The 72,089-nt window shown below is 40.0% G+C and overlaps 1 long non-coding RNA gene and 1 pseudogene across 1 annotated transcript in view; both read right to left on the reverse strand.

Moving 5' to 3' along the window:
- Nucleotides 1-23,357: 23,357 nt before the first annotated feature.
- On the reverse strand, nt 23,358-49,021 carry LOC100968159 (pescadillo homolog; annotated as a pseudogene).
- Nucleotides 49,022-66,822: 17,801 nt separating this feature from the next.
- The window catches only part of LOC130540498 (uncharacterized), a 17,994-nt gene continuing 12,727 nt past the window's right edge, over nt 66,823-72,089 (reverse strand). Inside the window, exons 2-3 of the long non-coding RNA XR_008954481.1 lie at nt 67,982-68,057; nt 66,823-67,038 (exon numbers count right to left, since the gene is read on the reverse strand). This is a non-coding gene — a long non-coding RNA (uncharacterized LOC130540498). The remainder of the gene's footprint in view (nt 67,039-67,981; nt 68,058-72,089) is intronic.

The raw sequence follows: 72,089 nt of genomic DNA on the forward strand, positions 1-72,089 counted from the left end.
AGAGACATGTAGCAGTGACTTTGCAACATATGGCTTGACAATCCTCTTCCTGAGGTAGCTCTAAACATAGTGGTAGTTATATCTCAGTGACAGTAGCAGGTGAGAGTGGCCGTTAAGCAGTAGTTCTGTCACTCAGTAAAAGTTTTGACACCTGGATTTGAACATGAAGGATTCTAACTGGGGAGCTGAAAGATTTCCAGATCAGCTGAATTGCTCAAAGCTGCCAAGTTGGCCTGAGAACCTTCTTTTGTGAGTGAGATATGAATGATAGTTGAAACTGCTTCTTAGCTGGAAAATGCAATTTAAGCATATGTTTAAAAAAGCAATAATTAAAATATTACTCTTTCAGAGCTCTTCGGTGCTCCTGAATCCATGGCTTTGCCAAATGCTTAGCTGTGCAGAGGGTGATTATCTTTCAAGGCCAGGATAGTAGCTCCCCAATCACTGCGGTGTAGCTCTCAGCCTTGGCATGAGCTTAGGAGGTGAAAGAGGAGGACTTACATATTAGCAACAAAGGTGAACATTTCTAACACCTAGAAAGTGTTGAAATTCTGGTTAGCATGCTTATCTTGTTTTGGCAAATGTCCTATATTAAATGGAAGGTGGCATATTCCCTTTATTAAATTTCTCTTTTCTTTTCTGATAGGATTTCTCCAAATTTATGTCCATTATTTATGCCTAGAAAAAATTAATAATTTGTAGCTAACACATTCATTGACATAATACAATGTTAGTTACTGTTGTAATGGTCTTGGATAGGAGTTAGAAATTCCTTTGTATTAACAAAAGTTTAGGAAATGTATTATTGTTTAAATATTCCACACAAATGAACATAGATGGAGATAGCAAAATAAAAAACAAAACAAAGCAAGACTCTGTGAAGCTGGTTGAAAGCGTTCACACCCTGAGATGTCAGCTTGCCATCCCATCTTACCCTTTATTTAGTCTTATGTTTGTGTCTATTTTTTTTACGACTGAATTGACCCTAGGTGCGTTTATAAAATGACATTTTAAATTCCCTAATTCAAACTTCTAAGTCAGAGCTATAATGTTGCTTTAGGGCTGAGTTCCTCCAGGAGGAAAACAGCAACAAAACAAAATATTTAAAAAGGTCATGAGTCAATTGTGCCAGTTACGTGCCATGTCCCTTTTGGGAAAGAACAGTGCACTGTGTGCAGAAAAGAAAGTGACCCATTGCTTGGTATAAAGAACTGTAATTGATGGGATATCTATAAGTATAATGTATTTGGAAAGCAAATTGTTGTTTATACTCCTTATGACTTTCCTTGGCCAAACAACAGTAGGTATTTCATGCCAAGAAGGACTGAGGGGTTTAGAACAGGAATTAGGAAGGAAAAGTCACCCTTCCAATGAAGGAAAAAAATGGCACTGGGTGGGATGTGGTGGCTCACACCTGTAACTCTTAACACTTCGGGAGGCCGAGACGGGTGGATCACTTGAGCCCAGGGATTCAGGAGCAGCCTGGGAAACATGGTGAAATCCTGTCTCTACAAAAAATACAAAAATCAGCCAGTCCTGGGGGCATGTACCTGTAGTCCCAGCTACTGGTTGGGTTGTGGGGGTGGTGTGTGTTGAGGCGGGAAAATGATTGCTTGAGCCTGGAAGGTTAAAGCTGCAGTGAGCCTTGATGGCACCAGTGCACTCCAGACTGGATGACAGAGCAAGGCCCTGAAGAAAGAAAGAACAAGAAAGAGAAAGAAAGAAAGAAAGAAAGAAAGAGAGAGAGAGAGAGAGAAAGAGAAAGAAAGAAAGAAAGAAAGAAAGAAAGGAGAAATAAAGAAAGAAAGGAAGAAAGAAAAAGAAAGAAAGAAAGAAGGAAGGGAAGGAGGAAGGAAGGGAAGGAGGGAGGAAGGAAGGAAGGAAGAAAATGGCACTGGTTATGAACGTGTCCCTACTATTAAACTGCCTGGGCTCATATCACAGTTCCTCTTTCCACTAGTTGTGTGACTTTGGGAAAGGCACTTAACCTCTTAACTTCAATTTCCCATCTTTAAAATGGGAATAGTAAAAATAACTACCCCATATGGTTTTGGTGAGGACCGAATGAGATTATACACGAAAACATTCAGCAAAATATTTGGCAAATAGTAAAGTCAATAAATATCAATCATAATTGTGGAAAATCCCAGTCAATTGACGACATCACGACTACAATTTTTATTTCAGTCTGTGCTTGAGTATATGGTTAACACCCAGAATATTTGTACTTCAGTTTTATGGGTTCACTAAGAGCACTCAGGCCTTCAACACTGCATTATTCCTAGATCAAGGAGCTCCTGAAACAAGGTACATCCAGAGAGCCCCACTTTCCCAATGTACCTCAGTGGGTCCTAGTCCTCTTTCCTAGCTTGGGCCCACCACAGCTTGCTCAGGGGAGCTAATGGGATTGCAGCACCAGACCGAAACTGGAGGCCATGAATGATTTTAGTTCTCAGGAATGCCTTTTAAATTGTGTATGCTCTCTGTTGCTATGTTGTTTTTTTAAAAGTAATTTTTTAATTTTCTGTACTTTTATTCTAAGGCAAAAATCAATAATGAGGCCAGGTTCAGTGTCACAAGATGTGGGTATTAACTTTCCCTGAGAAACCATATATTTGGATGGTGAATTGGCACCAAGACCTCTCACCAGACTTTAAGAACATCTCGTTCTCTCTTTCAGTCTCATTCTTCTTTTCTCCTTCCAATAATTTTAACCACAAGAATACGCATCGTTTTCTACTTGTGTGTCTTCTCCTATTTTTCCTCTCCAGCCCTTCCAGTATCTTTGTAGCCAATTCCTTACATTATATTCCTTCTGTGTGAAATGCACTGTGATTTGCTGGGAGGAAGTAAGGAGATGTGAATGGCGATTTTGACTACTGTGACAACTTGCTGTTATCTTGGTCCTATTATTAATCTTTCCAAGTCCCATTTGTAAAAAGATGGGGAATAATAAACTCACCATAGCTGTTTCACAGGATTGTAATGAGGACAAAATAAAATATTAACTATGCAAGTATTTTTCAAATGTTATTATTTTCAAAGGTATCTATTTATTGTTAAATGGATTTCAATACACTTTCATCTGATACAAAAATTTAAAAATAAGGTACATTAAAGTTCTATTTTTGTTTTGAAAATATGCCTGAACTGATCCAGTTCTCTTCTGTTAATAAAAATAGACTTTATTTTTTTACAACAGTTTTAGGTTCACAGCAAATTGGATGGAAGTTACAGAAATTCTTCTATTTTTAATTTTAAACTAACATACGACAAAAGGATTTCCTGATTTATCCACCATTTCAAAAAAAGGTAATATTTTTCCTTTGCTGGTCTAAACGTTTATGGATTGTTCTTGATGCTGTTTGTTTTTAGTAAATGGAAAAGTAAATAGCTGGTCTAGAGGCTTCTTGCTCTCCCCTCTCAGCATTCTAGAATCCAGATCCGCTCTGTAAAATGTGCTAAAATGTTGCTTGCATAGCTGTTGCTCTGGCCTATGCCTAAGCTCTACAAATTTTTTGATGGCCATGAACAAGTTTTACTTCACACATGTTGATGTTGATGAGGAGCTGGAATAGATATTGTTTAATAATTATGAATCTGTTTACTAGAAAATAAGAGTCAGGTTGAAGGCCATTTGTCATTGGAACAAATCATTAGTAAGTGACTGGAGGTTTTTTTGAGCCAGGGACTGTACTATTTGCTTAAATTTGCTAACTCATTTAAATGTCATAGACACCCTACGAAGTAGGTCATAAGAGCCCCATTTTATCGAGAAGCAAATCAAGGCTCAAAGAGATTAAGTAATTTCTGAACACAGTGATACATCCTGGTTGAACAACTAGGATTTCTTCTCATTTTTTCTCTTAACAGGTCCTAAGAAAATGAAGGAGCCTCTTCCTGTACTCATGGTACATAAGGTATTTCAGTATTGTACACATAAATAGCATACATCTTCTACCACGAGCCGAGAATTCCTTGGCACATCCTCCTCATTGATAATAATTTTGATTATGTCCTTAGGTGTTGTGCTAAATATTTTTCACATCTTATCACATTTCAGCCTTGCAGTAATCCTAAAGGTAGGATCATAAGCCCCATTTTACAGGTGAGAAATGAGACAGTTTTTGCTTGCCCAAATTTATACACACATGTATCTCTTTGACTCCCGAGCCTGCGTCCTTCTCTATATATCATATAGACGTCAACAATAGACGTTTTCCTCAAGGGAGTAGTCTCCTCAGAAATTGAAATCATTGGTGCCATAAGCAATACCGAAACGGGAAAGGTTCCCTTGCCCTCCCTTGCAGGACGTGTGATGGGGTAGTGGTTGGCTTCTTCAGTGCCCTGCTGGTGAAACCTCTAGGGGAGTGTACAGATGGGCAGGCTGTGGGGCTCCGATCCCAGGGCAGTGTCTAGGGATGAATGTTCACAGCTCCTCAAGCCCCAGTGGGCGAGTGCTACCATGTGCTCTTTTAGTTTAGCTGTCTACAGGCGACTTGTGTTAAGCAGCTCAGTTAGACCCTCTACCTTGTCACAAGGACAGAGGGCTCTCTTTATCCCAGAGTTCTTGCCTTGGTGTACTGGAAGAATTGGTTGACACCTGGGTTTGGAGAATGAGTGCAAGGTTTTATTGAGTGGAGGTAGCTCTCAGCAGATGGGGGAAGGTGGAAGGGGGTGGAGTGGGAAGGTTTTCCCCTGGAATCGGGCTGCTCAGTGGCCCGAGCTCTCTTCTGACTGCCCCGCCCAACTCTGCTTCATTCCCCGGGTGGATGGCTTACCCGCGTGCCGGTGTCTGTCTGGGCGTTCCTCTTGACATTCAGCCACCCACGTGTTCCTCCACTGATGCGCTCCTCTATACGTCCAGCCACCTGTGTGTCTGCCGGCTAGGGTCTCCGAGCTTTTATAGGCCCAGGATGGGGGCGTGGCAGGCCAGTGTAGCCTTGGGAAATGCAACGTTTGGGCAGGAAAATAAAATTGCCTGTCTTCACCTAGGTCCGTGGGCATAGGCCCCCGGGTTGGAGCCCTAGGCAGGGACCACGCCCTCCTCTACCCGGACTTCCCTGGCTTATCATTTAAAGGGACCCGCCGTATCATTTAAAGGGACCACACCCTGCCCTTCCCAGCACTTCCCTTCTATATCAATACCTACCCACTGCAGCATCCTTTTATCTCTAACTTCACTGTGAGGTGGCTACTGTGGGACGTTGAAAACTTTTGGCTGGAGTGGCCATTTTGTCTTTTGGCCATGCTTGAGATCTTTTTCAAAGACTCAGAAAAGTATCCGTTCCTTCTAAAACATTGTCGTCTATTCCTGATTCATGCCAGAGAAACAGAATTTCCAAACAGACAAGTAAAAAAGTACATTGGAATGACTTCATGCCTGGGTTCCTGATTGTTCTCGCAGATGACATCCTACGACTGTCTCACCACACATTATTTTTTGACTCATTTTCTCTAACCTAAGTATCTCCGGCAACCAAATTTTAGTAACTTCCCCAAGGCAACCTGAGGTTTGGAAACCAAGGGGGCCGTTCCAAGTCTTTTGTGGACTGAGGCATGCAACCACAGAGCTAAGGTCAGACCCCATTAAGATGAGGGGAGGGGTCGAGAGAGAGGAGGAGTGGAGAGAGCTTCGTGCCTTTCCATTGTACTGGAATTTAACTGGAATGACTGAAGGCAATTTCTTTTTAAAATCCTTCCCCCCTGTCACCTCATTAACACCTCCAATGAAAGGCAGCTGTGAGACTGTTAACTCTTTGCTTGCACATTCTTGAAAGTGCTATTGGCTGGGATCTCTGGTCCTTGTGAGAAGATACCCTGCTGTCACCAATCTGGGCATCTGTAGCTTGAAATCAGGGTTTTTCCAAGATTCATATTTATACCCCAATAGTGTGCCATTCTATAGAGTGAGACGTGCATTTCTGCCAGGTTTCGCATATTTTGAGCTACTACTCCATAAGCTGCAGTATGTTGGGTTTTTTGGAACTTGGCTGCCTCAAATTCTTTTTGGAAATAAAATGAGAGCGTATGTGAACATTCATTAATGTATTCAGTCATTCATTTACCCACTCACACATTTAATAAATCACATTGGATGTGTGCCTGCTATATGCCAGGCAACTTGTCAACCTGAGGGGTGTAAAGGAGGGCAAGAAGTTGTCCCTTCCCTCAAGGAGTTTACTATTTAAAGTGGGTTTCAATAATTATGCCAATATAATGTGATAAAATGATGATAAAATTTACTGTGGGAGCAAAACAGCAGAGACAGTAAAGCAGAGTAGGCTAAGAGGGGTCAGGGAAGACAGAAAAGCAATATTTGAGCTGTTTTGAAGAGTAAGTAGGAGTTAGCTATATGGAGAAGAGCTGAGATGGGAAAGCTGTAGGTGCCAAGATAGGAGGGGATGATTTTGGCAATTGCTGTTGAGGATCATCTTTGTGTGAAGTGTAGTGAATACTGCTGAGATGGGTGCTCTAGTGTATGACCCACTCTGCCACTTGGAGATTGTAACACACAACCTTCCAGCTGCTGTGGGTGATGATGGCTGTGAAATCTCCGCTTACCTTCTTTTGGAAATTGCCCTCAACCAAAGGGAGCTGCCTTGTCTAAGTTTATACACCTGCCCCTGGGACAGTATACATCCAAAATATAAAGGTACAAAGACCTCTTCCCCTTAATTTAAGGCAGAAAATTCTGAATATTCATCCCATTTCAAGAGATGTCAGTAAGGTCTTCTGAAGACTCTGACGCAACTGGACCATAGCTCAAATTCTCCTTCTGAGATTCTTGGTTACACCTTTGACTGTTGTTGTGCCCTGGCAGATGGTGCAAGAAGGGAACATAAGGCTCAGAGAGGCAGGCATGCTCAAATGGAAATACTCTGTAAGGCTGGGAAACCTGCTGGCTAATATCTTCATCAGGATGACCTGGTGGATACTCATTTTACTTAAGTGATCAGGAATACGTTGGTGAGACAGGTTCCAGCATGGCAGAGAAACTCAGCAGTGACTGATGGTAGGGGATGCTGTTAGAAAACTGAGTGGACTGATAACAATGAGAGTAATAGAATTCCAAGAAATAGAGGTCAGGTGGTGACCCTTGACTATCAGAGGCAAGGATATTTTTTATAATGAGGGGCAAGGTTGAAGGGTTAGCTTGGTTGGGAGCTAAGTTAATAGAATGGGAGTAACACTTTACAAGAAGAGTAAATATCTTTATTTCACATGTAAAAGCCTCCATAAAGCATCCATCAAGGAAGAAGCAACAAATAACTAAATAGGCAGAAGGACTTTAGTCGTTGACATGATAAATCTTTTGTTTGAGTGCTCGTTTTCCCTGCGACTCCGAGCTCTTTTTTCCAACACAGTGCTGGCATAATGGAGACAAAAATGGAATTGAGAGATGGTTAATAGACTACAGTGGCCCTGGGGGCAAAATAAATGGGGTGAGGGCCAACAAGAGCTTACTCAGTTTACACAATCAAAAGAAATCAAAGATGGATGATCAAAAGGCTGAACACAGCAGCCAATCCCCTTGCCCAGTCTCTAGACCTCAGATAGTTTCTGAACCTGAAATCCTGAAAGAGATGCCAGATCTCCAACAGAAGCTGAAAGCAGAGGAAAAGATCAATTTTGGTTAATGTATGAATCAGCTCAACATGTGGGTGCAAGTCAAAAATGGATCATAGCTGCATTACAGTCCCATTCAGGGATAACCTTTATGGGGATAGTAGTAAGAGGGGACTCTGTCAATGAGTGGAGATTCTAATAGCATACCTAGAGAAGCACTTTGTATGAAAATAAAAGTGGTCCAATATAAAAATAGAGAAAAACTCATGGGTAGTGGTGAATAGCTTCATTGGTTGATCAGGGGCCAAGAAGAAATATTAGAAGATGTGGAACAAAATGATCTGGAGAAGAGGCATATGTAAAAACTTACAGGAGTGAGTAAAAAGAGTAAATATCCTCATTTCACATGTGAAAGCCTCCATAAAGCATCCATCAAGGAAGAAGCAATAAATAACTAAATAGACAGAAGGATTTCAGCAGTTGACATTAGCTAGCTCTCTCTTCAGCCACCCAGTGCTGGCATAATGGAGTAGTTATGATGGCAAGGAAGAGGCTCTTCATGGATCCAATATCATGGACTCTTACTCACCAAGGCTGACCTAGCTACTTTTGTTGGCTAATCTCTAATGTGTCAGCAACCCCAATCAATGCTCAGTTGCTGACATAGTTCCTTCCCTTATGTAGATCAGTTACTGAGTGGTGGCAAGTTGATTACATTAGAACTCTTCCACCCTGGGAGAAGCAACTATTCATGTTGATTGGAATCATCACATATTTTTGAATATTTGTGTATGAATTTGACTTACGCAAGGTCTTTGTCATCATTAGGGTATATGGTACACCAACAAAGAATCCTATATAATACCAAGGGCTTTTTTTTTGGCAAAGGAAGTGTTGTAGTGGGCATATGGCCATAGAATCCATTGATCCTGCCACCAATCCCAGAAGTTGCCAACCTAATCAACTTATTGATTGGCTTAGTCAAAGTGGGCACCAATTTGGAGATGATACCTCATGAGAATGTGGCCCCATGCTATACGATGTGGTATCTACTCTACATCAATGATGATTTAATGTTTTGTTCACAATAGAAAGAATGCATTGGTCCAGGAACAGAAGAGTAGAAGCAGAAGGGAATTCTCTTACTGTCACTCTTAGTGACCCACTTGGGAAATTTGCATTTTCTCCCTGCACATCTCTGTGATCAGTGTGTTTACAATTTCTGGTTTTCAAGAACCAGCACTTTCACTGGAGGATATAACAAAAGTTCCATTATTAGGCAAGAATTGCCATCTGGTCACTTAGGCTTGATTATGCCAACAAAACAGTAGGCAAAAAAGGAGTCACCATTCTGCCATGGATACTTGACCCTGATCATCAGGTGGAGGTAGGGCTGCTGTTACTTTAGGGGTGAAGAAAACTGTGTATGTTTTGCACCCGCGTAATCCATGGAGCATTTCTTGGTACTCCCCTGCCAAGGGACAAGTACTACAGCAAAAGCCTAACGACAGCCTGGAGACCAGGGCTCGGATCTTTTAGGATTGAAGTTCTGAGTCATCCCACTATGTAAGCGATGGAGAGCAACAGAGGTGTTTGCAGAGAGTGAGAGGAATTTGGAAAAGGTGATAGAGGAGGGAATGATGTGAACCAGTTTCAACCACTGACACCAGCAGCAGTGTGGGGGCTGAAGTTTGTGTTTCCTTGAGGAAAGAGGCCAACCAGAATCCACAATTTGCTGTTTCAAGAATGTATTATTATATGAATCAAGTGGATCTGAGGAGTTCAAGATGTAAACTGAAGTGGCTGTGGTGCTGTGGTGTGTCACCAAGATCCTCTTTTGGGCTGAGGAACTCATCCCTAACTACTGGATATATTGATGGCTCTAGGCTCTCAACTGAGCCCCTAGTTAAGTATTTCTCTTAGCCAAAGACAGTGTCCTCACTCATATTTCCTCTCCTCCCCAAGGCCATCTGTATATAATGACTGGTCACTACGGAGGTATGACTATCTGGCCTTCTTGCCTCAACAAATCTGAAGGGCCATTTCAAATCTAAAACTTCCTCTAGGGTCATCTGTGGCCTCTGTTATCACTTCATGTGGTTTACATTCTCCCTCTGCCAAATCATACTGTCCTTATCCATGATACTAAGGAGGGCACTCGCTACTAAACCACCTGCATGCATATGTATCAAAGTCTCTGAGACTGATTGCTAGGGAACCCCACCTATGACAAAAGGGTATGTGTGAGTTGGGGCAAAGCCTAAGCTAGTGTATCAAAGAGACCTAAGCATTAAACAGCTTTCATAAGAGAGAATGCCATTCTCTCCGATGCAACAGTCCAGATGGTTTAGGCTCACAAGCAACTCTGCTCCATGAGGTCATTCAAGAACCCAGGCTCCTTTTTCCTCATTGATCCGCTTCTTCCTTGAGTGTTACCTCATTTGATTGATTGAAGTTTTCCCATTATGTTCCCACCTATGGGGAAAGGAAAAGATCATAGGAGGAGAAAATGTCCATTGCTCTAAAGCTCACCCTTTTGGCTCACATTGGGATAACTTAGTCCTAGATATAGAGGATATTAGAAAATACAGTCTCTAACTTACGCACCTAGCCTCAACTCTGTTATTATAGAAGAAGGAGAACAGATTTTGATGAGCAACACTTCCAGCCAAGCAGAGGAGGCTAAGGTAGAAAGCAGGACTCACTTCATGTATAAACAGTGCTACGCTAGGATGTTGAAATATTCTTCTGAAAATTGTGGGGAGCCATTGAGTAGGGCAGGAATTAAATAGTGAATCGTTTATAAGACAGAATATTATTGTGAGGCCAGCCAAGCAACGATATGACTTTTTGTGTGGAAATGCTGTTTTGTCACAGTATCTTCCATAACAGATGTGATCTCTAGTTTGAAAATGGGCAATGTTTCTGATCCCTGTTTTCTCCTCACAAAGAGAAAAGATCTCAGGGAAAAAATGAATGCTGTTCCTTCCAAAAAAACTATGGATGAGTTGTTCTCAACCTTTCCTTGAAAGAAGAATTATCAGAGTAGTCTCTGCCTTCCCACTCCCCAAAATGCAGGGATAGGGCCTCAGGATGAGACTTTGTGTGTTACAAAAAGTAGAACACCATCTGGTAATATTGACTGCAATAGTAATTGTGTTTTTTGCATTGTTGGAAGTTTCCATTTGACATTGGAATACATTCTTAAATAAATGTGGTTATGTTATACATCATTTTAATGGGCATTTTTTGTTATATTTTTCTTGCTAATTATTACTTGCTGTTTATTTTATGTTTATTTTAGACTATGGCAATGATGTTAGACAGAAAGCAAATTTGAGAAATTTTCTTATTTGAGTTCAAAATGGGTAGTAAATCAGTGAAGACAACTGACAACATCAACAATGCATTTAGCCCAGGAGCTGCTAAAGAATGTACAATGCAGTGGTGGTTCAAGAAGTTTTGTAAAGGAGGTTGGGCATGGTGTCTCACACCTGTAATCCCAGCAGTTTGGGAGGCTGAGGCGGGTGGATCACTTGGGGCCAGGAGTTCAAGACCAGCCTGGCCAACATGGCAAAAACCCATCTTTAATAAAAATGCAAAAATTAGCTGGGCATGATTGTGTGCCTCTGCAATCCCAGCTTCTTGGGAGTCTGAGGCAAGAGAATCATTTGAACCCAGGAGGCGGAGGTTGCAGTGAGCCAAGATCAGGCCACTGCAATCAGGCCTGGGTGACAGAGCAAGACTCTGTCTCAAAAACAAACAAACAAACAAAAGTTTTGCAAAGGAGACAAGAGCCTTGAAGATGAGTAGCATGGTGGCTGGCCATCCGAAGTTGACAACGACCATTTGAGAGCAATCATCGAAGCTGATCTTCTTTTTATTTTTTTATTATTATTACACTTTAAGTTTTAGGGTACATGTGTACAACGTGCAGGTTTGTTACATATGTATACATGTGCCATGTTGGTGTGCTGCACCCATTAACTCGTCATTTAGCATTAGGTATATCACCTAATGCTATCCCTCCCCACTCCACCCACCCCACAACAGTCCCCGGTGTGTGATGTTCCCTTTCCTGTGTCCATGTGTTCTCATTGTTTAATTCCCACCTATGAGTGAGAACAGGCGGTGTTTGGTTTTTTTGTCCTTGCAATAGTTTGCTGAGAATGATGGTTTCCAGCTTTATCCATGTCCCTACAAAGGACATGAACTCATCATTTTTTATGGCGCATAGTATTCCATGGTGTATATGTGCCACATTTTCTTAATCCAGTCTATAATTGTTGGACATTTCGGTTGGTTCCAAGTCTTTGCTATTGTGAATAGTGCCGCAATAAGCATATGTGCGCATGTGTCTTTATGGCAGCATGATTTATAATCCTTTGGGTATATACCCAGTAATGGGATGGCTGGGTCAAATGGTATTTCTAGTTCTAGATCCCTGAGGAATCGCCACACCGACTTCCACAATGGTTGAACTAGTTTACAGTCCCACCAACAGTGTAAAAGTGTTCCTATTTCTCCACTTCCTCTCCAGCACCTGTTGTTTCCTGACTTTTTAATGATCGCCATTCTAATTGCTGTGAGATGGTACCTCATTGTGGTTTTGATTTGCATTTCTCTGATGGCCAGTGATTATGAGCATGTTTTCATGTGTTTCTTGGCTGCATAAATGTCGTCTTTTGAGAAGTGTCTGTTCATATCCTTTGCCCACTTTTTTGATGGGGTTGTTTGTTTTTTTCTTGTAAATTTGTTTGAGTTCATTGTAGATTCTGGATATTAGCCCTTTGTCAGATGAGTAGGTTGCGAAAATTTTCTCTCATTCTGTAGGTTGCCTGTTCACTCTGATGCTGGTTTCTTTTTCTGTGCAGAAGCTCTTTAGTTTAATTAGATCTCATTGGTCAATTTTGGCTTTTGTTGCCATTTCTTTTGGTGTTTTAGACATGAAGTCCTTGCCCATGCCTATGTCCTGAATGGTATTGCCTAGGTTTTCTTCTAGGGTTTTTATGGTTTTAGGTCTAACATTTAAGTCTTTACTCCATGTTGAATTAATTTTTGTATAAGGTGTAAGGAAGGGATCCAGTTTCAGCTTTCTACATATGGTTAGCCATTTATTAAATAGGGAATCCTTTCCTCATTGCTTGTTTTTGTCAGGTTTGTCAAAGATCAGATAGTTGTAGATATGCGGCATTATTTCTGAGGGCTCTGTTCTGTTCCATTGGTCTGTATCTCTGTTTTGGTACCAGTACCATGCTGTTTTGTTTACTGTAGCCTTGTAGTATAGTTTGAAGTCAGGTAGCATGATGCCTCCAGCTTTGTTCTTTTTGCTTAGGATTGTCTTGGCAATGTGGGCTCTTTTTTGGTTCCATGTGAACTTTAAAGTAGTTTTTTCCAATTCTGTGAAGAAAGTCATTGGGTCATTGGTAGCTTGATGGGGATGGCATTGAATCTATAAATTACCTTGGGCAGTATGGCCATTTTCACGATATTGATTCTTCCTATCCATGAGCATGGAATGTTCTTTCATTTGTTTGTATCCTCTTTTATTTCATTGAACAGTTGTTTGTAGTTCTCCTTGAAGAGGTCCTTCACATCCCTTGTAAGTTGGATTCCTAGGTATTCTCTTTGAAGCAATTGTGAATGGGAGTTCACTCATGATTTGGCTGTTTGTCTGTTTTTGGTATATAAGAATGCTTGTGATTTTTGCACATGGATTTTGTATCCTGAGACTTTGCTGAAGTTGCTTATCAGCTTAAGGAGATTTTGGGCTGAGACAATGGGGTTTTCTAAATATACAATCATGTCATCTGCAAACAGGGACAATTTGACTTCCTCTTTTCCTAATTGAATACCTTTTATTTCTTTATCCTGCCTGATTGCCCTGGCCAGAACTTCCAACACTATGTTGAATAGGAGTGGTGAGAGAGGGCATCCCTGTCTTGTGCCAGTTTTCAAAGGGAATGCTTCCAGTTTTTGTTCATTCAGCATGATATTGGCTGTGGGTTTGTCATAGATAGCTCTTATTATTTTGATATACATCCCATCAATACCTAATTTATTGAGAGTTTTTAGCATGAAGGGTTGTTGAATTTTGTCAAAGGCCTTTTCTGCATCTATTGAGATAATCATGTGGTTTTTGTCTTTGGTTCTGTTTATATGCTGGATTACGTTTATTGATTTGCATATGTTGAACCAGCCTTGCATCCCAGGGATGAAGCCCACTTGATCATGGTGGATAAGCTTTTTGATGTGTTGCTGGATTCGGTTTGCCAGTATTTTATTGAGGATTTTTGCATCAATGTTCATCAGGGATATTGGTCTAAAATTCTCTTTTTTTGTTGTGTCTCTGCCAGGCTTTGGTATTAGGATGATGCTGGCCTCATAAAATGAGTTAGGGAGGATTCCCTCTTTTTCTATTGATTGGAATAGTTTCAGAAGGAATGGTACCAGCTCCTCCTTGTACCTCTGGTAGAATTCGGCTGTGAATCCATCTGGTCCTGGACTTTTTTTGGTTGGTAAGCTATTAATTATTGCCTCAATTTCAGAGCCTGTTATTGGTCTATTCAGAGATTCAACTTCTTCCTGGTTTAGTCTTGGGAGAGTGTATGTGTTGAGGAATTTATCCATTTCTTCTAGATTTTCTATTTTATTTGCGTAGAGGTGTTTATAGTATTCTCTGATGGTAGTTTGTGTTTCTGTGGGATCGGTGGTGATATCCCCTTTGTCATTTTTTATTGTGTCTATTTGATTCTTCTCTCTTTTCTTCTTATTAGTCTTGCTAGAAGTCTATCAATTTTGTTGATCTTTTCAAAAAACCAGCTCCTGGATTCATTGATTTTTTGAAGGGTTTTTTGTGTCTCCATTTCCTTCAGTTCTGCTCTGATCTTAGTATTTCTTGCCTTCTGCTAGCTTTTGAATGTGTTTGCTCTTGCTTCTCTAGTTCTTTTAATTGTGATGTTAGGGTGTGAATTTTAGATCTTTCCTGCTTTCTCTTGTGGGCATTTAGTACTATAAATTTCCCTCTACATACTGCTTTGAATATGTCCCAGAGATTCTGGTATGTTGTGTCTTTGTTCTTGTTGATTTCAAAGAACATCTTTATTTCTGCCTTCATTTCGTTATGTACCCAGTAGTCATTCAGGAGCAGGTTGTTCATCTTCCATGTAGTTGAGTGGTTTTGAGTGAGTTTCTTAATCCTGACTTCTAGTTTGATTGCACTGTGGTCTGACAGACAGTCTGTTATAATTTCTTTTCTTTTACATTTGCTGAGGAGTGCTTTACTTCCAAGTATGTGGTCAATTTTGGAATAGGTGTGGTTTGGTGCTGAAAAGAATGTATATTCTGTTGACTTGGGGTGGAGAGTTCTGTGGATGTCTATTAGGTCCGCTTGGTGCAGAGCTGAGTTCAATTCCTGGATATCCCTGTTAACTTTCTGTCTCGTTGCTCTGTTTAATGTTGACAGTGGGGTGTTAAATCTCCCATTCTTATTGTGTGGGAGTCTAAGTCTCTTTGTAGGTCACTAAGGACTTGCTTTATGAATCTGGCTGCTCCTGTATTTGGTGCATATATATTTAGGACAGTTAGTTCTTCTTGTTGAATTGATCCCTTTACCATTATGTGATGGCCTTCTTTGTCTCTTTTGATCTTTGTTGGTTTAAAGTCTGTTTTATCAGAGACTAGGATTGCAACTTCTGCCTTTTTTTGTTTTCCATTTGCTTGGTAGATCTTCCTCCATCCCTTTATTTTGAGCCTATGTGTGTCTCTACATGTGAGATGGGTTTCCTGAATACAGCACACTGATGGGTCTTGACTCTTTATCCAATTTGCCAGTCTGTGCCTTTTAATTGGAGCATTTAGCCCATTTACATTTAAGGTTAGCATTGTTATGTGTGAATTTGATCCTGTCATTATGATGTTAGCTGGTTATTTTGCTCGTTAGTTGATGCAGTTTCTTCCTAGCCTTGATGGTCTTTACAATTTGGCATGTTTTGCAGTTGCTGGTAGCGGTTGTTCCTTTCCATGTTTAGTGCTTCCTTCAGGAGCTCTTTTAGGGCAGGCCTGGTGGTGACAAAATGTCTCGGCATTTGCTTGTCTGTAAAGGATTTTATTTCTCCTTCACTTATGAAGCTTAGTTTGGCTGGATATGAAATTCTGGGTTGAAAATTCTTTTAAGAATGTTGAATATTGGCCCCCACTCTCTTCTGGCTTGCAGAGTTTCTGCGGAGAGATCAGCTGTTAGTCTGATGGGCTTCCCTTTGTGGGTAACCTGACCTTTCTCTCTGGCTGCCCTTAACATTTTTTCCTTCATTTCAACTTTGGTGAATCTGACAATTATGTGTCTTGGAGTTGCTCTTCTTGAGGAGTATCTTTGTGGCGTTCTCTGTATTTCCTGAATTTGAATGTTGGCCTGCCTCGCTAGGTTGGGGAAGTTCTCCTGGATAATATCCTGCAGAGTGTTTTCCAACTTGGTTCCATTCTCCCTGTCACTTTCAGGTACACCAATCAGATGTAGATTTGGTCTTTTCACATAGTCCCATATTTCTTGGAGGGTTTGTTCATTTCTTTTTATTCTTTTTTCTCTAAACTTCTCTTCACGCTTCATTTCATTCATTTCATCTTCCATCGCTGATACCCTTTCTTCCAGTTGATCGCATCGGCTACTGAGGCTTGTGCATTCATCATGTAGTTCTTGTGCTGTGGTTTTCAGCTCCATCAGGTTGTTTAAGGGCTTCTCTGCATTGGTTATTCTAGTTAGCCATTCGTCTAATTTTTTTTTCCAAGTTTTTAATTTCTTTGCCATTGGTTCAAACTTCCTCCTTTAGCTTGGAGTAGTTTGATCTTCTGAGGCCTTCCTCTCTCAACTTGTCAAAGTCATTCTCCGTCCAGCTTTGTTCCGTTGCTGATGAGGAGCTGCTTTCCTTTGGAGGAGGAGAGGCACTGTGATTTTTAGATTTTCCAGTTTTTCTGCTCTGTGTTTTCCCCATCTTTGTGATTTAATCTACGTTTGGTCTTTGATGATAGTGACGTACAGATGGGTTTTTGGTGTGGATGTCCTTTCTGTTTGTTAGTTTTCCTTCTAACAGTCAGGACCCTCAGCTGCAGGTCTGTTGGAGTTTACTGAAGATCCACTCCAGACCCTGTTTGCCTGGGTATCAGCAACAGTGGCTGCAGAACAGCGAATATTGGTGAACCGCAAATGCTGCTGCCTGATCGTTCCTCTGGAAGTTTTGTCTCAGAGGAATACCCGGCCGTGTGAGGTGTCAGTCTGCCCTTAGTGGGGGTTGCTTCCCAGTTAGGCTACTCGGGGGTCAGGAACCCACTTGAGGAGGCAGTCTGCCCTTTCTCAGATCTCAGGCTGTGTGCTGGGAGAACCACTACTCTCTTCAAAGCTGTCGAAGCTGATCTTCTTACAACTGCATGAGAAGTTGCTAAAGAACTCAACGTCAGCCATTCTACAGTCATTCAGCATTTGAAGCAAATTGGGAAGGTGAAAAAACTTGATAAATGGGTGCCTTGTGAGCTGAATGAAGATTAAAAAAAAATTCATCATTTTGAACTGTCATCTTCTCCTATTCTATGGAAAAACAATGAACCATTTCTCGATTGGATTGTGACATGCGACAAAAAGTGGATTTTATACAACAACCAGTGATGACCAGCTCAGCAGTTGGACTGAGAAGAAGCTCCAAAGCACTTGTCACAGCCAAACTTGCACCAAAAAAAAAGGTCATGGTCACTGTTTGGTGGTCTGCTGTTGGTATCATCCACTACAGCTTTCTGAATCTTGACAAAACCATTACATCTGAGACATATGCTCAGCAAATTGATGAGATGCACCAAAAACTGCAATGCCTGCACCTGGCATTGGTCAACAGAAAAGGCCCAATTCTTCTCCACAACAATGCCCGAACACACGTCGTACAACCAAGGCTTCAAAAGTGTAGTGAATTGGGCTATGAAGTTTTGCTTCAACCAAATTGAAGGGGCCAAACTCACTCAACCTCTCCCCCACCATCTACCACTTCTTCAAGCATCTCGACAACTTTTTGCAGAGAAAACACTTTTGCAACCAGCAGGATGCAAAAAATGCTTTCTAAGAGTTCATCCAATCCCAAAGCGTGGATTTTTATGCTGCAGAAATAAACCTATTTCTTGTTGGCAAAAATGTGTTGACTGTAATTGTTCCTATTTCAATTCAAAGTTGTATTTGAGCCTAGTTATAATGATTTAAAATTCAAGGCCTGAAACCGCAATTATTTTTGCATCAACCTAACATATGCGGGTGTGTAGAAGAAAGAGTGTTGGAGTCATTTGGGTCCAGTCAACAGACTGTGCTCGGCTCAGCCTTGGCTCTGCCTCTAGATTTATGACTTTTCTCAAATTGCTTGGCTTCTCTGGAATTTACTTCTAAATTAGGACATTTGACAAAATAATCTAGAAATTTCCCTTCAGCTTAAAAGCTTAACTTACTCTGAATAGGTCTTGAAACTGAAGTTTGGAACCAGCTAGAGTTAGAGCCCAAGAAATGTTTGTTGAATTTAATTAAATTTCTGATTTTTATTTTAGCAAAGTAAATCATTGCTTGACCCTCAGCCCACATGGGAAAACCACCCCTAACATTACAACAGCAGTAACAACAACAAACATCTACGTGAGCTTTCTACAGCCTCTGATGACTTATGTAAGTGAGTAGATGAGCTTGCTTTTTATCTGCCTGTTCCAGATGCAGATTTCACTGAATGATGATTGAAGGGGAAATTCCAAGAGAAGGCCCCTGCACAGCCCATGGCCTCCTGGAGTCTATCTCATATATCACAAAGGTGGAGAGTTAAAGAGGACACAATGGAACATCTAATGTGCTCTTTTCCTCATGGTATTTTGATGTCTATGGGAAAAGAATTATGAGGGATTGCCCATTTAAACTAGCGCACGCCAGGTCTCTCGGGGTTGGCATTCAGTTTGGGCAGTGAAGCACATTCTCAGTTTCATGCAGCTGGCTTGGGAGTGGCAGACACATTTCCACTATTCTGTGCCTGGTTCAGAGAGGAAGATCACTGGTTACTGTCTGTGACTGCAGTAGCTTAGGGAGCCAATGAAGATGGGGTGAGGGGCTGAGGCAGAATGCAATTCAGTGAGCTGAAAATTCACCAGAACACTAAGGCTCATATTCGAAAAAAAAGAACCACGTGCAACCACTTCTGACTCCTGCAACCACTTCTGACCCTGACCTTTCATTTTCTAGATCTTAAAAAAATAAAGTGGCACCTGCGGGATGCTCAGTCTTGGTGACTTTAATAAACCCAAGCTGTCGGCTGAAGGGCAAGAATCATATATTTGTGATTAGAAGCAATGAGCAGCAAGGCTTGTACACAAACTGGCAATACTTTGATGGCAAATCCTTCCTTTTCAGATATTTTTGAAAGGCTAATTTACTTATAAATTTTAATTTCCCCCAGATTAGTGGTCATGTCAGCACTTAAAATGCTGGCAGGGGGATAAATCAGTATCATGTTTGTCTTTAAAATGGGAGACATAGGACACCTGGCCTCTGTTAATACAGGGACACTGTACAAGAGTAAACTACGGTACAATACAGTTCTTATTCTGAATTGGAATCCATCTGTACTCTACAGTGGGAAGACAAAAGGGGATTGTTAGCACTTAAGGCACCTTGACACAGTTGTACCGTTTGACTCTTTTATTAATTGCCCCATCTGCTAAGTGAGAGCTCTCTGACACAGGTTGGCGCAGAACTCTTAAAGCCCTTAGTCTGCTTCCTATTGGTTCCACATGTGTTTGTATTTGTTCTCAGTAGGCAGAGATTCCAGAGAGAAAATGAACCGCTGCAGATCGATTGCAGTATCAGTCATGCAGAAGACATGGTGAAGTGTGCCATTTGATTTTGATCTAGTTTTAACCCTTGGGAGATGGTTGCCCTGGTTCCCTTGGCTTTTGTTTGCCTGGGTTTTTGTTTGAAGCCTCAGATGCTAATAGTGGGACAGAAAAGGCAGTACAATGCCCTCCTTTTAGGAAATGCAGCATTTCTCCTTTAAGTCATCTAGTCCTCAAAAATCTTTTCTCTCTATCTCGGACAGAGCAATAGAAAAACCAGAAAGCATTAATGTGGGGGAGGTGTATGTGTGTATGTGTGTGTGTGTGTGTGTGTGTGTGTGCACGCACACGCATGCACGCATGCCTGTGTGTGTGTGTGTGTTATTGCTGCTGTGAAAAGATATGCTCTGTTTATGTAGCTATTGATAATTCCCAACAAAAGTACATTGACAGTGCAGGCAGTCTGGGCCTAAAATGACAAAAGACAGACCAACCAAACTCAAGAGTTTACTTAGGCAATCATTCTCCCTGGTATGATTTGTCTTTGTCTTTTCCTTTTTATTTTGTTTTAAGGAGATTCAGTGAGATTGAGCTAAGGATGTGGTGTCTATTTAAGCCTCAGTTTTGCAATTTCCGCATTTAGCCTGGATTATGTTACAGCCAACGCATGCTGGGATATTTTTCTATGTACAATTGGGAGATAAAAGAGAGAAACAGGAAAGGCGTGGCGTCTCCTCACAAAGTTCCTTTATCATGGACTCTGGGGCTAGGGGTTGCATGGTTTTGTGCGTGTGTGTGTGTGTGTGTGTGTGTGTCTGAGAGAGAGAGAGAGAGAGAGACAGAGAGACAGAGTGACAGAGAGATAGAGTGACAGAGATAGTGAGAGAAGTAGGAAAAGATTAAAAGTCTTGGGCCACCAAACAAAGCTCTTGCCTCTTGATGATGTCCTTTATCTTCTCACTAAGGACATCTGAGTTCTCTGTTCTGTTTTCTGAAACTCCAGGAACCTAAAACTGGAGATGATGGGGACAGGGCTGAGGCCTGGTCTCACCATACAGTGGAGAGCCTAAGGTTCAGGAATTACTTAGTACAATGTTTTTGTCAGCTCCTGAAATCGCATTTTCTGCCACATGTTCATCTTTAAGGCTCCACATCCTGCTCTGCTGATACAAGTAAGCCTGTCTCTCTCTTGCCTGTAAAGGAACACTGATTCCCTTGGGACTGTTGGTATTGGGGGCAATAGAAAACATAGTCCAATTGGCTTCCATAAAATGTGTTTTATGAGTTCACATAAATGTGTGGGGTAGGGGTGGAGCTGACTTTGGACATGGCTGAATTCAGTGACTCCAAATTTTCTCTGCTCTTCTAAGTCTGGCTTCATTCTGAGGCTCCATATGGTGGCATGATGGCTGAATTAATCCCCTCCAATTTCATGTCCTGGTGGAAAGAGAACCTGTGTTTCTCCTAGTAGCTCAAGAAAATGCCTCAGTGGGTCTGGCTTAGATTGATTTACATGCACAACAATGAGTCAATCCCTGTGGCCAGGGGAATGAAATACTCTGTCCAGGACTAAAAGCATCCTATTCCTAAAACTGGGGTAGAAGTCAGTCTGAAGTTCATGGGTTAACGTTTGGGAGAAGGTTGTTTCTAAGAGAAAAGTCTGGGTGCTGTTATTAAAAGGAAGAGGGAGCAGAGGCTGGCCATCCAAAGAACAGTCCAAAAATTATCCACTGCAAGAGTCTTATAAGCTCAAAAGAAACAAAGTAACCTGGTCTGTTCCATAAAGTCTCTCTCTCTCTTTCTGTGTGTGTGTGTGTGTGTGTGTGTGTATGTGCGTGTATGTGTGTGTATTGGCAAGGACACTGATTAAACACACTGCCTTCAGGGTCAGATATCCTGGGATCATATCCTAATTCTCAAAGTTACTAACTTTTTGAATTTTTTATAAGTTCCTTAAAATTTTGGATTGATTTATATTTATGCTATAACGATTTAAGGTAGGGTTAACTCAGCATAATATCTAAAGAAACAAGCAATTTATTAATAATCTCATTTGTTTTTTCTTGCCTACTCCTGCCATACATAAAAATAACATTTCATGATAATTAAACACTTGCTTATAAACAATTGATGTTTTAAACATTAACTCTTATACAACTCTCAAGATACTAGCTGTCAGCATCAGGTAGTATCTTGAGAGTTGTACAAAATTTTACTTTCCTAAGTTACCCTCTGTGTTCCAGAAGGATGAACTGCTTTTTCTTACTGATATATATTCTCTACTGTCACAGACTCTTCCTGGGAGAATAAGTTTTGCTTAAGTGTACCCAGAATGACTGTGTCTCTATGAAGGATGAGATGACTTGTCTTTTCAGTGAAAACATCTTTTGCTGCATTAAGCTTGTGCCCCACTGCAGGAATCTATTAGTCCACAAAACTTTCACCTTCCCACAAATGTTTCAACAGCTGGGATGCAAAGTCTCACTCAGAGACAAATGTGCACACCACATTTACAGTCTGAAATTCAATCTTCTAGCATCACTTGATTAGAATGAACATTAAGTGCATTGTAATTCTTTTCATTTAAATAGCAGCCAGTAAATTTATACCATAACCCATCCCTTATCCCAATAGCATGTTCAAAAAGTTTTAGTTAATGTCATTTTAACCAGTTGACGTCTAAATATTTACTAAATTTTTCAGGTGCTCAGGGCATGTAGAGTACCCCAGTATTTACAAGGCTGTGCAAGTATACACACACACACACACACACACAGCAAGTCATACTTTCTTTGTGGTAATTAGGAATATGTTTCTGATTATTTTCTTTAAAAAGTATTTCAAGGCCAGGCGCAGTGGCTCACGTCTGCAATCCCAGCACTTTGGGAGGCCGAGGTGGGCAGATCACAAGGTCAGGAGATTGAGATCATCCTCGCTAACATGGTGAAACCCTGTCTCCACTAAAAATACAAAAAAATTAGCCGGGCGCGGTGGCGGGCACCTGTAGTCCCAGCTGCTCAGGAGGTTGAGGCAGGAGAATGGCGTGAACCCAGGAGGCAGAGGTTGCAGTGAGCCGAGATTGTGCCACTGCACTCCAGCCTGGGCGACGGAGTGAGACTCCGTCTAATAAAAAAAAGAAAAAAAGTATTTCAATAGGATTCCCTCTACCTCAAGTACCATCTCCTCTGAGAGCTCATCTCTCTTAATCAATTTGCAGAGTGCTTAGCATGTAGTTAAAGCTCAATAAATGTGAGCTATGTTCAACTGATTATAGTTATTATGTGACTTTAATTATTAAACAGTACTGTTGATAATGTTAATTCTACTGGGCTCCTTAGTTTTCTAAACTGGGAACCATTATATGTGGATCTCACCCATATTTGATTAAACCACTCAGGCTATCTCACTGACCTAAAGGGATTGAACACATTATCTGCAGTAAGTTCATCTCTTTTGTGGATGTTTACAAACCTCTTTTCCTGAAAGTTCTATATACTCCAGCTAGCCTACCTTCTAATGAAATATGTATCCTTAGAAATGAACATTGCTCCCTCCAAACTCCTGCTGAGGACACTTCTGCTTTGCCCAAGTTGCTCTTTTCCTCTTTTTACAGTGAATGTATCATTGTCTAACATATCATATCATTTACTTTACTGATTATATTTATTCTTCTATTATTGGCCTCTCCCTGGCAGAATCTAAGTTCCATGAAGGCAGAAGTTTTGTGTCTTTTGTTTGCTGACTGATGTATACCAGGCATCTTGAGCACCATTTCTTTCTATCCCAAATGACACTTTTTCATTGTACAGGTTTCAGTTGTACAGGTTTATAGTGTTTCTGGGATAAGAGCAACTTTACTCCAAGTAAGAGAAGGATTGGAGTGTTGATATTGGCCAACCTTTTTTTTTATGGCCATTCTACTCATACTATGAATTTCTTCCTACTTGGCTGCATTTTGGAATGGGCAACTAGTGTGACTTGGTACTCATGGGGTTCAAACTACAGAATGAGAAGACTGCATAAATTCCCATGATTCAAAGACTCCCTGATGTGTTGGTTGGCTAAGGGGAGGAGTGGGAACTGAATACATAAAAGAGAAAATACTATAGTGTTTTGAATTATCCAGGCTAAAAAGTTCTCTCATTTTTGGACATCATCTTTGTCTCCTGTACCTGGGGAGAACCAAATCCTCTGATGCTTCCTTCCTAGAATTTTCCTGCACCAATTACCAATTTATCTGCTGAGTTGAATGTGACAAAAACTCCAAAATTATGGTAGTTTCATCAAGATAATATTATAGTTCACTTTTTCACAAAAATAATGCAAAGGTAGAAGGATCGGCATGGTGGCACCATGGGGTCATCAGGGATGCAGGCATCTTTCAACACTACTGTATCTAATGTGTGGTTCTTATCTTCCTGATCCAGGATGGTGGCAGAGGATGTGCCTTTATATCTATATTTCAGGCTAGAAGTGCTATTAAAGTACAAGGAAATGAGGCAAAAATGCTCCTGTCTAACACTGTTGCTATGATTTAATTGCCAGAACTTAGTCTGATGGCTATTGCTATCTACAAGGGAGGTCTGGAAATGTAACTTTTATTCCTGATGGCCCATGTCATCAGAAAATGTTGAGGTTTTTTTCTTTTTCTTTTTTGGCACAAAATCCAGTCATCTAATAACAAATGCTCCCCCCACCCTCACCCCATCACAGCACCCTGAGAATCATGGGTCCAACTGTGTGGCAGGGGGCTGTGGAAAGCCAGGGTGAATGGGGGCAGCAGGTAAGGGGTTGGGTGGGCCCCTGCACCTCCTGTCACTGGCTCCTGGGAGCACAGAATCAGGCTGGGCACAGAGGCCTCTTCTTTGCCTAGGCACCGGCAGGGCAGCTCCATCCAAGAGAGGCCAGGGCTGCCCACCGGCCCAGTCAGAGAGCATGAGGGGTCAGGGCTGGCTGGAGAAAGGAGGAGGAGAGAAGCGACTATGTCCATCACACTTAGGTCCTCTGGCCTGCTTCTGCCACGTCCAGCTGCCAGGAGCTGGCCTCAGCCCTGTGAGGGGCCACCGGCACTCACTCCAGCCTTGCCTTCTTGGCCTTCTTCTCAGATCTCACCGCCTCATCTTGGGCTTTCCGCTTCTCCGCCAGCTTTTTGGCCTCTCAGATTTTTCGCCTCTTGCCAAACATGATCTTCTGGTACAGGTACTTCTCCCACTTCTTCATCATCATAATGGCCAGGTGCTTGGCCTCGCTCTCCTCCTCTTGGGCTAGTCACTGCTCATCCTCCACCTTCAAGGTGCCTGTCTTCCCCTTCATTCTCTGCTCCTCCAGGGCTGCCAGCTGGGCCTCTTCCTCCTTTTTTGAACCAGCCTCTGCATCTTTCTCCTCCTCCTCCTCTTCATTTTCTCCCCCTTCATCACCATCATTTTCATTGTTGTCGTCCTCTTTCTCCTCTTCTTCTGATGCATTCAGGATTCCTGGGTCCTCTCCCTGCTGCAGAGCCCGCAGCCTCAGTTTTTCAGGTGGGATGTAATCTCCTTCCTTCTTGGTCACAAAAGGTGAAAGGTGTGGGGGCAGCTGCACCCCAGGGAAGTACTCTGCCATGAGGAGGAGAAGCCTAGCGTTCACCGAGTCAATCACCCACTGGGGCTGCATGTAGCACCTGCCAATGATGGAGGTCTGCTGCCCAGGCCAGTCGACAATCTGGTGGGTGATGCGGGAGTCCGTGATGTCATAGGTGGCCCTGATGCACAAAGACTTGTCCCAGGACACTTCCCCCAAAAAACTGATGACGAAGGCCAGGGCTTCACAGGGCACCCCTTGGTTCAGGAAGAACTTTAGGCCCTCAGAAAGCTTCTTCTGCTTCTCCTGCCCCTCCAGCTCCTTCCTGCGGTCTTCCTCCTGTGCTGACATCTCCCCATTGGCAGGAAACTCATCCACCTCGGGCTCCTCCTCTGTGGCAGGCACCACCACTTGGGCCAGGCTGGCAGTGAGGGCAGCCATTTTCTCCATGGAGCTCTCAGAGTCCAACGCATGGGTGCCCTCACTGGCCTTTGCCTCTTCTTGGGCCTGACCCTCGAGCTTCAGTGGGTAGTGGAGGTTGAGCCACTGGTAGAGGTGGAAGTTGATGAAGCCCAGCAGGGTGCTGTAGAACTCGGTGAAGGTGGCCATGACCCTGTAGTCCATGTCTGTTGGGTGGTCATGGGAGAAGGCATAAGTGGTGATTCACATGATGGGCTGTCCCAGGACCTTGACCTGGTAGTAAATGCCTTTGATGGACAGGAAGACCTTGTGGCAGGGCACTAGCAGCGATGATGTAGTGCATGAACTCCATGGTGAATGGTCTGCACATGGCCCTTGCCAGTCCGTGGGAAGGTGGAAAAGAGGAAGCACATGGAGAGGGCGTTGTCCAGGTCTCGCAGGGCATCAGTGAACGTAGGGTACCATTCCTTGATGATGTGGTCAAGTTTGTAGTTGGGCTTATTTTCCTTTAGATGCTCTACAGTGTTTCCACTTGCTCTTCCCATAGGCCTTCAGGAGCTTCCGGATTAACACCTTGTATTCCCAGAACTTGTTGACGATGGGTTCATGGAGGAGAAACCTGATGTCTTTGATAAGGTAAAAAGTTTGGGCTGCTGTAGAACGTTTGTTAACCTTCTTCTTGTGTTTGGGTTCATGGGGATAAATGCCCTTCAGAATGCACAACTGCCTAAAGTCAGCCAGGCTCAGCTGGAGCTTCTTCTGGGCTTTATTCTGGGTGATGTAGTTGGTGGCTGAGCCTCGTTCATAATTCTTCTTCCCAAGGCCTCCCATGGCTCCATGTTGAGGAGCCGACTAGAGCTGCACGGACAGACAGCGCCACTTCTTCCTGACGAGGTTTTTATTACTAACAAAGAGAGAGAGAAATTAGTAGGCGGGAAAGTTGCCTTCTCAATTCAAACCACCTTTATGATACTCAGTAACTAAAACCCAAGTTGTTATAATTACTAAGTACCTCAACTTTCTTCTCTGCAAGTTTAGGATGCCAACTTCATTGTTCAGAATAGTATTCTCTTCATTTCTTTCTGTAGCTCAAATACTTTAAATAGCTCCCAATTAATAACTGGAAAATTTTCAATTTCACTAGTGGTGTCATATGATAGAAAGAATCAAGCTTAGAAAGAAACTACCATCAGAGTGAACAGGCAACCTACAGAATGTGAGAAAATTTTTGCAACCTAGTCATCTGACAAAGGGCTAATATCCAAAATCTACAATGAACTCAAACAGATTTACAAGAAAAAAACAACCCCATCAAAAAGTGGGCAAAGGATATGAACAGGCACTTCTCAAAAGAAGACATTTATGCAGCTAAAAAACACATGAAAAAATGCTCATCATCACTGGCCATCAGAGAAATGCAAATCAAAACCACAGTGAGATACCATCTCACACCAGTTAGAATGGTGATCATTAAAAAGTCAGGAAACAACAGGTGCTGGAGAGGATGTGGAGAAATAGGAACACTTTTACACTGTTGGTGGGACTGTAAACTAGTTCAACCATTGTGGAAGTCGGCGTGGAGATTCCTCAGGGATCTAGAACAGAAATACCATTTGACCCAGCCATCCCATTACTAGGTGTATACCCAAAGGATTATAAATCATGCTGCTATAAAGACACATGCACACGTATGTTTATTGCAGCACTATTCACAATAGCAAAGACTTGGAACCAACCCAAATATCCAACAATGATAGATTGGATTAAGAAAATGTGGCACATATACACCATGGAATACTATGCAGCCATAAGAAATGAAGAGTTCATGTCCTTTGTAGGGACATGGATGAAGCTGGAAACCATCATTCTCAGCAAACTATCTCAAGGACAAAAACCAAACACCGCATGTTCTCACTCATAGGTGGGAATTGAACAATGAGAACACATGGACACAGGAAGGGGAACATCACACACTGGGGACTGTTGTGGGGTGGGTGGAGGGGGGAGGGATAGCATTAGGAGATATACCTAATGCTAAATGACGAGTTAATGGGTGCAGCACACCAACATGGCACATGTATACATATGTAACAAACCTGCACATTGTGCACATGTACCCTAAACTTTAAAGTATAATAATAAAAAAAAAGTCAGGAAACAACAGGTGCTGGAGAGGATGTGGAGAAATAGGAACACTTTTACACTGTTGGTGGGACTGTAAACTAGTTCAACTATTGTGGAAGTCAGTGTGGCGATTCCTCAGGTATCTAGAACTAGAAATACCATTTGACCCAGCCATCCCATTACTGGGGATATACCCAAAGGATTATAAATCATGCTGCTATAAAAAAAAAAGAGAAATACCTGAAAACAAGAATGATGACTTCTCATGATCCTGGGTGTTGGCTGGGTGTTTCCTCTGCCAGTCTCACTCAGTCTTACTGATGCAGCTGCAGTTAGCTGGAGGGATGGTCAACTGGAAAATCCCAGATGGATGTAAGTGCCACTCATCTCTGGCAGTATCTCCTGGCTCTTGGTTGTAGCACTGAGGTTCTCCTTCATGTGGCCTCTCATCCTCCAGGAGTCTAGGCCAGCTGCTTTGTGCTCACAGGGCTGCTGCATTCCCAGTTGACAAAAACCTATGTTGCAAGGTGTCTTAGGTCCTAGCCTTGGCAACCATGCTACTCCTGACACATTTCTATCACAAGTCCAGTCCTGAGTCAAGGGTTGGAGACATAGTCTACATTTCTGTTTGGGATAAGAGGCAAAGCATATTGAAAAGGGGAATGCTTTCTAGGACAGGAAATTGTGACCATTTTTTGGTAATTCACACTGGTAGCTACAGGATTTTGGACAAACCACTTAGCATGGCTGAAATATCAATTTCCTCATCTGGAAAATAGGGATGGTAATTACCCTGAGAGTATTTCAGAAATAGAAGATGTCAGGCTTATAAAGTGCCTAGAGTAAAATGATATTTAGTCAATATTAATTCTACCCTATTCAAGGTTCTCCCAGATCCTGCCATACATCATCCTGACTCTGTGTGGACCCTGCACTCCAGCTAATCTCTTCATAGTCCTCTGAAGCTACCACTGAGGTTCCCACTTAGTGCTTCTGCCATTCTCTTTAACTGAAATGTTTTTCCTTCCCTTCTTAGTCTAAAAAACTTTATCCATACTTTAGCATATGACGTCATTTCCTTAATCAATCTTTGCCTCCTCTGGTCACCATGATTTCTTTGTTGTCTAGATTCTAGCAGCCCTTGTAACTTATGCCACAATCTCGCTCTTTGATTATATGGGTTCCTGTGACTTTTGCATTGCCTCATGGGGTTATTTACATATTAATACTCTTTACCATTTTGACTGTGTGTCACCAACTATACTGTGAACTTCTAAAGAATGGAGAATGTAAAGAAGAATGGTGAAACAGAAAGAGACTTGAAGGATTAGTCATATGACCCCAGTTTAATCTTTAATGCTTACTAGCTGAATAAACGTGAGCCAATCACTTAACTTTTCTGAACTTTAGTTCCAGAATCATTAAAATGATAAAATTTGGAGCCTGCTTAATGTTGTTGCAAGGATCAGGTAAGGGCACAGATAGAAAAGTTTGAGTGCTGTAAAGTATCACATATATATGTTTGGCCTGTTGTGGTATGTTTAATGAAAAATCATTGCATAAATATTAAATATAATAAATATAAAACACAGGAAACTAGATTTATTGAGTTTATTGGTACAGGAACGTAGATGTTCTTTTAATTTACAGCCCCTTCCCTCCCCAAGGAAACAGAATACCACAGTTTTGGCATCATCAATTTAATGGGTTCAAGTTGAATGACTCCATCATGTCCAATTATAATTCCAGTTCTCATTATAGTCTAGCAAGAGAGAAAACCTAAGTGGAGGTCAAATATTATTCTAAAATCTTTCTGCTGCAAAGTTTCTTTTAGAGAAAATATTCTGGAGAAGCCTAAATTTTGGTCAACTGTTTCATAAGTTGGGTGTTAGTGTGGTTACAGTTGAGTTAACTTAAATACAACAGGAGAAACTTTGTTTTATATACAGCACTACATGAAGGCCTCTCATCATGGTTCAAATACTTTAAATCCATTGGATTAGAGTGATGTTAGACTTGCAAGAATGTAACTTGTCTAGCCTCTGTGCAAAACTGTATATGCAGACCCTCAAGAGTTGCCCATGTATATTAGTTTGAAGTATTTCCAGGGATAAAGAGCTATGAATTTCAGTATCTATCACATTTATGTTCGAGAAGGTTGTTTTACTGTTGAACAACAAACTCATGGCAATTTGATATATGTTTGTCTTGTTTTGTCCTAAATGGAGGTGGTGAACAGCTGGTCAATATCATTTTTATGACAATTTGAATTTGTTGATAAATTGTCCCTCAATTCTTCTTTCATCCCAGCTTTCTTAACCTTTCAAGAGAGGTCCTGTTTTACTTTCTCAAAATCATTTTTATTATTATTTTCAGGGCTCAGAGCATTCAGGCCTCAAACTAGACAGAAATGTCAAGTGACACTCAGTGTTCATAATGACATTGCTTCTTGTTTTTCTTTTGTAATACTGATTGTAATGTGTCTTAGCATTAACTATTTTATTGTTGATTGAAATTCATTTCATGGACTGTAGCATATCATTCTCTTTAAAAAATGGCTCCATAATGTCTTTCTTTACTTATTTTAGAAGTAATACATGTTCCTTGTTTCATATAGGCATATATAAGTAAGTACACAAGAGAGAAGTAAAATTGCACACAATCCCTCTATTCACGGACAGCCCCCATTGAAGTTTTGGCTTCACAGTCTTCAGGGCTGAACAGACTAGCTTTTTCTTCTCCTCTGGCAGGGATATCCTCTTTGAGCCATGGTCTTCTGTCCCGTAAGACTTTCTGTAATCTGAGTTAGACAGCCATGGCTCTTTGAAGGGTGGACTGACAAGGAATCATGAATTATTAAGAACAAAAAGAGGCTGGCCGTGGTGGCTCACACCTGTAATCCCAGCACTTTGCAACACTTTGGGAGGCTGAGCGGGGCAGATTGCTGGAACCCAGGAGTTCCAGACCAGCCTGGGCAACATGGCGAAACCCTGTCTCTACTGGAAATAGAAACATTAGCAGGGCATGGTGGCGCGCTGTAGCTCCAGCTGCTCAGGAGGCTGAGATGGGATGATCACTTGAACCCGGGAGGTGGAGGTTGCAGTGAGCCAAGATCATACCACTGCACTTTAGCCTGGGCCACAGAGTGAGACCCTGTCTCAAACAAAACAAACCAAAGAGTAATAAATTAGCCAGGCATGGTGGTGCCTGCCTGTAGTCTCAGCTACTTAGGAGGCTGAAGTGGGAGGATCTCTTGACCCAGGAGTTCCAGGCTGCAGTGAGCTGTGATTGCACCACTGCACTTCAGCGTGGGGGACAGAGAAAGACTCTGTCTCTAAAAAAAAAAAAAAAAAAAAAAAAAAAGAAGATATTCTGCAAATGTGTTGGAAAACTAATATTGTCTCTACTGAGGATCACCTAAGTAGTTAGGATGTATGTATACACATATGTATATACATCATATACAATTCTTAGAAATGTGTCTGGGGCCACAGTAGGAGCTGAATACATGTTAACTGTTATTATTCCAGTTGCACTAGCTATCCTTTTTTTTTTTTATTGCTATCATTGTTGTGTTTGTCATCATCATCACTAAATGCATCCTGTAGGCTGGACCTAGGTGAAGACCCTGGTTCATTATAGTGTCTCATTTCTCCCCAGGACCTCATGGTTTGGTAGGAGTGACAGACACATAATTTTATAAATTGCAGTCTTCAGCATATCTAAAACAAAACAAAATGAAAAACCCAAATAAATAACCCTATAAGCTCCTTAGCTTCCCTTAAATGCCAACTTCCAGGCTCAGCTAATTAGAATATATTGTTTTTTTCTCTACAATGCTTTAGCCATTTTTTACCTTCCTATAATTTATCCATTTCACATCTCATTATCTCACTCGTTATCTCATCACTCTTGAACTCTTTCGTAAAAGAGAAGGTAAAGGATTTCTTCAGGTCCTTATGTTTTAAATGTTATCTGTCATTAGCTTTTCTACTCACTCATTTAGAAAGAAGGTGCTTGCCTTGTTTACCTACTTTTGATGGTTATAATTAAGAAATGGTCCCATAACTCTTATGGAATTTTTATTGTAGAATTTTTTTAATATGACATCAAAGCCAATAGTCAATCTTGTCAAAGCAGTAAAAAAAAAAAAATCAAGCTTACTTTCAACTTTAAATCACAATGTTCATTGTCATTTTTGATATGGCAGCCCCCAGATTTCCTTCTTGTGACTTGTTAGATCCCTTTTGAGAATTTTCTTCAATTTAAACCATTTCAATTCTTATAGACCTTTAAATGTTTCTACAGATTGATGGAAATGTGGCATGGTCTACTGTCTATCCTTCCTTCAATTCAATTGTGTCAGCTATTACATTGTGCAAATTAGAAAAGTTCATTAATTGAGGAAAGGTCTTTATCCTAAGGGAAGCAGCTGAAGAAGCGAAATGAAATCCACATCTCTTTTCCTCTCCCTTACTCTCTCTTTCCTTTGGTGTTTGTGTGTATCTGTATGTGAGTAAATAAAAGGTGGCTGATTCAAGGAATTGAGATAGGAAATTTTAGGCTGGGTGAGCAGAGAGTAGATGACACTTAAATGTATTTAATTCACTTTATATTATTAATTATGTGTATACACATACATTTAACGTCCTTTTTGGTGTCCCCCAATCTATAGCAGCTAATATCTAGACCTCATTTTGGAAATGAGAAAATGTGGCTGGAAGAAAATGATTCACTTGCCCGGGTCACACAGCTACCAAGTGGAAGACTCAAAGTCAAAACAACATTTGTCATACTCTAAAGCATGTACTGTCTTTACTACAGAAGGGCCTTTCTCCAGGAAGCAAAGCCCAGATCTTACAGAGGGTCCCATAGCTTGCATTTCCTAGTGTGGGGGCTTATGCATAGAAGGTGTTAAGAAAATGTGTATGGAATTGCTTTGAAGAAAGAATAGGGGGAAAATGTTTTAAAAGATATTCCTTGATGAAGAGTCCTGGGACTTGAGAAATCCAATACCAGGGGTGGGAAAGTCCAAGGCAATTACTTCTGCAAGTGTTAAAAACCTGTTGTGTGTTTTCTTTCTCTGCCGAAGGAGAAGGTTGTTTACATTATGGGAGATTGTTCTGGTCTGTACCAAAGAGCTTGTTAAGGGTGACAGACAGGTTTGTTGCACGAATGTGCACTCCAAATTAGATGAATGGTGAAATTATGAAGCAATCAAACGGCAAAGCTTTTAGCAGACTACAGTACATTGCCCTTTTTTGCTACCCCTAGGCCTGTTAGCATAAAAGAGGCCATAAAGATAAAGTGCACAATATTATTCAAGTCTCAGAGTTCAACAAACATGGACAACTGGCATTTTATGGCAAGTGTAGTCAGGATTGCTTAAAACCACTTGTCTCCCCAACACACTGAGTTAGCCCCGCTTCCTTTTCTCTTTGCCAGGACGATATTAGACAGACTAGGGCAAGTCAAAAAGAGCGAGAAATGCTGGGCGTGGTGACTCATGCCTGTAATCCCAGCACTTTGGGAGGCCTAGGCGGCCGTATCACCTGAGGTCAGGAGTTCGAGACCAGCCTGGCCAACATGGTGAAACCCTGTCTCTACTAAAACTACAAAAATCAGCCAGGTGTGGTGGTGGGCGCCTATAATCCCAGCTACTCAGAAGGCTGAGGCAGGAGAATCACTTGAACCCAGGAGGCGGAGGTTGCAGTGAACTGAGATCATGCCACTGCACTCCAGCTTGGGTGACAGTGAGACTGTCTCAAACAAACAAACAAACAGAAAACAAAAACAAACAAAAGACCGAAACAAAAAGAAAGAGCGAGAAACAAGAACTCCTCTCCTCCCTTTCTTCACAACCCTTGGGGGGAGGGAAAGAGGTGTGCAGAAAAAACTTCACCCTAGCATGAAGAAGTGAGTGACAGAAAAGGTTTTTTAAGTCAGTCAGATTGGAGAGGCTTGTTATCCTGGGAGAAGTTGGAACTTCAAATGAAGAAAAAGAAGAAGGGGAGTGGCTCGTGCCCAAGTCTAATGTGGTCGCTGGGAAGGAGAATGGCTTCTCTGCACCGGGAAAGGGAAAGGAAAATGCCTCCTCTCACTATGCTGGTGGCTGCACATTACGGGGAGGACAGGTGGAGGGGAGGCTATTAGCACCAGAAGGAGACCTGAGGAGTCGTTGATCCAAACCTCCCATTTTAGGGATAAGATGTACAAGGTCCAGAGATGGCAAGTGACTTGCCTGAGACTGCCCAGCTATTTTATATTCAGTTCTGTGCTGTTCTCACCACGAGCATTTTGAGTGAAGGTGGGAGGATAATTGATATGTACATAAACGTACGCATTTCTTAGTGGGGTACAGCTGAGGAGCCCAATATGTGAAAGAGAAAAACGCAAAGCTGCTCTAGTTGAAGGTGGGAGTAGAGGTGGGTAGGAGTGTCCTGGAATCCCACCACCTCAGTCTCTCTTTGCCCCAATGGGTCCTGGAAGGTAGGCTCTAGAAGCCCCAGGGATCTAGGGAAAACTTAAGCACCAGAATATTTGATGGATTTTTTTTTTCTTTTTCTGCCAATCCACTAAAAGCTTTTTTTTTTTTTCTTGGAATCTTCTCATCTTACCTAATGCAAACACTCTTCTTGTTATGAATGCTGCCTGAGCAGGGGCTAGTGCCACATTTAGAGAGAGGCAGCCATTGCTGACCTCGATCTGATCTTATTCTGACCTAGGAGGCATAGACACAGAGACTCTAAGAGGGGAAGTAGCGTCTAGAATGTGGCAGAGATGGGACACCATGCCGAATCTGTCTGATCCAGAGCCCATGCTTGTCTCTTCACATTTATGCTCTATCTCCAGAACACAGGATTGGTCCACAGTATTAAAAGTTGACTGTGCTGTGTCTTTGGACATTTTTCCCCTTAAGGGAAAATGATGACATTAATTAAGATGGGGTCTAATACCCTTTTCATTTTAATGTTCTGCAAGTTGATATAGTTCATGGTACAAGCTAACAATTCACTTAAAAACAAGAGAGATAGTTTTCCCCAAAATATGCATGTATGGTTTAGATGTTGACATTCTGGAGGCCATGGTCCACAGATAGTATTTTGTGCATGATTGTTCTTTTTACAGATCACTTATAATCCAAACCCATGTGGAAGATCTTTTGTTCTTTCACGATCTCTTCAAATCCTACTATCTCCCCGACCCCAACCACCTTATAAATCTGGTCTGTGGCTGTTTGGGGTCTGTTTTATAGGGCTTATTAGGAATAACAGTTGAACGTTTCTGTGTGGAGCCAAGTCTTGGTCACGTAGGCAGCCCGCCAATTGGTAGTAGCATGGTGCATGGTTAACAGTCTAAGCCATCCCAACTGCCCCATCTGGCCAGGAGGGATGGGTGGTTCCTGATATTCCAGCACAAAGTGAATAATTCAGTCCATCATACAGATGTTTGGACCACAGAACAGTCAACTGCAGGGTAGTTAGTAATATCTGTTATTTCGTAAAGTCTCCTCCCCAACTCTATTGTCTCTGTTTCACAAATCCACATGTAGAATACGCTTTGGAATTTGATAGGCCCCATGGAAGTGTGGGAGGCCATCTCTGAATGCTGGAGTTTCAGGCCCAGTAACCTTCCCCACCCCACATGGAAGGAGAATAGAAACACTGATTACTGTGCAGCTTAGCTGTTAGATGTTTGCTTCTATGAAACAGTGATTTGTTTATAAAATGGTGTGATTTCTCCTGGAGGAAAAAGAACAAAACCAAACCCAACTGCTATTTTTAGAGACATTTTTAAAATGAAAGGGCTATGATAGTAAACCCACTCAGCCAGGAAGACTATACGTGAGCTTTCCAAATCTGTCCACTAAAGTAGGAATTTGAAAGCGCCACCACAAATTGCTTTTCACTTCAACCAGGATGCTGATTATGATCCCCTGGCTCCACTCTGCTCTCCTATTACTTGCACATGAATTTAGTTACCCTGTATTTTAATTACATGTGTAGAGCAAGTTTTATGTTCTCTTCTCTGACTACTCATAAACTTCACAGAGATCACCCCAAACCATATTGTTCTTAAAATAGCCTGTGCCTCCTATCGTTGTAGCAATACCAAATGACACTTTCTTGACCCAGCCCTGTTGTATTAAGTACATTAAGCTCCTGGCAGGCATGTTCTTCCAAACCTCAGTGTAGTTTGAGTTAAGCTTGTCCCTAGTCATAGAGCTCTATGTCTAAAACATACCATTAGAGAAACATGATCGGCAACAGGCATAAGTGGGATTTCGGTAGCATCCTCTGAACCCACACATTACATGTTTGAGTCAAAACCATGGGCGCCGGGGTGGTGTTTCTTTTGCTTGTTAGCTATGATAAAAAAAAAAAAAAAAGCAAGGATTTCACATGTTCCCGTCCCCCAGGTATATTTTCCCTTCTGTTCTAGGCCATCATTTTGTGGCTTGAGAACCACAGGATGTACCTTTTGTAATTACGTGAGAATTTTGATTTCAGCTGACATGAAAGTCCAGCCACAATATTAAATGTCACACAAAACTTCACATTGAGAAACTCCGTATAAAGAGAACACTCTATGTTTTACAGCGAGGTTGTACTGTTACAATTACCCTTTCCCCCCTTTTTGCTCAAGATTATTTGACTGCAATGGGAAGCAATATAAATCAGTTGCTGGCCACATAATAACTACTCAAGTCTTCCTTTTGCACTCTTAAAAATACAGAAGAAGAATATCATCCCTCTAGCAGATTGTTGATAAATCAGACTCTAGCCATAATATTTCAAGTGACACAGTCATAAAATATGAGTCCTGAGTGGTTTCCTTCCTGAAATTTCACTAATTGTAACATAATTCACCAACACACTGTTTAAAAAAAAAAAATCACATAAACAGGCCAGCTCAAAAGGTTGTTTTAATAAAGGAGTAATATCACATCCCTGTATTTTTTTAGAAAGCAAGTATTATTGACCCAGCTGAGTGTCATTTCTGGGTAAAGGGCTAAGAGTTCTTGACTCCAGGGATCTGATGTATTTTTCTGATTCCTTGTGGCTCTCTGGGGGATGAACATAATGGTTTATACCTCAGACAACCTGGGAATCATCATGAAAGAATTCTAAACTGAAGTGAATCTTGGAATTTATCTCTATGTTATTAGACAATTGGATAGGAAGAGAAGAATCCACTGGGTACTTTTCTCTTTTGATGTTCCTAAGGCTAGGTCATCAGTATGACTAGTTTGCAACCTCCTCCCTTTCACCCCCAAATCCATGACTTTGACAACTTGTTTAATTTTTATGTATAAGTTTGTGAAGTTTTTAGAATTCTTGGGTCTTCTATGGTAATTCTTCTTTGAGAAAAAAAGGAAACTTCTTTGGGAAAAAGGATTTCAGAATGAAAACAGATGTTATAAAATTCATGTGCTTGACAATAATTTCTCTTTAAAATAACAATAAAATCCATAGCTCAATGTCAGAGAAGCTCATATCAGTGGTTCTGATGAAAAACGAGTATTTCTCTGTTGGTGGATCATGGCAGCAGAACTGTTGATACTCTGCTATGAGTTGAGTTATAGTCCGTAGTTAAGTAACTGGTTATCTAGTTTTCTTTTTCTCTAAGATTTGTTGAAAAGTCTCAGTTAAGTGAGCATGAAAGTTTCTAGGTATGCATGTGAGGTATGTGGAGATTGCCCACTGTTCATAGAGTTGCAGACTAGAGACCATATGTGCAGCAAAGCGTGGACGCCTGCAGTGTCTTTGGTTGGAAATGCTGGGTCAGGGCCTAGAATTGTTCCAGAGCCTTTCCTCTTGTGGTTGCTTGGTTTCTAATTTTGGTTTCTAACTGTAGCAGCCATATTACCACAAGACCACAGCTGTAAGGTGGCATTGGGAAGAAAGGAAATAAGCCTGTCAGATCCCTCCACTTCCTGGTAGATAGATTAAATGACTCCATTATACCTTAATCGTAGGTTTTATAACTTGGAAAAGGATTCATAGGCCATGTATCTAATTTCCCCAGACTCCTCTTCATGTTGCCCGTCAACCCAAACACCCACATTTCGTAGATGAGAAAATAATTCGAAGAATCAAAATTACTTGCCCAAGTTAAAACAACAAATTTTTTCTTTCTTCTTTCTTCTATTTTGACAGGAAGAAGGGGGGTCAAGAGGGGTTCATACTGAAAAGGATTGGGAACTAGAAGATAGTTCATGTAATTTCTCAGGGCCTTGCTTTCTTTATCTGTAGCAGGAAGACTAGATAATATGTGAGATCTCTTCTAGCTCTAAGGTTCTGTGTTCTTTGTTTGGGGCCTGAGAAAATAAAACTGAATTTGGGAAAAGGAGCCAAAAACAAAAAACAAAAAACAAAAAACAGCAAGAGGGACAACTGTTTTTGAGGGAAGAAATCAAGAAATCTTAATGCATGGGAATGAAGAGAAACTCAGAAATAGTACCTGAATTGAGCTTTTTATAAAGACCTGAAACTTAGGAAAAGTGAGCTTGGTTCTTTTCCTCAGAAAATTGTTAAAGTTAAAAAAAATGTTAGGAAAGAACCATAGGCATAGAATAAAAACAAAATTGAATTATAAACTGACCAGTGGATAACAAGAAAGAATATTTTATAGATGCTAAGTTGAAGTACAGATAGAACTCCAGTACAGCATAATTTCCTTTTGTTCAGTATTTTCTCAAGATTTCTACTTAAAAATACTGAAAGTGTAAAAAGATGTATGGCTTAATTCAGATATAATAGGTATAAACAGGTGATGGACATATCTTGGAGTTGTCATTTGAATGATGAAGAAATGTTTGATTGCTAAAGTTGTTTATAAAATTTATAAAAAGACACCGGGTGCGGTGGCTCACACCTGTAATCCCAGCACTTTGGGAGCCCGAGGTGGGTGGATTACTTGAGGTCAGGAGATTGAGACCAGCCTGGCCAACATGGTGAAACCCCATCTCTACTAAAACTACAAAAATTACCCGGGCGTGGTGGCACACACCTATAATCCCAGCAACTCGTGAGGCTGAGGCAGGAGAATCGCTTGAACTTGGGAGGTGGATGTTGCAGTGAGCCGAGATTGTGCCCCTGTACTCCAGCCTGGGTGACACAGCGAGACTCTGTCTCAAATAAAATAAAATAAAAAGAGTTGCATATGCAGTATTTTTTCATGCTGGCCAGCCTAATAGAAGTCTCCTATCCTCACTTTTGGATCTGTGTAGCCCATTGAAACAATAAAGGCAAAGAATGAAGCAGAACGTAGGAGAAGATTACTAACTCAGTGATCACCAGGAAGCTTACAACACTCCAGCTGAATTTTGACAAAATTCAAATAATCATTTTCTTTACTTATGAGATAGATTTGCCTAAACCAATTTATACCTGTTTTTCATGCTTTTTAAATGTCTGACCTAATCTTTTGATGTAAGTTCGGTACTGACATACATAACGCAAACCTCATCCCAACAGTTTTGTGGGAATGAAGATGTTGGTCATCTGTCATGGATAATGTATACTCAGATTACTTTTTAGTTACCATCACAACGATTCATTAGATAGGTACCTTTCCATTTTTGTTGATGAAGAAACCGAGGCTCAGAGAATTTACATAACTTGCTCAAGGTTACTCGGTGACTAGGGTTTTAATCAAAATGTACACGACTTCAAAATCTTTAGGATTTCCAAGTTACTCATTGGAGCTGAGAAAATCCAGAAAAGACTGTGAATCTGAGATTAATATTTTTAAGATGCTGAAGGCTTTTCCAAGCGAAACATTAACTTGTCCTTAAATACATTTTTTAGGAAGCTATTTATAGTTGGGCACCTGAGAAACACTTTTCTTCTACTGAAATCATTTCTTCAATGGCCTCATACCAACAAAACCATATGAAGGAATATGACCCTGTTTTCCTAGCTGGTGCTCCAGAATGTTTGAATCCATTGAATGTTACATATGTGACTATAAAAATGTTAAGAACGATGAGCAATTAAAAGCTAGAGCAGTTACTTAACCTGTGGTTAAAATCCACAACATCATCATCCTAGCAAAAACCCTTAAAAGCATAAGATAGTATAAGTAGAGGAATATTTTGCAACCTGTGTGTATACTTTTTTGTTTTAAGTAAGGAAAAGGGTATTAAAAAGTACACTGCATACAAATTGCACCTTATGGCTGAGGTCTGTACTTCAATGCTCTCAAGGAGGGAACCGAGGAAATAATGCATCAGGAGGTGCTGAAATGTGACTGATCTTCAAAGGCATTTTGCTGTATGTTAGGAGGCCAAGCTCGCACTGACATAGCTCCTCCAGTTGTTGATAAACTCAGAAAAGAGGAAGAAACAAACATATTCTCTATCTGCCTTCACAGCATGACTTAGAATCACACGTAGTTATAGCTAGAAGATCTTTTCCCTGCCAACTCCCTGGTTTTACAGATAAGGCCTGGAGAGGTAAAGCAACTTTTCCAAAGCAATACAGTTAGCTAATGGAAGAGCTGGGAGTAGAAGCCAGAACTAATGAAGCCTAAATTCAGTGTTCATTTGGATTGACGTAATGCAAAGAAACCTTACAGGAGGAAGCTTGGGGAAGGAGTGAGAGCAGCCGGCAATTTGAAGGCCGACCTAAAACAGACGCAACTGAACTAACAAATTTATAACAAGTTTCAGTGCAGCTAAATTAGAAGGGGCTAAGTCATTAACCTTGCAAAGAGAAATTTATAAGCATTGACTAAACTTGACCTTAAGCCAATCACGTGTTTCCACTTCCTCGTGTCCCAAGAACACATTCACAGATGAATGCACACAGGCACCGCAGCACCACTTCAGACTTCTCTCTGCAGAAATATGAGTTAGAGACACACTGCAGGAAGTGTTGATGATAACATTTCCTAATAGGCCCTGTGTTTTCTTTAATAAAAAATAATTTTGGTGTAATCACTCATTGCAGAAAAAAATAATCTTAAATGATTCATAAATTAGAAGGCCTGCCCACAGATTAGAACTCTGTTACAGGTTAATTGTCTCCTGTGGCTTGGAAACACAAACCTTCTATTTTCTCAGAAGGCACTGTGGAAGACATTATTGCTGTCTCCTGATGCTCACAGAGCCCCTCTCTTCATGGGTACGTGGGAAGATTGTACTTCTTTCTCTCTCTGAAATTAGTCTTGGCTGTATGACTTGTTTCGGACAATGAAGTGAAAGAGGGAATGGGTTATGCGGCTTCTGGGCTGCTTAAGAGCCAGTGTGTATGTTTCTATTTTCACCTCTCCAGGCTGGCTGGGCCAATGGCTGCTTCACTAGTTCAGGACCCACCATCAAATTATGATGTCACAGAGCAGAGCTTCAGTCAATGTGGGATGGGCATATAGTACGAGAAAGAAATAATGTTTTGTCGTTTTAAGTGGCTCCAATTTTGGGATTGTTTTGATAGCATAATTTAGTTAATCCTCATTAGTAAAGCACCCTTGATAGGCTCATGATTTTTAGCAATAACATGGTTTCTGTAAATGTCTAGGCATTTGCACATATTTGTTGTAAAATATAGAGAGGTCAAGAGTTAGTTCTCTCACTGTGCCTGAGAAAAATTGCATAATCATAGTATCTTCTTCCCTTGGATGGTGCTATTGTTTGTAAAGAACTTTCTCAGAAATAACTATTCATTTCCATCATACATCTGTGAGATAGATAGTTTGAGTGGCACAGTTCTTTTTTTTTCAGGTGGGGAAACTAAGATTTAGAGAGTTTAAATGACACATCTACAATTGCAAGGTGACAAGAGGCCCATGCTCCATTCACTATGATATCCTGCCTCTGGTCTTCAAATAGGTTGAGACAATTTTTTCAGTTAATTCTCCTTGTAGGGTGACGGAAGTTTGCAGGAACTAGCCAACAACAAATATATTGTATCTCAGGGAATACTAAATTTTATCTGACCCTGTTATGAAACAGGTTCACCATGTACGGGTTACTCTAGCACTTACATGAGTCTGGTGAGACAGAACTCTCATACAAGCTAAGCAAAGCAACTTTATTACTCACGGATTAAACAGCAAGGAACAACAGAAGCCTCAGCTTCACCACACGCTCATTTCCCAAGGCTGAGAAAAGCTGCCCAGGGCAGATGGGGTCTCATCTGTATGTGATCCACATCATGCTGCAGCTGAGGTATCTCCAAAGCATTCTGTGTTGGGTTTTTATACTCTGGGGGGACACTAGGATCACTGGGCCAAAGTGTTGTAGGACATCATGTTCTAGGAGGGATGGGAGCAAAGCTGTTCCAGGCAGTTTCTCCTTAGCTCAGCATGTTGCACTCTTAGCACGTTCTACAGTGATTCTCAAGGTTATATGTGAGAAATGGGGCGAGCTGGGGCAGCCAAAGCCATCAGGGTGCCCATCACCATGATTAACATGTGATGGGACTCAATATATATGGCCGCAGTTTCCCTTCTAATGTGAGCCATATCCTTTCTCTTCCCATTCCACCTTTGTTTCTATCTTACTAGCTAACTTCTGCCTTTCATCAAATAGGCTTGAATTTTCTCATTGAGTGGACAGAGACTGATATGTCCCAATTAAAACAAATACTTCCTGACTAACCACATATGTAGAGTTCGTACGAGTGTGTAAGTGATAGCTGTGGCAGGCAATCTGTAAGATGACTCAGCAGTCCTTGCCTCCTGGTATTGCCTTGTTTAATGTCTTGTTTAATTGGGAGACTAATATCTCCCAATTAAAATGAATACCTCCTGATGAACCACATGTCTAGGGTTCATAGTAGTGTGTAAGTGAGAGCTATGGTAGGCAGTCTCTAAGCTGGCCCACCGGTCCTTGCCTGCTGGTATTGCCTTGTTTAATGCCCTTACCTTGAGTGTATGCTGGGCTTGTTGACCCAGTTCTGACAAATAGGATAGGGCAGAAGTGATGGAGTGTCTTTTCCAAGATTATTTCTGTAACAACTGTGGCTTTCATCTTGGGCATGTTCAAACTCTCCTCGCTCAGAACACCAACTCTCATGTCATGAGGACATTCAGGCAGTCTATGGAGAGGTCCACAGAGCCAGAAGCTGAGCCCTGGCAACGGACACATGAGTGATCTTGGAATCAGATTTTTCAGCTGCAGTTAAACCTTGACATGACTGCAGCCCTGGCTGACAGCTTGATTGACAACCTCATGAGAGACCCTGAGCCAAAGACACCCAGTTAAGTTGTGCCAAATTCTTGGCCCACAGAAACAGTGAGAGTATAAGGGCTTGTTGTTTAAAGCTGCTAAGTTTTAGGGTAATTTGTTATGCAGCAATTGATAGCTAACGTAAAACCAAACCCCTTACGAGTGCAGGTTTTGATGGGCAAGGACCTCAGGTAGGAAGGGCAACTCCATAAGGGAAGGAGCCCTTAAAAGGATGGAGGTGCACATGGGACATCATTTGCCTATTGCTCGCTTTCATCAAACACTTTTCATCCCAATTTTTCAGGTTGTACAAATATAAAAGTTATGGTATTTTGAAATGCACAGGCAAGGATTGCTGAAGTAACCTACTGCAGCTCTTCGCACTTTACAAAACTGAAAACCAAGACCCTGAGAGGATAACTTAATGTGCTCCATGTCACAAAATAACCCAGTTTTAGGGCTTGAAGACTAGGTTTTCCAACACCTATTCCAGCGTTCTCTCAGTTGTACCATGCTTCTTCTCTGTTCGCAGTTACAAAAAGAAAAGAAAGTTTAAAATTAACCATTGCAATTCCACGAAGATTCTTAAAAGTTCACCATGTCTCTCATTTTAATAAATGTCAAAAACTGACTTTCAAAGCCTTTTTAAATAGTTTGTTTAGAACACAGTCATTCATTCATTAATTCAGCAACTATGTATTGAACATTTCCTATGCTCCAGGCACTGTGCTAGATGCAAGGGTTACTAGGGTGGTAAAAATATTTGTTGGAGACACCAAAAGAAGCAGCCCATGAATCTTGTCTGTTTTATCAGTGGTGTTTTCTTTTGTCATCATAGATAAATGTATGTGTTCCCATAGAGAGAAATCATGTAAAGGCTCAATTATTCAATATTAATATTGATCTGAAACTTTTAAAGCTCCCTTAGAAAGCTGATTGCAGGTTCACACTGAGATTGGGCAAGGAGGGCTTTTTCCAGTGGCTCCAGAAAGAGCAATGTTCATGTTTCCAGGTACTCCTTCCTGAAGTGGGAGAATTCCCTGGCCTACTTAGACCCTCTTAATTGGAGATAGAGATACTATCTGCATAAGTCCTATGGCTTTACTTGAATTATTAGGAGCTAAGTAAATTCTTAAAAAAAATGTGAGATACTCTCTGATACATCTTGTGAGCCTTGATGTTCTAGAAGTTAAATAGCATGGGTCTCTGGAGTAAAATATCCTGGAAACAGTGTTGGCGTGATGCATTTTTGCTAAGTGCCACAGGTCAGGGCACCTAATTTGCTCCTTGCAAAAAATGAGGATAGTAATTATACCACATGGCTGTGAGAAGTGCTTTGTAAGCTAATAAATAGCCTTCAACTTCAATAAGTTCTCTTATTTCCCAATTATAAGATCTCTGAAAGCTAAGAAGAGGAGGTGATCCATTTTTAATCTTTTATAGTCTCTAGGACTATGCCTAAGACTTAGTGGGTTATTACTAATTGTTTGTTGAAAAGCTACTGATTAATAATAGTGATAATTTTGGAGCACTGCCACGTGTCAGGTGATGTCTTAAACATTTCACTTGTATTAGCTTTCGATTCCTTATAGTGACTCCGTAAGTCAAATACTATTATTATCACTATAATATGGACAGGAAAACTGAGGCAGAGAGAAATTGAGTAATTCCCATAGTAACATAGATGGAGCTGGAATTGAAACTCATATAGTCTGGCTAACTGCCAAGATTTACTTCCCCTCCATAAGAACTGTGTATACATTTACTTCTTCTTATTAGAAGAAATATAGGCAGAAAGAAGAGTTAGTTCCCTTCTGTTGAATTAATAGATATTTCTTTTAAATGAGGTTTTATCCAATATCCAAAAGAAAGCAAAACCAAACAAAAACCAAACCAAACAAAAACAATCCCAACAAGTCAATCCAGACAAAATCATATTGAGACTACGTCAGCTGAGGCTTGTGGTTGAATGTACCATTGACAACGATCATTTAGTATGTTGAGATGAAGCTGAGGACCTTTCATGTGGGAAAATATCTGAGAGGCAAGAAGCAGCAGACTGTGAGTTGTTAGCTGTGCTTGAAAATCATACAGATGGAGGGTCTTGGGTGAGTCTTTGGATTGTAGCCTGCTTGTCTTCAGTCACAGTGAGTATAAAATGACAGAAGAATCAATTGAAAGACTGGGAAAGACCTGTCACACAGGCAAATGACAGAACGATTGTGAACAATGTAGAAGAGAGGGAAAACGGAGGTGAAGAAGCAGCTAACGTTTATTGAATGCAAGTTATGCTGAATATCTATAGTCTTATTTAGTATTCGTTGCAATGGATGAGGTAATGCTAAACACATCTTGCAGATAAGAAAGCTCAGGATCAAACAGGTTAAGTAATGCTACCATGAAGCATTTTCAGCTGGGAGGAAAAACCAGCCTCCTCCACTTACTCCCAAGCCTGTGAACTTTCCATTCTGTGGCTAGTAACCTCTGTTCTACCTCTCACTAAACTGCAGACTTGTAAGAAGCTACTGCTGAGCCAGAAGATTACCACAAGATGGCCAAGAAAACATTGCCATTATGTTGGGGAAAGAGGGAGGAACAAAAGGGCTAATAGAAAAGGAAGAGAAAAACCAACCAATGGAAATCACGAAAGACTGTGAGAGGAAGGACTTTAGGCTTCTGACAAAGAAAAAAGAAAATGGTACTCCTGAGGCATGGATTTTCCAAAAGAAGCGTTTCTGATTCTAATAATCCTATTAAAAAGCAGAGGAAAGCTCTAGGAAACCTCAGATACCCTTTTCTCAAAGATGGCTACTTTCTTTTTGCCTTTTGTCATTCCTTCTCAACTCCCTTTCTTTTGCTCTGGGTCACTGGTTTTGGATCTTCCTGTTTTGCCTGAGCCATAGCTCAGTCTTTGACTTTTTGGCCCCACTCTTTAATAAGTGGTTTTGCCAAGAGCAAATTGCCCAAGATGTTTAGGTCAGTAATCACCAAAGCTGATCCACAGGTTGGATGCAGCCCATGGTGAGGTTGTTGGTGCCCTGTGGTAGAATGAGAAGAACTGGAACAACTGAGTGAGCTTTTCATAACACTAAATGCATTCCATACTGACTGTCTTTTTTCCTGAGATTATGTTCTTCTTGCTTGTTTGATGTTTCAGCATTTGTTGTTTTATGAAATGATGGTGAAAGTAGACGATTCCCCTTAAATACTTTTTAAAAAATTAAAATGGCCTGTGAAATCAATTTGAGAGACAGACATGCCTAGTCCATTGGAAAGAGTCTGATCATGGACGCTGATTAAAACTCAGAAAAATATTTCAGCAGGGAGCTCTTGACATTTTTAATGAAAGAGTTCACATGTTGTTTTAAATATTAAGTTAATTATATATGATGCCCCTATTGCTTCATCTGGTATATTGTTGGCGTTTGAGCAACACATACACTTCTTCGCCCTTGAATCTCTCTTCTTTGATATGTGGGCATGTTTGTGCATAACGTGAGTTTTGACCTTCTTGGCCCTGGCTCACTAAATGCCAATAGTAAGCCCCAACTTCAGTTTTGATGACCAAAATGTCCCCACACTTTTACCAACCTTCCCAGTGGAGTAGGTTTTGGGAATTAATAGAAGAGGCTGGTTTTGTATCTCATCTCAGAGTGCTTTGTGCTAGCATTACTTAACCTCTTTGGGTCTCAATTTTCTTATCTGAATGGGCATTACTCAAGGCCCAAGTGGGGTTCTGCAGAGCATCTCATAATCACCTGTTATTATGCCCCATTTCTGCTATAGAGAAACAAGCATATGCAGAGGCAGATAATATTGTCCCATTTTGGTCATCAAATATTTGCTACAGTAATATACCTTAACCTGCTAATACCCGTGACACCCTTAAAATAAGAAGGAGCATGAATTGGGCAGTGTCATTTTTCTCATAAAATTTAGAGACATTAATCCAAGTTTTCTCACCTTTTAATACTATAGTGGTCTTTCTTTTAGGATTTGCTTCTGCTTCAAATCCTACCTTGATACAGTCAACCATTTTCTCTCTTGTGCCCTACAATGCCATATATGTACTGTAATGTGCCAAAATATGTAAAACACCTGGTATAGTGTCTGGCACATGGAGGTTGCTCAACACGTGTTATTGGGTGAGAAGGTGAATGGCCACTGCACAATATCAAATATATTCTACTGGGAAATGTCTAAAGAAATCACATAGATGCAAGAGAGGAGTTTAGACTCATTCATTACTATGTGGTCATAAATACCCACTCCTATCTCCAACACGAGGAAGGTGGATTTACTTCTTCCCTACATAGTTCTCTGATTGAACGTTGTGCCTTGTTTGTTTGCTTACCTTTTTTTTTCTTTATATACTCAACCTGATTTTATTTTAAATCCATTTTGCCTGTGCCTGAGATTTTGTTGGAGAAAGAAAGCATATATGAATTTCCTTTTGCTTGAACCCCACAAGAACTAATTCTTACCATTCCTGAGATTAAATCCTTTTCACCTGTTTTCTTTTCTGAGTTGGGCGGGGGTGTGAGCATTGAGGGGTATAATTTTTGGGGTCCTAGAACTTTCTCCTTCCTCTGCCCCTAATGTGTGTGTGTGTGCACATGTGCACACACACACACAAACACATTCACAGTGAGTTTGGTTCAAAGGTCTTAGACCATGTAGGAAAGCAAAAAATGGACATGAAATGGCACAGAGTTTGGGCACTGTCAAGAGTTCAGCTGCACAGCAGCTCAGCATCTGGGTCAGTAGGAAAGAAATTAATGTTCATTGTGCTATGTCTTGTCTGTTAAGCACATCTCATTCTTTCTCCAGGGAACTCTGGAGTGTTATGATGGCAGAGTAGAGGAGAGGGAAACTGAAGACTAGCCTTTGTTGACCACAACACAATTAGCCCTTGTTGTCAAGCATCTCTCTAGATGCTTTTATATCACCTCACAACTCTCTAAGGCAATTATGTGATTCTTGTTTTACAGACATGGAAACTGATGCTCAGAGAGGTTAAGTCGCTCACTCCAGATCCCCCATTGAGAAGTAGAGAAGGCTGGATTTTGAACTTCATTTACTGTTTGTGTGTTTTTACTGTGTATTTTGTGTATTTCTTTCTTTCTTTCTTTTTTTCTTCTTGAGACAGAGTTCTGCTCTTGTCACCTGGGCTGGAGTGCAGTGGCACGATCTCGGCCCACTGCAACCTCCGCCTCCCCGGTTCAAGGGATTCTCCTGCCTCAGCCTCCCGAGTAGCTGGGATTACAGGTGCCCGCCACCATGTCCAGCTAACTTTTGTATTTTTAGTAGAGATGGGTTTTCACCATGTCGGCCAGGCTGGTCTCTATCTCCTGACCTCAGGTGATCCACCCACCTCGGCCTCCCAAAGTGCTAGGATTACAGGCATGAGCCACTGCACCCAGCCAGTTTTCCAGGGATAGTTCCAGTTTATGCCTGTTGTCCTGGTGTAGTTATTAATAGCAACTCTCACCATTTGTCTTGGTATGCACAACAAATTATAAGATCATCTTACCTCTTTCTCTTCTGTGTTCTTCCCCTCTTGTCCAAGTGGGAGGTGGGAAGGCGCTGGGTGATTATGGCATCCATTAATGGCCTCTCTGTGTTGCAGGTATCTTTTTTTTTTTTTTTTTTTTTTCTGAGACAGAGTCTCGCTCTGTCGCCCAGGCTGCAGTGTAATGGCGCGATATCGGCTCACCGCAACCTCAGCCTCCTGGGTTCAAGCAATTCTCCTGCCTCAGCCTCCCGAGTAGCATGCGCCACCACGCCTGGCTAAGTTTGTATTTTTAGTAGAGATAGGGTTTCCCCATGTTGGTCAGGATGGTCTTGAATTCCCGACCTCAGGTGGTCCGCCCGCCTCGGCCTCCCAAAGTGTTAGGATTACAGGCGTGAGCCACTGCACCCGGCTGCGTTGCAGATATCTTAAGTGTTCCTTCTGTTGTGGGTTGCCTATGTGGTTCTTCAAGAGTCTCTGTAGAAGCTTCTCACTCCACAGTTTCCTGACTGGGGAACTCTGATTCCAGCTTATTTTCCTATATACCATAATACCTCTTGCCCTTCAGCCATTCACTGTCTTACAGCTTCCTGCAAGGGGTTTCTTTCACACTAAAATGTAGCACTGCACAACCCTTTTGCAATGAAGAAGGGAGGAACTAACTGCATAGAGTAATGCTGCACTCCCACTTCTGAGTGGGAAGTCCCACACTTCTCACTTCTCAGTCGTCTTTTCATAGGAACCAGAGTGGGAGGAGAGAGAGGTGGCTGTTGGCAGGGCTGGCTCTGCTCTGGTGCCTCTCAATAACTCTTAGGGAATTTCCTTGAAATTAGAATGTGATAAATTTACTGTCAGGTGCTCAGATTGGGTCTTAGGTAAATGTCAGTGCAACAAGAAAAGTCCTACTTGACATTGCATTACATATCGATAACAAACACCAACTTGCAATATGAGGCAGCACCATCCTTACTGACAGCATCAGCTGTATTGTTGCAGTGAAGTTCAGTAGGAACCAGCACTCTATCAGTGTTCAGTTTTGGTTTTGACTCATCTTTATAAATTTGTTTTCCTCCATTGAAAATTTTAGTTACAGCTTGGAAGTGGAGTGGACTCCTTCCTTCCTAATTACCTTATCAACTAAAAGACGACTGTCTTTTCTTGACAAACCACCTCAACCAATCAACATTATTTCTCAAGAAAATGGAAAAAGTATAGTAGATCTAAGAACTTCTCCTTATTCCTAAATACCAGCAGTCAGCATGACCAGTTTTCTTTTTCCCATTGTTGCTTTAAAACTGATTAAAAATTGCAGAATGGGCTAGAGCCATGTGTTATCTGTGTTTTCATTTCCGATAGCTAATACAATGTCTGACACCTTGTAGGTATTTGAAAATAATTTGTTCAATGGTTACATTTCTCTTTGTACCATTCACAGTGCCTAGCATGATGCTGTGTGCATATTAAGTGCTTAAACATTTTTATTATTGATGAAATAATGTATAGTCCCTTTGCTTCATTTTTCAGGTTGCTTTAAGAAAGAAAAGGTTCATTTAGAGAATGTGTCATTTAGTTTGAGCCACATTTCCTGAAACTTTGCTTTCTTTGCAATCACACCAGAACAAGTTATCATGGGAAGAACCTGAATAGGGCTCAGAAAATGATCTTCACACCTCAGTCCCTTTTAGAGACCCCTTGGATGCCAATGTTTTTGTCTAGGTAGCCAGTGGAACATTTATTTTTATTAACTTCTCTGTGCATGTTCAGTGCCATTTTCCTTCCCCCCTCAGCTTTGCAGCATTCCCAGGTGGGGGACAGCCTGGTCAGGAGTCAGGCTCAGGGCTTCAGCTTGACTCATAAATGTGGAAATAACAAAATGTGTTCCCTGAAGCTTTGCAGCATTGTCAGGAAATGGGCTGCTTGCATGCTGTACTTCCACAGATCTGGAAACTCTGCTGAGTTTGAGTTGACTCCAGAAAAAAGTTTAAAAGTGTTCAGGGAAGAGAGGAATGAAAGCGGGCCATTAGTTGGAGACACCAGCGCTCTGGTGGAGTCTGTGTCTTGGCTGGCCTGTTGGCAGTGGGCGACTCTGGAGTGTGTGCTGTGTACTGTGGCGGCGAAGTTTGCTTTTCTAAGGATTGGGGCTTTGCAGGAACTTTCCTTCCCACATTTTTCATATCTCAGAAATCTGAGTGGCACCTTTGGGGAGAAGTGGGGTATAGAGTTATTGTTTCTGGCTGGAAGAAACCAAGGCATAGAGCAGTCTAAACTCAGAACTCAAGCATGAGTATTGGATCTTAACCATCTTAGTACCCAGCCTACCCTAGACTGTCAATAAATATGTGGAGAATCAGTGAATGTGTAAAATTGACTTCTATTTGTGTGTCATCAAAGGCAGGAACTGAGCTCAACATCAGGTCTTTTTGTGTGCTGTGAGCTACACAGATGATCTCAGGGGGCATAAATGATGGGATTCAGGGCAACTTTTCCTTGTTTGTGTTGTTGACACAACACCTTCCTCATTATTCTCAACTCAGGGAAGAATTTCATCTTTGTGATTTTTCTCTCTTTGCTCCTGGACCACCAGAGCTGTGAGATCCAGAGGACAGGGAGTATGAGAGCAGCAGCTGGGAGGCCAGGAGGCCTCTAATCCTTGCCCTTATTTGGGCCTTAAGAAGACAATATAAAGAAGCTGACTGGTCACCAAAGGAAACACAGATTGTGGGTAGCTGGTGGTGTTTGTGTCATAGCTTCTTAGTAACCTCCCCAGAAGGCTAGAAGGGAATTTGATCACCAATCAAGTAAAAGAAGAAGTAATTAGAACTTTAGGGTTACTTTAAATGTATCGGATTGTTTTTTCCATGATGCAATTTCGGGAGGAGTTTTTGTGATTCTTCTCCCCACTCCCCAAGAGGCTTCCATGGCAAGAGTCTCTTGACCTATAATGCTTGTGTTCGTATCCTGGCTCTGCCACACACATGCTTTGTGACCTTGGGCAAGTTACTTAACTTCTCTGAGCCTCAGCTTCCTCAACTGGAAAATGGGGATACACTTAAATTACAGGTGTATCATGAAGCCTCAATGAATTAAATACATGTAAAAGTGTTAAAATGGTGTCTATGTGCTAACTATGATTATTGTCATTTTGCTTACACACCATCCATCAGACAATTTGATACAGAGGCCAAAAAATATATTTTTTAAAATTGGCAGTTTTTTAAGAGTACTGTTTGAAGGCTAGAAAATGAACTACTTGAACTCTCAAGGTTTTCTTACAAATCACAGGCTCCCGTGACAATTCTGATTCTAATGTTTTTTACTTTCACAACTGGTTATTGAAGGATTCTCAGCTCTAATTCCACAAGGTTGTTTTTTTTTATTTTTAAGAGCATAGTGTATTAGTTCTCCATATGAATTTTAAGGGCATTTGAGTATGTTGGTTAATGTTTTTGAAATCTCCAAATGAAAGGCTATAAATGTCTTTTCAAGTGCACACCTCAGTGCGCCTCTTCTGTTTCGAGCACCAGTTATGAAATTGAAGCTGGGATTAAACTGTAAAATGTCAGTGAATGGTTTGGAGTCTTCTGGAGTAAATTCTTGCACTGTAAGCACTTTGTTACTTGTCTCTAAATTATTTTAAAAAGTGTATATGGGAGATACTGGCGCAGATCACCTACGAAAAGCAATTTTCCAGGAACACTGCTATCCCAATGCACAACAGGAAATTTATTGAAAACCTAGAAGGTTGGAGAAAAACAGTAGCTGGCTCAACGACGAGTGTCAAGAGAAGATAGGGAAAAAATGAAGTGGGGACAAAGTTACCCAAAGAGTATTAAACTTAGCTCTATGTAAGGAAAACTTTCTGTAAAGTCATTCCTGTGAGTGTCTATAACCCTCTAGTGGGAAGTTCACGTACACGTGCTCAAGCACGCACATGCGCGCACACACACACACGCACATCTGGCACTTGAATTGCAGATAACCTAACCCGACACTAACCTTGGCTTGGCTACAGAAGTAATATTTTTACCAGGATGAACGGTGTTGAACAATTTCTTCAACGCATTAGTCATGCTTTAACTTTAGACATGCAAGTTTTTCCTTTTAACCCATTTTAATGCACATGGCTTTCTAATTTGATCAAAGATAGGAGAATATTGTCATTTCTGAATGCCAGAGTTACTTATGCTCTCATATAATATAAAAATCAATCAAGGATCATCTATATCTAAGAACTATATTTAGTAAATAGGTGAACCTATTTTTATGGGTTTCATTGAATCACTAGAATTGGGAACTCACAGAATTATCTATAGATAAAAAGAAAACAGCGGTGAAATCAATATATTGCTGTGAAAAGTTAAACTTATTACTCCACCAAATGTATGCTTTACTGAATAAAGAGGAGATTAAAGTACATTTTTATATTGCTATTTTAGCCTTACTTTTATTAGGATTCCTTTGGAAGACCTGTAAGTCATTTTGTATTTGCGCATAGGATGGCCAATAAATAATGAAATGATGATGACTTTTGTGAGGGTCTACACTGCCAGGCTATACTTAGCGATTTACCGACAATGTTAGTTAGGGCAGAATTCTCAAAGTGTGTGCTTAGGATGTATCAGTGTCACCTGGGAAATTGCTAGAAACCAAAATTCTCAGGTCTCATTCCAGAGCTACTGAGTTAGAAATTCTGGAGATGGAACGTAATAATCTGCATTTTCATGAGCCCTCCAGGTGACTCTGACACATGCTCAAGCTTAAGAACGAGTGAGTTAGTAGTAGGTAATAACTACTCTAACTGTTGTCGTAGGGCAAGGTTAGCCTACTATAACAAAGAGACTTAACAAGTATATTGTCTTAAATTTAAGTCTTGCCACAGTAAGGAAGAATCGTCACACCCATTTTACAGCTGAGAGTACTGAAGCTTAAAGAGATGACATTAACACAGTCCATTTTTTCTGCATTAGTCTATGGGACCAACAGTTGTAACCCTTCGGAGCAGACAAGTTTACTTAAGACTGGTTTATGAAGAGTTTTATATCAGGAGGTAACCAAGATCCAGATCTAGACACACACTGAGCCTTAAAGCCAGAGAACCAGTCTCCTCCGTTAATTTGCCATATGACCTCAGCAAATTACTCAGAATCTTAGTCTTATTTGAAAAAGGAGGGTAATAGTGTATTTCACCATTTTTCTGGTGACAAAAAAGTAAGGAGATGGTTTCTAGGGAATTTGGAGTTCCTCACATACTGCTATGTCATTCACTTGTACTTTACTAAGTACATAACAACCTGAAGAGTTATGCAAAGAGAAAATTTTCTCAATGAGGCATACTTTGAATATACCAGAGCAATCTTGACATAAAATACTACAACCCTTAATTGGAGTAAAAATAACATTTTTATGATACAAACTATGTCCTCTGATACAGTTTGTTTTGCCAAGAAACAATAAGAGAACTCTCTGGAAAGCATATATCATAGGACAATTCTTTCAATGGGAAAAGAAAGAAGTGGAGATTATATATTTCAGATGCACCACGACAAGGTTATTATTATTTTTGTCAGAGAATGTCAATAGGAGAGGTGTTTCATAGCTATAATTGTATAGCTTCAAAACCCTAACATCACTGACTGTATCCAACATTTGAATACACTGAGTTTTTTCTAAAAATAACAACCATCATTTTCCAAACATAGCACTATTATTAATACAGACTTCCTCATATATATATGAGTCATATATGTTTCTCTATATATTCCTTATATTCCTGTATATATATACATATATTTCTTTTATTCATATACATTCCTGTCTCACTCACTATATATATATAAGTATATATATATAAAAGTAAGGGTTAGGGTTAGGGGTAGGGTTATCTATATATATAATTATATATAAGTATATACTTATATATAATTATATATACTTATATAATACTTATATACTACTATATAATACTTATATACTACTATATAATACTTATATACTACTATATAATACTTATATAATACTTATATATACTTATATATAAATATACTTATATAAATAAGTATATATAATATATAAGTATATATTATATATACGTGTATATATAATATATACGTATATATTATATATACGTGTATATATAATATATATAAGTATATATTATATATACGTGTATATATAATATATATAAGTATATATTATATATACATGTATATATATTATATATATTAAAAAAATATATATTTTTGAGATGGAGTCTTGCCCAAGCTGGAGTGTAGTGGTACAATCATGGCTCACTGCAGCCTTGAACTGCTAGGATTAAATGATCCTTCCACCCCAGGCTCCCAAGTAGCTGGGACTACAGGCACGTGCCAGCATGCTCAGATAATTTTAAAAAATTCTTTGTAGAAACGAAGTCTCGTTATGTTGGCCCAGGCTGGGCATAACTCCTGAGCTTAAGTGATCCTTTCACCTCGGCCCCCCAAAGATCTAGGATTATAAGCATCAGCCACGGCTCCTGGCCTCTTACATATTTTTAATAAACATGTTTACTTTTTGTTACATACAGAAACAACACTCTTCAAATGAGACGTTCAGCTATATGTGAAGTGATTTTTTTTCTACCTCAATGTTAGTTCCCCAAACAGACCAATTTTAAACAATTATGCTACTTTTAAAATTCATTCGATTAACATAAATTAGATGAAAACTTGTGTTGCAGGGAGAAAAATGCCTAAATATGTTTATGATTAGAGTCTGTGTGTTAAAGTCCCACACACCTAAATTTTAAGGCTAAGTTATATATAGGGATACCTTTTTAAATATGTAAAAGCACCGAAAGTGAAAATGGAGGCTCAGATTTCCTGAGGTGGGGGAAGCAGTTTAGCATTTAGTGCATCTAAAGAGAAGGTGCTTTCCAAAAACACAGAGAAAGAGAACAATGTGGCACAGGAATTACAAACTCAAACATCTGCTAGGAGGGTAAATGTGTGCTGTGGACTGGGTGAAAGAAAGGTAATGGAGTATGGGGGGACTGCGGCAAAGCTGAGAGAGCCTGAAGTCCCAACCGAGGGAATTTATGTCTCAGCTCCAGCTGATAATTGCCCTGTGGAATTCCAATCCAGTCTTGCCAGATTTTCTTTTTTTTTTTTTCAAGAGAAGTTAGAAATGTGAATTTCTATGTGAAATCTCCAAATTTTCAAATGTTAATGCATAGGCTTTTATAACAATGTGATTTCTAACATGCAAACCAAATAAAGCTCATCTGTGGGCTAGGTTTGGCTCATGTGCTGCCAATTAGCACCCTCTGAGAAATGGAGGGGTGTGTGTGTGTGTGTGTGTGTGTGTGTGTGTGTGTGTGTAGGCAAGATAGGGCAGTAATAGTTATGGGGTTATATTTTCTGGTCAATTAAATATATTCATACCTAGCTTTGTGTAGCTGGTAGTAAATATGACATGGTTTCGAAGCCCACTTTAATTTTAGGAAGGGTGGGCATATCTAAGTTTTAACTCAATAGTCTCATGACGGTATATGCTTAGGGAGTCATGAAAAAAGATGAATTAGGCCGTTATTCATTATTTTGTCCGATTAATTAGAGCCATATCAGTTGCCAGCAGATAATCACAAATGAACACCCAAAAGCTGAATGGAAGTTTAATACATTTAAATTAGTTTCAAGTTGTGTTGGTAACATAAGCAAGTGAATGAAGATGCAACCACAGCTGCATACTTACAGTTGAATTGCTTGGTAGACATCTGTAGGGCAGGATTTCACCATAAGAAGTGAAAGTAGGGACAAAATGCCCTTTTAATTTTCCCTCTGCTGGGGAGACCTTCATAATTCAGTCGTGGCAGTGTTCTGCTACTTGTGGTTGATGTGGTTCCTTTTGCTCATAAAAATAAAAACCATCTCACATCATCTGTCTCCAGTTGTCTCGTAAATGTAAATCAAAGAGGGGAAAAAGCTATAAAACAAATACAAACACCCACTAGATCGGCTAAGAAATAATGGACTGAGATTATTCCTTAAGGTACTTAAGTACAGTACCTTTTCATAACAGACATACCTCTCTTTAGTAAATAGATGGATTCCTGAAAAGTTACTTGTAAATTCGCTTTGCAAAACTAAATCATATTTTAAATGCATTAGATGAGTTTGCTATTTAAAGGAATGCTAGTCTGAATCTTTTTGAAAAGCAAAAATAAAACTTTTTTAAGAAATGAAATCACAAATCTAACATATCTTTGCTCCAAGTTCATGGAACCATTGAGTAAATTTATTTTAACTGTGGTACTCATCTTGTTTATCTCTCTAGCGGATTACACCCTATACACCCGAAGACCTCAAAAGCCGTTGCAAGTAATGTGTTTGGATTGTTGCTTTTAGATTTAACTCAGATTTACGTATCCAAAATGAACTTATGAGCAGAGGAGGGGCTACATTTGAATCAAGATTCTTGGGGTTGCACATATAATGCAGGGCTACGCGGGACTTACAGTCCTCTAAGAGACAAGTATCTTTTCTTCCCATCTTAAGTTCATGGTCAAGCCCTCTATAACAAAAAACAGATTCACAAAAGAAAAATATACAAATTTATTTAATATAAATTTTATGTGATGTGGGAGCCATAAGAAAATGAGACCCCACAGAACTGGGAAAGCCAGTATGTTTTTATGCTAAGTTTGATGAAGTGGAGAGCTGTGGAAAAGTATGGTTGGATAAAAGGGGTATGATCTAACGATAATAAACTGGGGTTTCAGCGGGGACTTAGCAAGGCCTGTTTGTTCAGATTCTACTCTGTGTTCCCATGTCTTCAGAGATGAGGACATTCCTCTTTTCTGGGTGGGCATCTCTTACATGAGGGTCTTACGACCTACTTCTGGTGAAGGTCAGAGAATTCTTTCTAAGTTTTATGGTGAGAGGGCAGGAGAAGGTCAGAGAGATCTTCCTGCTTCTGTGGTTTTCTCCAATGCCAAGGTGCCATACTTTGGGGTGGCATGCCCCGAACCCCATCAGTCCCTTGCATTCTAATAAAATGGTCTTTAATCTTTATTTCACACTATGTAGAAAATAGAAGATCAGAACAAGAGATCATGCTTACCTATACATCTGGGCCCCTGCTCTCTCATTTGCTATACACATTCTGTACCAAAATAAACATTTATGAAACAGCCCATTGCTCAATTTCTACAAAAATTCATATGCAAACAAAGCAGACATCGGCGCAGAGGATAGGTGGGTGGGATGTAGACAAATGGAATGTTTTCATGGCAGCAACAAAGAATTTCAAACTGAACATCACATGTCACCATCCTTAAAATGGTCTAACAACTCCACCACTAGGGAATTTTCATTGTCCGTACTCTGAAAAGTCACTGAGCCTCAAACCATTTATTAGTTATTTTTGTTATTTCCTCTGCTTGCTTCTTCTCTTTATTCCCTCTCTTTCAGAAGGAAAAAAAAATCCTGTTTATGCAGACGAGTTAAGTGTTCTTTGTTGCTTTAACACCTGCTGTGTCCTCAGATCTAACCTTCTAGTCCAAGCAGTTCATCAAGATATTTTTCAAAACAAAGAAAATTTCCTCTCTGGAAATTTTCAAATAATAAAACTTTCACCTCCCTGTCACAAGAAGCAACAGTATCCTACTCCAATTAACTGAAGTAGAATTAATAAAACCTTAGATATTGTTACTAGATCAGAGAGGAATCTCTCAGAATTCATGAATAGGAAGAGTGGTTGGCCCTGAAGGACTGGAACAAGCAACTGGAATGCAGTCCAGAGCCTAGTCAGCGTCCTCTTGGTCTTTTCTTGCGTTTCTGTGGCCGCATGTCTCTTGTATTGCCTTCTGTATTTGCACTACATCATTTCTCTCAGTACACCGGCTATTCCGGCATCTTTACATGCATGGCTGCCTTACAGCTCCCAAATTTATATAAGCCAGTTCCAGTCTCATTTCAGATGCTCAAGCATCCTCAGTTCCCTTCCAGAGAACCTGATTCATACCCTTGGATTTGATGCCCATCAGGCATGAGAGTCAGAGTTCACATAGTGAAAACAGAGGCTGTTGTGAGCCTACCATTGAAGGTGGAGAAGGACAGTTTTAAGAGATGAGGCTGAGCTGGGTTCCTTCTCAAAATAGGAGTCAATCGCAGATTAAAATCCAAAACAATTGCACTGTGATCCACAGATCCTCAGGCACAGTCTGGCATTACTACAAGGAGTCTAGTAAAGTTCAGTGGATGACTGCATGATGTACAGTTAAACTGAGAGTAAAAGAAGGCAAGATGGAGGAAAGGTAATCTTGGTTACTAGTAGACCATAAAAAGGTTGAGCATCATTAAAAAAATAAATTGAAAATAAGTCCAAGAGATAACATGGTTTAGGGTAAAAACGACCTGTGTTGCAGACATGATTATTTGAATTTTAACTGTGAGAAACCGAGGTCTTCTTCTGTGTACACAGGGTGCTAGGAGATCACGATTCATGGGAGAATTGTACAGTTTAACGAAACAGTCAGAGTTATGACATTTAAGCTTTTTAAAAATGGGAGAGATTCTTCTTTTTCTGGATAAATAGAAGACCAAAGAAGCGCAGGCTGCTTCAATAACTCTTATGCAGATTCCATCCCTCCAGTCCACTTTCTATTCATTGGCATTCAATCCCTCTTTTCACAAAGGGAGTCACAAATCACAAATCTCAAATTTTGGGGAAAAAATTGGGAACAAATGTTTACAAATCTTTCCTACACCCCTCCTTTGGTTGAATGTGTTTTTAGTAATGTTTAAAAGTTCCTAGCAAAGTGCATTTACTTTTTATGACAAATAGACTGGTGAACACTAAGAAAGTAAAGCAGTGCTCATTTTATTCTGCTGGGGTTCCTGCTTGGCCTATGTGAGCTTGAATGTCCTTTGGGCTCAAGTCACATAAAGACATTATCATCACCTCATTCTTCGAAGCACCTGGCTATGGAACCTGGAGTGTGAACAATTGCTGAATGACAAATGCTGTAAGCACTGGCCTGCCTTGCCTAATTATACAGCTGTCACGGCGCACTGGGCAATTTTTCTTTCCGAAGTCTCCTCCCTCCTGCCCAGTTTCAAACCGCATAGTAAAGAGAAGAATCCACAGACCTCTGTATTAGGGCTTTTAGAGCAACCACAATGCAATCAAAGTATCAGGCTGCAGGAGAGGCAGAAACCATTTCTAGAGTGTGGTTGACCCATATGCTGCACTTGGGTTGCTGTGTGGGTCAGAGGAGGGTGCCACTTATCAGGGCCACAGGTGAAAATGCTGATGACTCGGGCTCCATTTCTAGTTTGTTCAGAAGTCTCAATTCCTAGAAGTCTCTATTCCTAGTTTTGTCACCTAGCTCCTATAAGTTGGCAGAAAGGAGATTTGTGAGTTCATAAGGTGCATCACAGAGTTAGGGTGATGGTTTTCACCTATGAAGCTTGAGCCCTGAGTCTGCTAAGATGTTCTTGGGGCCAGTGAAGAGCTAGGTAATTTAATGAGAGTACAAGGAAGGATAAATCAAAGGAAGGATAACAATTTTTAAGGATAAAATTAACCTATGCTCTGAAACTTTATCTTTGAGAACTATTGTAAACATCTTAGGATCTAAGTGCATACTCAAAGGTCACAGCAATCGCCCCACAACTGGGTGCAGCATAAGAAAGTCATTACAGATGTCTCATGCTATGAGGTTGAAGTTTATCAGAATCTATCAGTCTTGTAAAAAATAACCAGAGGTTAGTATACAGACTTTACATTTTCTGGCACCTTCTCTATTTCCATTGAATTCTATAATGTATTCATTGTAACCTATATGTAATATGGATTCATGGCTGGCTGTTGGCTCATCTCAGACATTTGGTGGTAGAAAGTTAGACTGGTGATTATACTTGCTTCCTGATGTTGGTTTAAAAGTACTCCACAGATTCTACTTTAAGATCCAGGATAGCATAATCCATGGATTCTATTTTCTTTGTCATAATCATTACTATAATATGCATACAATAGAAGCTTTGTTAATACTTGATAACTAGTGCATGGCAATGTGTTTTGCTAAACTCATGCTGTCGACAGTCATATATCCCCTTATCCAACTGTGCATTTAATATAAACTTACTAGGTTTCTCCCTTGTGCTAGGATTTTTGCTCAAGCCTGGGAGACACTAAGTTGTAAAAAATTATTCTAATATTGAGAATGGGGTTTAACAGAAATTATGTAATATGTATGTAAATAGATAGAATGAAGAGACACTAAGAATAGAAGGTTAGATTTCTTGTGAAAGCAATACTTTTTCCATCCCTTTTCTTTCTGCTTTTCTTTATATTGTCTGATTTTATTCTGTAGTTTAATCTCGTGATAGAGAGATCGAAGCCTGTAAATCCCAGAAGAGTTGTATACTTTTTATAATTTCTATTTTTTCTTTTATTTTGTCCTTAAAAAATCTTTTTATCAAATACATTTAGCTTCCTTAGAATCACTGTTTTTCATTTCATATCCAAGGATTTTTAATGACTCCAATATTGGTTTTCAACTTCTTCTGAAGCTCAATGAAGCCACATTACGAAGCTCTGACCAATGAGAAATAAGTAGAATTGGATGTGGCCCTAGAAGGTGTCCTCTAAAGGAAATGTGAGCACAGTTTCTTGCTCCTTCCTCTATTCTTCTGCCCGGAAACCAGATTTGTTGGATGGAGTCCTGGCAGCCATTTTGGGTCATGAGTACAAGCACCATTTTGTAGGGATGGCAGAGCAACGATATAAAAGGTGTCACTACATCGACTCTGGTTGCTGAACTCCTTACTTCTTTATGTGAGGGGGGAGTAAACCTTAATCTCATTTAAGTACCCGTGTTTTGAGTTTCTGTAACATGCAACTGCTTAGCCTAATGTTTTTTTTTTTTGAGACGGAGTCTCGCTTTCTTGCCCAGGCTGGAGCGCAAAGGCGTGACCTTGGCGAGTGAACCTAATTTTAACTGATACTTGCTGTATGCTGATTTAGGCTGACAATATTTAGCTATTCCTCCGTGGAAAAGATCTAGAAAATTTAAAAATTCATGAAAAAACCTGTTCACTAGCACCGACAGCTGGGAAATAGAGCCGTTCAAATGTCGGAAAACCTGAGGAATTCCTACTGGATTCAATGGTGGTCAAAAGCAAGGACCCCCAGGTGGCTATAAGGACGTTTCGTGATTTTGTGACAAGCAAGTGGAAGAAATCTTGGGGCTTATGGACAACTTTAGGACTCAGAGAGACCCATACTGTAGACAAGAGTTTAGGATGACAGAGAAAGCAGAATTTGGATCCTCTTTCCCACTGACTGTGAGCAGAATTGAGGTCAGAGTTCTGGGTGGTTGGAGGAACTGAGCTGAAGCCTCCAGAGGCGCTGTGGCAGTGGCTCTGGAAAAGTCATTTCCTGAGGCTGAGATGTCTTAATTGATGCAGCAGGGAGCTGCCTAGAGAAATCTGACCCACAAATCCATGAATGTGGGCAGTAATACCAAAAAGCCAGCTTTTGCAGTGGCAGTAGTTACAGAGAGGCAGCTTCCTAAGAGGGCTCATTTACTGACGAGGCGTGGAGTTGCTCTTGAGGAATGGGCCTAGAGGCTTCAGGGCATTGGAAGCACAGGGCCAACAAAGACAGTAAAGAAACCTTTTCTCGAACAATCACGGAGATCATTTCCACTCCTGGAAGGAAGCTGCCCCACAATTGGTTTAACCCTGAAATAGGAGCTTTCCTAGAAATGAAGAGGAAATCCTTGATGTTAAAACCCCGTACTCCCCACCTTCCAGGATTTCCAGACCCCCATCTCTGTTCCTATGTCCTTCAAGCTACTGGGTCATTGATATTGGCCAAAGCCCATCACTTGAAATCTGGAAGATATCCTCTAACTGCAAGCCGAGAAGACTCTCCCACCCTGTTTCTGAGGGAAATACCAGCCCTGAATAAACTTTTTAGTATTTCAGTATGAGAAACTAGGGGGAAAAAAGATCTTGTGAATAATTCTGAATCATAAAGAAATGAGCATATAGTTTGAATAATCTGAAGGAAAATATATTTTGATTGTGTTCCTTTATTATAAATTTAAATTTAAAGTTTTATTTTAATCAAAGTAATATATTTAGTTCTAGTTTTAAAAAGCAACTGAACAACTTATAATGCTTGTCTACTTTTCCTTATCCCCATCCTCATCCTTCTAAGGCAATCACATAACTCTTATTGCTGTCTCCATATTTAACTAACACATTCTACTGCTAATTTTTTAGTTTAGATATTATTTCCTATTATAGGAATTAGGTTCCTTCCCTTGTGTTATGGACTGAATGTTTGCATCCTCCTAAAATTTGTATGTTGCAACCTTAACTCCCAATGTGATGAAGTTAGAAGGTGAAGGCTTTGGGAGATAATTAGGTCGTGAGGGTGGTGCCCTCACGAATGGGAGCAGTGGCCTTATAAGGAGAGACATGAGAGCTCTCTCTGCTCTTTCCCATGTGAGGATGCAAGAACCTGGCTGCCTACAAACCGGGAAGAGGGCCCTCACCAGACACCAAATCTGCTGGCACCTTGATCTTGGACTTCCCAGCCTTCAGAACTATGATAAATAAATGTGTGTTGTTTAAGCCAACCAGTCTATGGTAATTTGTTAAAGTGGCCTGAACTAATTAATACACCCCACCTCCCTCAGTATAATCATATCAATACTTAATCTTATCAGTCGTCAGTATTTATATAATTACGATCATATAAAGAATGCTCACAGTTGAGCTACATTGTGTCATAACCTTTCTTGTACAACTTTTTGTTTTGGCTAGAGCTAAGACTTGCCTCCTTTCTGTGGGTTTGCTTAGTTTCTGTGTACTATTGCTAAAGTCTCCAAATGAAATGCAAATCTCCTCATTACAACCAAGCGGAGCTGGCGTGTAGCTCCTGGAGCCCTCCATGCCCCACATCTGGACTGAGTTTCCTCTGGGCTTTCTGCACAGTTGTCATCCTGGGGTCTTCTTTTACCACTTTTTTTTTTCTTTCTAGAATTCCCTTAGTCTTTAACTGTGTGGAACCTCCAGTTTCCTGATTTCCACATCTTTGTCATTTGTGATTTACTCCTTTGTTGTAATGGAGTATGTTTCTATGTGGCTTTCTTCAAAAAGGAACATGACAGAACAATTTTTTGATACTTGGACTGCTTGAAACTATCCTTATTCTACTTTGACATTTGGTTTAAAATTTGGCTGGAGTCAGGGTTCTGGCTTGAAAATCATTGCTGACAGAGTGTAGGCTTGCTCCTTTATCATTTAGCTTCCAATGTTGCTATGTCAAATGCTCTTCTCATTCTTCATCCTTCCTTGGGGATCTGCTATTTCTCCTTGGAGGCGTTTGGGCTCTTCTCTTTACCCATAGTATTGTGAAATTCCACAAAGATATTCTTTGTTGTGGGTCTATTCATCACGATGTGCACTTGTGTCTTCATAATCCAGAAAGCCATTTCTTTTAGATGTGGCAAATTTTATGTATTATTACTTTGATAATTTCTTAGTTTTCAACTTTTAGGTTTTCTTCCTTCTAAAATTCTTATTTAGATGTTAGGTCTCCCGGACGCTTCCTCAGATTTTATTAACTTTTTCCCTCCTCTCCTATTTTTTATCCTTTCTTGTGGGTTTGCTTTACTTTCCGAAGATTTCCTCAGTTATCATCCCTTCTTTATAGCATTTTTATTTAATTGTTCTGTGAAAAGTCTTTTAAAAAATAGCAATGTGTTATTATCTCATGACGCAAAAAATCTTTTCTGGTTACTATGAGACTATTAATACTATATTTAAAAAATTTTTTAAACCTTTCTTTGCTCACTGTATTGTCTTTATTTCCTGCAAGCGTGTCTTATTTGTTTATTTTGGCCAGTCTTTCCTGTTAGAGACTTCTCTTAAATGTGTGGTGAGCCTTGGCTGTATGTTCATATTTATAATGAAGATCAGAATTTCTGTGTACAGGGGCAGGGCCTGTCAGCTGGTGGCCTCTGAGTGTCATGATCTGAGTCTTTGTAAGGAGCCATTTTTCAGAGAGGAAACTTCCAGTCTCTTGCATGGGTAACGTGAGTCTCATAGCTCAATCAATATGCATTCCTAGCCTAGATCCTCAGCCCCATTTTCAGAACGATACCTCAGCTTCACCCTCAACTATGCCCAAGGACCCTGACTCTGGAATCACACTAGTTTTGTCTCTCCAGGGAGTAAATCTACCTGAGGAGAGTCCTCTAGGGTAAGGTGGGTTCTTGGCTGGATATATGAGGTGAACATCCTTGAAAAGATTTTCAACCATTTCTTTTGTTTTTATTCTTCCCTTGGGACTCTCTCTCTTTCTCCTTTTTTTTTTTTTTAAGAAGTACATGTGTTAATGAATTTATGAGTTTCTAGACTTGTGTGACACAAATGATCTTGCTGGCTGACTTTGTCCTCTTCCTCTAGTCTTAGGGTTCAGATTTTTGGATACACATATAGGCACACACAGGCACATACACAACCAGGATCATACTATTCACAGACAGAAGCATATTTTAAAAAATTATAGAAAGAAACAGAAATACAGTTTATACACCATTTTGTGGTCTTATGAATATTAGAAAAACATGGGTTCCATAAAATAAAACCTGTAAGATGAGATGATAATACAATAAACAGATTTGAAATTGGAACTGGTTGCAGAGAGGCAGAAATTTAAAATGAGTTCCAAGGGAAAAAATGTTTTTAAAGTAAACATTTAAGAACAGAGTTTAAAAATGTAATAGGAGTAGAAATAACATCATAGTAAGTCAAATGAAGGGTATTGAATATATGCTTGGTAAAAAATATTTCAGAATGCAGAGGTAAATGACAAAAAAATAAAGACAATCAAAGCTGAGGTAAGTCATTTGGAGGATATATTACTGACATCATGAGAGTGACTGTTACTGAAGGGGATATCAGCATAAACAGAAAGAAAGCAATAGTCAGAAAAATTAAATGACATTTGGCTGGGCTAGTGAATAAGGTCTGGTTTTTTAAACTGAATGAGCTCAAAAAACCCCAAAAAATATTAATGAAATTAACAACAAATAGATATATGCTGATGAAAGTCTTAACGTTCAAGGGGAAAAACCCATCTGACATGCATCTAAGCAGACAAGACTGGTCATCCGTGAATGAATAAAAAACATCCAGTTTCAGATTTCAATTTTCCCTTTGTAATGAGAAGCTAGAAGACGATGAAGTGATTTCCTCAGAGTTTTAAATGGGAAAAAAAAGACTATCACCAAAGATTTCTATAATATATATAGGTTTTGTTCACATACAAAGGTACCAGAAACACTTTATTGGATATACAGTGACTGCCAATACATGAATTACACATATGTTTCTTTTATAAATATATGCAAAACTTTTCTGACTAAGAAATGAGCATACCCACACACACACACTCAAGAACAGGGAAGTAATGAAATATAGAAAGATGAGGGCTATCGTTGTAAAACATAAATCTTAATAATTATAAATTAAGGAAACAATAAAATGTTAGTACTTGAAAATATGCATATTTTAAAGTGACAGTGGTTATTTGAAGGCAAGAAAGTAGACCTCGAGTTCTGGACTATATCACAAAAACTGGTAGGAAGAAGTAAAAGTTGTAATCTAAAGTTAATAATTAGAGGAAAATAAATTAGAATGCACAGTCGAACAGTTCAACCATAGTGAGAGGTTAATTTCCTATAAATAACTAGATGGAAGAGAGGGAGAAACATAACTTGAATAAAATAGAAAACAAATAAAATAGGAAAGAATTGAAAAAACAGAAAGCATTCAGAATGACCGAAAAAAAACTTCAGGGAAGTATGAGCTTTAATGAAAAACTATGCTTGGCTCCATACAGGACACCCTTGTAAGTTATCTAGTTCTGGCCACTAGTTGTCTTTGAGTTAGTTCACAACTGTAAGTTGTTGGTAACTGATAGCAATGCTAAATATTTCTTGTCTATAAACACAAATTCTGCCCTGACCTGGTCAACTGACCTACCTCCAGCTTCCCCTCAAGAAACCAGTTTGCTCCCATTTGTACGTTAATGTCTATTCCCGATCAAATGTATCTGTTCTTCAGATTCTCTTTTGAACTGATTAGGACATCTGTCTGGTTTGCTTGGGTGTTAAATAAAATCTTAATATATGTTCATTTCTAAGAGAGTCACGACTAAACTTTTAGCAAAACTGATCAGTTCTGATTAGTTATAAATGAATTAAATTCTGAGCAGAACAAAAAAGATATCAGACAGAATTAAAACAGCATGTATATATATATATCTGACAGAATTAAAACAGCATATATATATATATTTGCCATATTAAAGGAACTCAAAAGTTACAAAAATAAAAGTTTAGGCAAAAATATCTTGGTCACGTTCAGACATAAAAGCAAGGATTAGCAATATTAGTGTATGACTGAATAGAATTTACATCAAGTAATAATAAATTGGACAAATAAAGGCAGTGTAAACATTTAAAGTTTCAATCTATAATTAATTTATACTGTAATAGAATCTGAATGTATCAGTGAAAGAAATTATGTGGAAAATGTCAGAGAAACAAGGAGAAATGGTCAGGTTCAATAGTAGTAAGACTCTTTATTAAGATTCTCCTCTTATTTGACCCACAGAGCAGGCTAAATAAATAAATGTAAGACAAATGAATATCCAAGTAATATAATTGACAATATTGATTTGTTAGTCATAGATTGAATTTTACACCCTATAAGCAGGTAGATGACATAGCTGTGGAGATTTTCCTCTTGCAAAGTAGGCTTGCAGTCTCAGAAAGTTTGAACTAAACAAAACAGATCATTAAGTTCATTTTTAAAAAGAGTTATATATTCCATAGATATCCTCATCATGTCCTGAATCTTATTGTGTCTTTGACTTTTATTTTTAACTTAATTAGCAGCTCACCATTGAAGCCTGCCCAAATGATTGATAGACTGATAAATAAATCCAAAAAGTGGCTCTTTGATAAAAACAAATAAAAATAGACAAACTCCTAGATAATGCAATAGAAGTAAAAATGGAAAATAAAGTGCCATACATGAGTTTATTTCTTGTTTAATTAAAAGTGAAGAAAAAACCATATGAATAACAATTTATGCAAAAGATGCTATGTGAGGGCACCAGTTACAAGTTATATAATTGAAAATAATCTAAATGTTCAAAGATGGGCTATTATAATATATTCTATTTTATATGTATTTAAACAAATGCCATCCTGTCATTAAGAAACATGTTGTAGAATAATACTAAATAGTTAATGGAAAATTTCAGTTTGTTAGTGAGAAAAAAACTGCAAACAAAATGCAGAGTATCATTTTACATTTATAAAGTAGGTAAAAATATGTATGAAATGCATGATAAATATGTACTAAAATATTAAAAATAAAATTTTCTCTAAGTAGAGAGATCATAGATTATTTCCTTTACGCTCAGCTATGTGTTCTAACTTTAATGCCATATAATGCAAGTTTGAAATGTTGCTATCTGCATAAGAATGCCTTCTGTTTCATCCCTGACTCACTCTTCTTTCCCTAAGAGTTTGCCCACCAGGTCATGAAGGGGTGAGTGAGCTCTGTGGCATCCCTGGGCAGGGCAGCAGCTGATGGGGCCAGAGGTACACACCTGCCCAAAGTTGGGCTCATTAGATCCTCTCTCTTGAGAATTTCAAATTGGGATTCAGAATCAGCAGTTAGTTAACTATGAGAATGAGAATCATACAAACAAACCTGGGGAACAGGGGCTGTCATCTGAGTGTGGCTATTCAAAAGCCATATGTACTGCGAGCAGGCAGGAGAGTTTGGTCTGCAAAGAGAATAATCAATAGTAACAATAACAATGGATGCCATTCATTGTGTGCTCATTATGTGACAGGCAGTCTTCTAAGCACACTGTATGGACTAACTCATTGATAGGCACATCTAACTTTTAAGGTAGATACTATCATTATCCTCATTGTACATGTGAGGAACCAAGACAGAGAGATTAGATGAATTACAGAATAGTGCAGAGGGCCGAGAGATGAGGGACCATGTGGTCTCAGAGAGGCAGAGACCAGAACAGTGGCTCCCCTGTGCCTCTGGGCATCGCAGGTCCTATTTCTAGCCCCTTGTGAGGCCTGTTTGTATGTCCTGCCATCTGTTTCCAAGAGATTACTCTGACTCCTTAAGCTAAACTCCTTGTTCTTCACAAGCTTGAGTGGCTAACAGTTTCTTGCAATTGAACAATCCTTGGCTAAGAGGGAGTATATGCTGGGGGTGACTACACATAAAGTGTCTTTGATATCTTTAAATTCTTTTCATGTTATCTTTGAAACCAGCCCAACGAAGGAAACAAAATGTTGCTAGAATTCATCACAAACAACCACATACAATAAGAGGCATCGATTCTCCCAACTCACAAATAATTTTAGAAAGTATTAAAAATATGCCCACTAAGGAGAAGGTACTCATTGAAAAACAGCCCTTGAGAGACTGGAGAAATCTCTAGGTACTCTCCCTCCTCTGCACAAAATGCCTATTTGTATAAATCTTTATATACTATTTCAGGAAGAGTTCACATGTTGTAGTGTGGCTACCAGCTTCTGGATGAGAGGCTATTGCTTACAAAAATTGCAATTTTTGTAGGTTATGTATCTGTACAGTTTTGAGTTAGTATCATCTAACCAGAGTTTTGAATGTTTTAATAGCTTCTAGTCTAACTTTGTCAATCACTAGATGGAGGACGATTCAAGGGAGCCCAAAGAACATGGCTGGGGAAGGAACACAGAGACTGGAGCTTCAGAAATTACTATTAGTGCCAACAAAAATAGTTACTGCAAGATGTTAACACTGGATAAGTAATTTCCTTTTCTGAGACTCGACACTTGAACTCTTTTCTTCCTAGCTTTTAGGATATACAGTGGTTTCCCCCTTATCCATAGGGGATACATTCTAAGACTCCGAGTGGATACCTGAAACCATGGATAATACTGAACCCTATGTATACTATGTTTTTTTCCTATACATACATGCCTATGATAAAGTTTAATGTATAAATTAGGCACAGAAAGAGATCAACAACAATAAATAATAGCAAAATAGAACAATTATGACAATATGCCAGCATCACTACTCTTGCACTTTGGAGCCACTATGAAGTAAAACAAGGGTAACTTGAGCACTAGTGCTGTGATAACTCACCTGTGGATCTGATAACTGAGACTGCTACTGAGTGACTCACAAGTGGGTAGTGTAGACAGCACAGATACACTGAACCAAGGATGATTCACATCCTAGGCGGGATGGAGTGGGATGGTGTGAGATTTCATCACACTACTCAGAATGGTGAGCAATGTAAAACTTATGAGTTCTTTATTTCTGGAATTTTCCATTTGATATTTTTGGACCATGGTTGACCGCAGGTAACAGAAACCACAGAAATCAAAACTGTGGATAAGAGGAGACTACAGAAAGATTTCTCCTTCTGGAGGTAATTTATGCTTCAGTGTGGTGTTTGTCACAATTACTGAAAACTAGATAGACTTGCCTTGGAGCAATAGGATGTGTTTTTTCCCTGTGTTTCTTGTTTTGGTGTAGCAATGGCTATGTAAAACAGCTGGATAGATATTCTTATATAGAGAACCCAAAGAAAATTCAGTGGCCAAATATCCAGATGAAAAGAGAAGCATTCAGTTAATCATCTGGATGTTTTGTCTACACGAGGAGAAATCTGTGGATGTTTCCAAATATTTGAGAAAATATTTGGGAACATCCAGATGTTTGGCCCTATGCAGCTCAAACATTCAGATGTTTGACTAAATTTCGCCTTCCAACCGGATGCTTCGGCATCAGATAGACCCAGCCTTGGTTATCGTAATTACGCGTTGTTAACTGGTGTCACAGAAAATTGTTTGGGGGAAAAACACGACACACCAAAGTGTGGAGGTTATAAATAATCACAAGCATTACTAGTGAGGAAAGAAGGAGGGAATAACACCTCTGACCAATCAGGATGCATCATCACTAATATAAATTGTCAGCAGTAATGTTCTCTTTGCAGAAGGTCTAATAATTAAAAATAATAAACATAAGCTGGTGGCTCCTACTAATGAAAACGAAGCCAGTAGCACTTGCAGTGTTTACAAAACATGAGGGATGTGAAAAGGAACATCCTCTGCTTTGGAATGAGTTGAAAATTCTAAACTTCATGGAAACGGGTTGAATGAGAGTTCAGTTTCCTCCTCTTATTTTAATGTGGCCTTGCAGTGTCTCCGATTACAGTGTTCTCAAACTTGTGGGAATCAGCCTAATAAAAATACTTAAAGAAATACAGCTCATCCCTCAGCTGTGGGCCGGCTGTGTAGATTACCATGGTGCAGGAGTCAGGATCTGCCTCCAGAAAGCAGACTCCGTTTTCTACACAGCAGTAACATGAACTTGAACGGAGGCGTGAAATGAGAAGATCATGTTTTGATTCTAATTAAGATTTTAAAACCTGATTTTTAGCCAACTTGTTGTTGGTGAAAAACAGCAATGCCATAAATAAAATAGCCACAGATGGACCCGGATATTTGTTTGAACAACCATCAAAAAATGCTTTTATTTTAATTGATTGATAGTGTACAAAAGTAGTATTCAGCCAAAACCTTACCGCTAGTCTTATAATTATTTTTTTAACCAATTCACCACTACATTCCAGGGGAACTTCAAGACATCCTACTGAGGTGTCTGGTACAACGTCTGCACCTGATTACATGTTTGACTTTGCATACCAAGCCTGAAATTGTTCAAGATAATTAATCTCTTGTATACTTGCAAAACCCTATCTGGAAAGTAACTTAGATGTGGTCTGGGGTTCATTTTCAAAGTGAACAATCTTCAGAGAACCTGGGATTGGATTGTACTTAGGAATAATATGGTCTGTCATTCTTTGTAGGATGGGAATGACTGTTGTAAAGCCGATGCTAATTTTTCAAGGAACTTCTCTAGAAGATGCAGAAAGAAGCAACAGACCTTAAAATCTAAAAGCATTTAATATTTTTAATTGCTTTCTGAAGAATTAAACTCTGGTTTAATTTGAGAAAGCATCTCAAACATTTTTCGTATCAGAGCAAAAGTTACCCAAGTATGATCCAGTTAAAAGACATGCATATTTTAAAATACCTATGATACACTCAGCTTGTTTTTGTTTTTAAAGAAACAGAAAATATGACTTTGGTTCTAAAAATGCCTTCATTGGAGTAGAGGAGGAAATATAATTGCTACACAAATTGTATGGATTCAACGGAGGAGTCAGCTGTGATTTCTTTCTCTGATGACAATGAAACTTTTCACCTTTACATGCCAACTAACTGGAAAAATTTTCCTACAATGTTGTGCTCAGAAGTGTGATAGGAGAATTGAAAGTAATCAGTGTCAATTAGAAAGACCTTGGACATCATTGGGAATGCCTATTAGAAGGGATAAGAGCATGCTAGAAACAGATGGCTTGGGCAAGAATGTTCGCTCTGTCTCTTCTAGCTTCCTGACCTCATGTAAGATATATAACATCTCTATGCCTTGGTTTCCTCATCTGCAGAAAGGGGATAATAATAGTAGCACATAGTGGATAGGACTGCAGCCAGGATTAGATAACAGAGTATATGTAAATCTCGTAGATGAATGCCTGCTACATGAGTAACTTTTTAATCCACAGTACATGAATCAAATTGCATTGAATCAAAAGTTTTGTGAAGATTTGAGATGAAAATGAGAGCCAAATAAGCCATATCATAAGAAGCTGTGATCAGAAATAAAATGAGGTATGTTTTGACACTTAATGACATTCTAAAAGATTGGGCGGCAGCAAGATGTACAC

Source organism: Pan paniscus, chromosome 11 (genome assembly GCF_029289425.2).
Source record: "Pan paniscus chromosome 11, NHGRI_mPanPan1-v2.0_pri, whole genome shotgun sequence".
NCBI lineage: Eukaryota > Metazoa > Chordata > Mammalia > Primates > Hominidae > Pan > Pan paniscus.